Source organism: Photinus pyralis, unplaced genomic scaffold, assembly GCF_008802855.1.
Source record: "Photinus pyralis isolate 1611_PpyrPB1 unplaced genomic scaffold, Ppyr1.3 Ppyr1.4_LG1, whole genome shotgun sequence".
NCBI lineage: Eukaryota > Metazoa > Arthropoda > Insecta > Coleoptera > Lampyridae > Photinus > Photinus pyralis.
In genome coordinates, this window is record NW_022170249.1 from 60,736,312 (window position 1) to 60,807,533 (window position 71,222).

The 71,222-nt window shown below is 35.8% G+C and overlaps 8 protein-coding genes and 2 long non-coding RNA genes across 17 annotated transcripts; 5 read left to right on the forward strand and 5 right to left on the reverse strand.

Annotated features, from left to right (window-relative positions):
- The first annotated feature begins 6,858 nt into the window (after window positions 1-6,858).
- LOC116181959 lies at window positions 6,859-7,787 on the forward strand. Of its 2 annotated transcripts, XR_004147388.1 has the most exons (4): window positions 6,859-7,095; window positions 7,144-7,278; window positions 7,329-7,402; window positions 7,504-7,787. It is a non-coding gene; the product is annotated as an uncharacterized LOC116181959 (long non-coding RNA). The 2 variants fall into 2 exon arrangements; XR_004147386.1 differs by lacking the exon at window positions 7,504-7,787 and having other exon boundaries at window positions 6,867-7,095; window positions 7,329-7,439.
- A 4,671-nt stretch (window positions 7,788-12,458) lies between these two features.
- On the reverse strand, window positions 12,459-16,335 carry LOC116176385. 3 transcript variants are annotated; one of them, XM_031494917.1, is made up of 7 exons: window positions 16,012-16,335; window positions 15,818-15,959; window positions 15,136-15,693; window positions 14,107-14,840; window positions 13,882-14,047; window positions 13,694-13,827; window positions 12,459-13,310 (listed from the first exon to the last, which is right to left on the reverse strand). In XM_031494917.1, the coding sequence occupies exons 4-7, from the start codon at window positions 14,545-14,547 to the stop codon at window positions 12,972-12,974; spliced, it is 1,080 nt and encodes a 359-aa protein (XP_031350777.1). In that variant the 5' UTR covers window positions 14,548-14,840; window positions 15,136-15,693; window positions 15,818-15,959; window positions 16,012-16,335; the 3' UTR covers window positions 12,459-12,971. The 3 variants fall into 3 exon arrangements, with proteins under 3 accessions (XP_031350777.1, XP_031350786.1, XP_031350794.1); XM_031494926.1 differs by having other exon boundaries at window positions 15,136-15,311; window positions 15,605-15,693; window positions 15,818-16,335; XM_031494934.1 differs by having other exon boundaries at window positions 15,136-15,311; window positions 15,818-16,335.
- Window positions 16,336-17,735: 1,400 nt separating this feature from the next.
- Window positions 17,736-19,344, reverse strand: LOC116176458 (putative nuclease HARBI1). 3 transcript variants are annotated; one of them, XM_031495052.1, is made up of 3 exons: window positions 19,003-19,344; window positions 18,755-18,947; window positions 17,736-18,698 (listed from the first exon to the last, which is right to left on the reverse strand). In XM_031495052.1, exons 1-3 carry the CDS (start codon window positions 19,018-19,020, stop codon window positions 18,148-18,150), a joined length of 762 nt encoding a protein of 253 aa, XP_031350912.1. In that variant the 5' UTR covers window positions 19,021-19,344; the 3' UTR covers window positions 17,736-18,147. The 3 variants fall into 3 exon arrangements, with proteins under 3 accessions (XP_031350912.1, XP_031350919.1, XP_031350904.1); XM_031495059.1 differs by having other exon boundaries at window positions 17,736-18,284; window positions 18,339-18,698; window positions 18,755-19,344; XM_031495044.1 differs by having other exon boundaries at window positions 18,755-19,344.
- Window positions 19,345-19,677: 333 nt separating this feature from the next.
- Window positions 19,678-21,808, reverse strand: LOC116176569. The gene is made up of 2 exons (XM_031495200.1): window positions 21,707-21,808; window positions 19,678-20,719 (listed from the first exon to the last, which is right to left on the reverse strand). Exons 1-2 carry the CDS (start codon window positions 21,722-21,724, stop codon window positions 20,393-20,395), a joined length of 345 nt encoding a protein of 114 aa, XP_031351060.1. The 5' UTR covers window positions 21,725-21,808; the 3' UTR covers window positions 19,678-20,392.
- Window positions 21,809-22,721: 913 nt separating this feature from the next.
- LOC116164765 lies at window positions 22,722-24,479 on the forward strand. Its single transcript, XM_031478988.1, has one exon. It carries the CDS (start codon window positions 22,722-22,724, stop codon window positions 24,477-24,479), a length of 1,758 nt encoding a protein of 585 aa, XP_031334848.1.
- A 3,512-nt stretch (window positions 24,480-27,991) lies between these two features.
- On the reverse strand, window positions 27,992-29,211 carry LOC116176548. The gene is made up of 2 exons (XM_031495166.1): window positions 28,889-29,211; window positions 27,992-28,261 (listed from the first exon to the last, which is right to left on the reverse strand). The coding sequence occupies exons 1-2, from the start codon at window positions 29,100-29,102 to the stop codon at window positions 28,068-28,070; spliced, it is 408 nt and encodes a 135-aa protein (XP_031351026.1). The 5' UTR covers window positions 29,103-29,211; the 3' UTR covers window positions 27,992-28,067.
- A 10,467-nt stretch (window positions 29,212-39,678) lies between these two features.
- LOC116164772 (zinc finger MYM-type protein 1-like) lies at window positions 39,679-40,665 on the reverse strand. Its single transcript, XM_031479000.1, has one exon. It carries the CDS (start codon window positions 40,663-40,665, stop codon window positions 39,679-39,681), a length of 987 nt encoding a protein of 328 aa, XP_031334860.1.
- A 2,621-nt stretch (window positions 40,666-43,286) lies between these two features.
- LOC116164781 lies at window positions 43,287-44,800 on the forward strand. Its single transcript, XM_031479007.1, has 2 exons — window positions 43,287-43,703; window positions 43,919-44,800. The coding sequence occupies exons 1-2, from the start codon at window positions 43,701-43,703 to the stop codon at window positions 44,798-44,800; spliced, it is 885 nt and encodes a 294-aa protein (XP_031334867.1). The 5' UTR covers window positions 43,287-43,700.
- Window positions 44,801-46,149: 1,349 nt separating this feature from the next.
- On the forward strand, window positions 46,150-46,823 carry LOC116176607. The gene is made up of 2 exons (XR_004146475.1): window positions 46,150-46,302; window positions 46,498-46,823. It is a non-coding gene; the product is annotated as an uncharacterized LOC116176607 (long non-coding RNA).
- A 12,003-nt stretch (window positions 46,824-58,826) lies between these two features.
- Window positions 58,827-65,829, forward strand: LOC116176215. Of its 3 annotated transcripts, XM_031494710.1 has the most exons (9): window positions 58,827-59,382; window positions 59,886-60,019; window positions 60,813-61,067; window positions 61,412-61,545; window positions 61,880-62,285; window positions 62,345-62,471; window positions 62,522-62,652; window positions 63,044-63,320; window positions 65,683-65,829. In XM_031494710.1, exons 1-9 carry the CDS (start codon window positions 59,322-59,324, stop codon window positions 65,706-65,708), a joined length of 1,551 nt encoding a protein of 516 aa, XP_031350570.1. In that variant the 5' UTR covers window positions 58,827-59,321; the 3' UTR covers window positions 65,709-65,829. The 3 variants fall into 3 exon arrangements, with proteins under 3 accessions (XP_031350570.1, XP_031350557.1, XP_031350563.1); XM_031494697.1 differs by lacking the exon at window positions 65,683-65,829 and having other exon boundaries at window positions 63,044-64,019; XM_031494703.1 differs by lacking the exon at window positions 65,683-65,829 and having other exon boundaries at window positions 62,522-62,628; window positions 63,044-64,019.
- Window positions 65,830-71,222: the final 5,393 nt, after the last annotated feature.

Below are 71,222 nucleotides of genomic sequence, written 5' to 3' on the forward strand. Positions count from 1 at the left end.
CATACTCCTCCTGATTTAGATGAACATATAAACAGTGTCCCTATGCAATCTTGTGATTACAATGATGATGGCATCATCCTAATACAAATTAATGCAGAGTAAGTGTACTTGAAAATTTTTGGAGCACACGAAGATTAAAGTAAAATGACTTACAGGGACATACCAGCTATGAAGGAAGATGCAGCTATTCAAGTGATAGAAGACGTTGAAATAGTTGATCCCAATGGGCATATCATTACAAATATTAACGTTCGTGAAATCGTACCATTGGAAGAAGGCACACATACTTTGCAATCAGAAAGCTTTGCTGACGTGCAAAAATTAGGTCCTGATGAAAATGGAGATGCTACACCTACAGCATCGCAAAAAACTAGAAAGCGAAAACGAAACGTAAATGAATGGAAAGTTAATGTTCGTAAGAGAAAGTGTCAGGCAGGAGAAGAATACGTCAATGTTAGGGGCAAAACCGTTACGCGACGAAAGCTAACAAACAAAAAAAATTGTTTAGAAAATTGCAAATTTAACTGTGCAAAAAAGATTTCATTAGAAGAAAGGGAACAACTTTTTCAAACTTACTGGTCTTTAACGCAAAATGAGAAGTATGTGTTTATAAAAGCCACCACCCAAAAAGTACTGAAAGGACGAAGAACTACTGAATTATCTAGGAGAAAGTACACGTTTGTTTATAATTTAAAGGTTAAAGAAGAGATCATTAGGGTGTGCAAACAATTTTTTTTAGGAACTCTTAGCATCTCACAAAAACCTATCTACACATCCCACCTTAATGTCAATGAAGTAAAGAAAGATCAAAGAGGAAAGCAAAAAAAGACTTCACAGAATTTTAAACAAAATAAAGAAGATGTTATGGAACATATTAAAAGATTTCCTGTGATAGAATCTCACTATTGCAGGCGAACTACAAAAAGGAAATATTTAGAGCCTAATTTGAGCGTCGCCAAAATGTACAATCTATATGTTAAAGATTGTGAAGAAAAAAACACAATTCCGGTTAAGTTATCTTATTATAGGCACATTTTTACACATAATTTCAATTACGGGTTCCATGTACCCAAGAAGGATAGGTGCCTAAAATGCGAGTCCTATAAGATAAAGAAAGAAGACAAAACTTTATCACAGGAAGAGGAAGACGAATATAATACCCACAATGAATTGAAAGCCCGGATGAGACTTGAAAGAAACACTGATAGAGATAGTAAAATTCCTACACTCAGTTTCGACTTGGAAAATGTTATCACATGTCCCCGTTCGGAAGTTGGCGATTTTTTTTACTCCCAAAAATTGAATATCTACAATTTAACAGGACATTTTTCGACCACTGGGCAAGCTTATTGCGCCATTTGGTCAGAGTCGAGGCAAGGTCGCGGTGGGAACATTATTGCCAGTGCGTTCAGGAGAATTTTGGACCAAGTCTTAACTGACAATAATGTCTCCGAATTGATTACCTGGAGCGACTCTTGTGTTCCCCAAAATAGAAATTCTTTTATTTCATTGGCCGTGATGAATGCCATTAGGGAGCATCCAGAACTAGGAGGTATCACAATGAAATATTCCATACCAGGACACGGTGCTATCCAAGAAGTAGACAACATTTATAGTAATATTGAGAGATTTATGGCGAAAACTGAATTTTATTCCCCTCTTTCTTTCATGAGAAATCTGAAGTCTGTAAACAATAGAAAACCTTACAAGATATTACAAATGCGAGACGAAGATTTTAAAGATTTTGAAAAAAATGCAAAAAGGTTATCTTTTAATAAAATTCCGTTTTCGAAAGTAGCCGCTCTTCAGTTTACACAAAATTTATTTGAAGTTGGCTACAAATTAAAACATGGCGATGATTTTGTGATGCAAACTTTAAAAAATGATCGGGCTTTGGGCATTCCTTCACGCCGCAATAAAGAAACCACAAGCGTTTTAGATTTAAAACCAAAAACGTTAATACCCAAAAATTCATTACCGGAGGAGAAAATAAAGGCCATTAAAAAGATGATAGACAGCTGTATGCCGGACATAGACAAAAAGTATTTTTCAGCACTATTAAATACACTGAAATAAATATTTTGGGTTTTTCAAGCTTTTTTGTTTGTTTTTTTTTTAGAAAATTTGTCATTATTTTCCAGTATTTTATGAAAATGTATTGTCTTTATTTTGTAATAATCTTAAGTTCATATTCTCTTTTGTGCAATAAAAATATGTTAACAGAAATAATTTCGCGTTTTTTCATATAAATATTTAAACATCAATGCAGTTACGTAGAGTAGATAAATGAGTTTTATTAAACAGTGAATATATAATAACACAGGTGTATGTGACACATAAAACTTTGTTTAATTTAACAGCGTTGCTTTGCAAAAGTACACTGCGTAACAAAGATGTATGTGCCACATAGAACCTTATTCGACACAATCAAACTAATTAAATTCTAGAACAAGGTTCTATCTGTATTTTGATACCTAGAAAAAAGAATTAAGATTTTATATTACCTCTACTAATTTTATTGAAAATATTTTATTTTTATATTTTCTAATAAGTGGCAAAATTTAAAAGTGTAAAATCTAAAAATAAGTTAAATAGCGGAATTCAAAACTTTGCATCGCTATTTCTCAAAATGAAGTTTGGCACAGTTAGTACTTTGTTATTCCAATGCGACGATTTATTGATTATTAAGTAACCAAAAGGACAAGATTCGGCAAAGCCGGTTTTCAATCCTGTAGATTGTAGAAGTTTCCAAGCAAAACAAAAAAATCCTAACCTCAAGTGTTTAAAGCACTACAACTGTCCCTCGAATTGCATTGGTGGGTCAGGGGGCAGAGGAATGCAAAATGAGCAGTTCTGGAGCGTAACGCTTCTGACCAAAGGAACACACATTAACTTGGTAAAGCAGTTAGGTAGTGATTCAGTAGTACTCTAATTGACCATTGGAAAGCGCCTATTGAGCGATGCAGTTGGATTTGCAGCAAAATACGCCAGTACTATTAATTCTTGTTCTTCAGAGTCTACCACAGGCTTCCTTTTTTGTATTTTTGTTTGAAAGATACCGTTATTCCTGAACTGTTGTAGTAATTTGCGAATTGTAGCCTCTGTGGGTTGCGCCTTGTCAGGGTACCTTTCGGAAACAAGACGACAAGTCCTGACAGCTATTCGATTACATTCACCGTGTATTAATATTAAATTCAAAAAATCTTCATTAGTGTAACCCAAACGCACGGTCCGTATACCCAAACGAGCCATTATTGACGAGAAGTATAAGTTCAAGCAGCGAAAATTTGACGTTTAAACATTATCATAATAAAAACAAAAGAATAACATCAAGCGACTTAATTTTTTTATCAACTTTCCACAAGAAGTAACTAAAACATGGAATATCTCGGAAACCGTTTGAAGCAGCTTTTGACATTTTGCATCAAATTAAAGGTCTAGGAAAAAGGAAAACAAGGGTAAAGAACAAAATGGGGGTGTCATTTGAAAAAATGGACTTACGGATATTTAAAAGTTTAAAAGTTGAGAGCTTTGAAAAAGTGACGTAGTCTCACTTTTTTAGACGGTTACGCATACCATAAGAAAATTCGATCTTTCCTTAATAAAGCATTGAAAACTGTTTTGCAATATCTCTCACCGTTTTCGAATAATAAATTTTTAAAGTTACCCCTGCAAATTCAATTTTTGACACAAAAACTTGAATATCGGCGAAGCCCTTGGAGCAAAGGGTCAACTATGGGGTATCGTTGTACTCCAAATTCGACGTAGAATCCGAAAATGTAGACAAAATAGGGGGTCCCTATTTAAAATAACAAAGTTGATGGCTACTTCCGGTATTTCCGGAAGTGGTGCCATTTTGAAAATATTTTAGTTCAATTCATCATGTGCCAAAACCCTTAAAGGGCTTATCAGTTTAGCTTAATTTTCAAAGGTTTTCCATATCTTTCTAACTGACGCTCGCCAAGAATGACCCTGTATATATTCATTAACAAAATACTTTAAAAATTCATTTGGATCCTCTGGTTTTTTGGAACCATGATACACACCTACTGGAAATACAAAATGCTCTGATATGTTTTCTATGTTACATAAAATTGGCCAAAATTCACTACCGTAATTTGGGGTAACTTGAGACAATTTCAACCATTGAAGTACTGTTATACAAACAATATAGAATATGGAATAACCGTAATACGCTTAAAACTTGAGTCTGTATGTATACTTTAAGCCCCAAGTTGAGTTTTGCTAATGAAATTTGTTTTTCAATTAAAAAAAAAATAAAAAAAATACTGTCTCAAGTTACCCTGCAAACGGGGTACCTATCTTGAGACACGCATGCAAAAGTAAGAATATTTCAATTTAGAATGTCGTGGTGTAAAGTGAGACATAAATAATCAAGAAAAAACCGATATAAGTTGAATTTATTGTTAAATTCTGCCATTTATAACATAACATGAAGGATAAAGGCATAAATAATTAGAAAAGCTTGCACAATAACTCTATTTTACTTTTATTAAGTACATTTAATCCTTGATAGCGTAAGGAAATGTATATCTCCCTCTGGAAATATTGATTGGCTGGACAGTCGCAATAATACTATCAACTTTGATCTCCATCCACTACAGGGAAGATGTAGTATATGTTTCTGACATATTTTGAACTTTTTCTAAAAAACTTCACTTCTGCCAGGTTTTTGTCGTGGTCTATACTTTTAATCTCGCTATAGAATTGTTTTGCGGCTTCTTTCTTAGAATTTTCATTGAAAATCAGCATCAACATCATCTTCTGTGACTCCTCGTCCAGGTGGAACATTTAATTTGTTTTTCTTAGGTCTTTTCAACGGATCTGTCTCTTTCCTTCTACTTTCTTCTAGGTATTCCACAAATGTGGCTACCCAAGCCGCCCCATTTACTTCTTCTGCATTTCGCGATTGAATTCTTTTAAGTACCTGTTGTCTGTCAGGCGGGTAAATTCCTGCTCCTCTAAATCCACTCACAATATTTTTTGAAATATTTTCTAGCGGCATGTTATTGAGGCACTTTTTCAGTAACCGCGGAAAAGTGTCTTTGGGTATGGTCCCTCGGTTTTTAGTCTTCCATTCATCTAACGTTTGTCTCCATTTAGCTTTAAGGGGACGAAAAAATGCAACGTCCAAAGGTTGCGTATAACCTGTACTGTTTGGCGGAAGAAGTACAAAGGCAATGTTGTACTTCTTACATTCTTGAATAATGCAAGGAGATATATGGCTAGCAAGGTTGTCTCCAATAATAATTTTTTTTGCATTTTGGTCCATTTTGGAGTAATAAGGTACAATTACTCGTTGAAACCAATCTTCAAAGCTTCTAGGGTAAACCACCCACTTTTAGTTCTATTGTACACACATCCTTTTGGGCCATTTTCGGTCCACGTAGTATAAAGGTTTTCTGCCTTGTACGTCACATACGATGGCAGAAGTCAGCAGCACCGGCAAACATCACAGACGTACTTGTTTTAGAAGTATCCACAACCCTTTCCGGATGACGGCTACCTCTTCTAACAACAACTTTTTTGCGTTCTGGGTTCGTTTCGTCGTAATTGATAATCATACTAGGATCAATACCATTTATTGACACCTCAAGTTCATCAAAATACTGATTTATTATGTTTGCATCCACACTTGCCCGACTCCTTTTAATATTTTGACATAGTTTGTTTGATAACATATGTTTGTGTCTTTGCAAGAAAGACGTAACAAAGTCAAGCCCAGGTAAATTTCCTTCAAAACGTTTCTCACTTTTACCACATCGATCTAAATACCCCTTTACTATAAGCCTGATATCATATGTTGATAGAGGAAATCCCCAATCACCAGCCATCGTAAGACATTTAACCAATGCTTCTTGATCTTCCGTAGTGAGCACATAAGGCCTTCCAATTTTTCCAGGATTTTCCCCTCTTATTGCTCTGTGAATTGTACATCGAGGAACGCCGAACTTCTCTGCAGCTTTCCTTAAGGAGAGCCCTTTCTTTACGGCATTTACTGCATTATCCAGCTGACTTTGTTGGAAATTGTGGTAAGTTCTTGTTCCAAGCTTTTTCTTTTGTGTGCGCGCCATATCTGGGTCTGTTACAGGAAAAATATAGTAAGGTGATAGCACATTTATACATTTACATAACTTGAGACATGTAGGGGTAACTTGAGACACTAGGCGCTTTCCAATGGTTAGTAGCTGCTCTTCAAGTGTTCATCAACTGTTCTGTTCTTAAGCTACACCTATTATGAACCAATGGAACTGATGTATTTCAACTAAACGTGTTTTTAGATGATACATAACCTCAAATAAACTTAAAAATAAAAACAATTCCATTGAAAATGTGTTCTACGGAGTCAGAGAGCGATGATTTATATACAATTACGCTGTTAGACCCCACTGCAAACTTTGAGCATACATTTACTTTAAATTATGTAGATTTTCAAAAAGCAAAGACAGGTAAAGTACACAAAATTACTTCACAATTTACATTTTTTATTAAATGATTGTAGATACATCATTTGCACGTGCACTACTTTGTAGTGTCACTACACGGTAAAAAAGAATTCGTTAAATTAAATAAATTTTCTTTAATTCAACCAAATACAAGTGTCACTATTTCACGACTAAATATTTTGTTCAAACAAGAGCAAAATTTTGTTGATATGCAAGTATTATGTTTTGTTAATTTAACAAAAGTTTTGTTAATTCTTGTATATGTGTATGCATGTGAGCAACCCTGGGTACGTTCCGGCTTTTGCCCACAGCCTCGGGTAGCGTTGGGAAATAATTGGCGAGCAAAGAAAATTAAAAGTGTATTGTCTAAATAGAAATAAAAATATATATATACAAAATAAAATAATATAAAAGATTTCCGGAGCAGTCCTCGTATTTACTTGGGGAGTACTGCCATCTGCCGGTAGTTATCTGGCCCCAGCGTGTCAGCTGGTTTGCTGTCAATGCCGTTTTCGTGTCGGACTGTAGGTTAATTTCCACGTGCAGTGCTGTCTAGAATGTAACAAATTAATTGATGCGGGATTGAGGGCTGCGCCACCCGAACGGGGTAACCAACAGAACCTGCGGGGTGAGTGTTCGAACTGTAACAACTAACCTTTCACGTGACGGCTTTCAGCCCCTTATGGTTAACGTAGGCGGGAGCACTGTGCCCCAGGTTTAGGCAGGACGGGGCGACGGGAAGATACTACGGAGGTGTACTTCGTTTAAAACCAGGAGTCACGCTCCGATTTTGTTTTGAAGACACGGACAGGTGGGAACGTACGGAGAGTAGCTGGTAATCTTGAGGAATACTTGTTGTAGTAACCCGTTCGCTAGGGAGTACACCTAGGAACTGGAATTACTCGGGGAATTGGGAACTGGTCAGAGTAATAGAGGTAACGGCTTGCACGTTTTAATAAAGGGTTGAAAGATTGTTGTTTTAATGACACTATAAACACTCACTCACCTCGACGGCTAATTACGATTAACCCCCTAGGGCTAACGGCAACACACTCAACACAAGGAACGACAGGGGGTGCAGGTTAACAACGGTTTTACAGGAAATGGAACGACGGTTAAAGGTGCAGTAATCAATGACAGGTAAATAAGGCTGGTTAATAGCAAAAGGCACTGGTAAAGGTAGAAGCAAAAGTTACAAACACTGGACTGACACAGGTATATATATCTTGGAGATCTGGTGGGGGAAGACGATTAGGAGGGGCGAAATTAAGTGGAAATATCTGGGGGAAATCTTATTTACTGGGTTGGGCAGATTATTTCCTCACCCTTAATTTCGTTTCCTCACATGCACTTTCTAGTAAATAGTACAGTTAAATCAACAAAATATTGTGTAAACTAAAAGAGTGAGTTATGTTGTTTTTATTGGATTTATTTTTGGTTTAACAAAATATTTTGTAGAATTAACCATACGTATACGTTGACTAAACAACATTGTATGTTATTTCAAACTACTTGTTTGTTAAAAATAAACGAATTTATAGTTAAATGAATCAAATATGTGTTAGTATTACCTGTACTTGACGTTCAAATAACATTATGCTTTTGTAAAAATGAACTTTTAATTTACTTACAATAACACAATATCGTACTGTATCAACACACTTAATTATTTATACGAAACAAAATGATTAGTGTTGCGTCCCCAAACTAGAATAAAATATCCTTTCGTTTTTCCTTTAATGAAAATACCCTGTACATAACCGTTTTGCCTTGCCTGTATATATTCCTATTTGTTACGTGTGCGCGCATGAGCCGCAGAAGCGCAATATGTGTACTCGTCGCGCAGAATTCGTCCGATTCTTCGCTTAGAAGCCATCGACTCAACTACGTTGAGAAGTCGCCGTTAACCAATGGCCGATTAGCCTTCGTCGTTCCCATATAGATCTCGATCGATCCCCAACGGGTCAAGATGTCGCCGTGCAGTTCGCAACATCGTTATTAACAAGCAGAACGTCAAAGCACCGCACATCAATTAGAAGATTTCGTTGTAACAAAATCGACACATTCGACAACTTCGTAGAATGAGCAATCTTCGCCATTGCAACATCGCCTTCGTTGTTAATGGACTTCGAAACAACACGTAAGTTCCTTTGTTTACATTATCCCTTCGTAACTTTACCATATTCTAGTAGCCGTCGTGCCTACGTCAACCATGTTCAATAGAAATTCATTTACTTTGTATTTTTGATAATAAACACGTTTATTTATGTGTCTATATTCTTTCATTCCCAGCATAAACAAGGCCTTGGAAGTAATTCATAATTACAGTCGACTTACAATCAAATTCTTTGTTATCGAAGCCCCCTTGTACGGTACAATTAGTCAAGTTGAATTTGTTAATTTGTTCTTTCAACTTAATAATGATTCAATCAACCTATTAACTTTTTTAAATTAAATTTGTATGTTTATAAAAAAATATTTTATTTCAAAATTAAAAATAATTTTACAAAACACTTTGGCTAAACTACTTAAAAACTAACTATATTCTAGTAACAATATTTGACTTACAACATTTTTGAAATATGTACATACTTTACACTAGTAACAGTCTCATAAATTGAGCCAGGGTAATTATTTAAAAAAAACGCGTATTCAAAAACTTTATGTTTGCCATTAAACTCAACTGTGTAACTTTTAAAATGGAGATCATAAGAAATTGTGGCCCATGTAGCGGTAAAAAAATATATTTTTTCATCAAAAACTGCAATGTGTTCGATTTTGCAAAATGTTGGCATATCGTGCTCAACATTATAGGTATATTAAAATTGAATGATTATCATATCGAATTCCATTAAAACTGTACCAATGTATGCAAAAATTATTAGTATGTTTTAAGGGACCAAAGTATATGTCACAGTATGGTGGTGTCGTATAAGCGGGCCCTGTTTCGATTACGTCCTTTATCCCGACTTGTGACAACATGCGATAGCAAACTTTAAGTTGCATTCTCTTGGCAAGTGTTAAAGAAATATTTTTTCTAGTAGATACTACATTAGCTAATCTTTTAAACTCTTTATGCTTTGCTTCAAACCTGATCGACTGTACCAAACAAAGCGGCCCTATTTTCCTAATAATTCTAGGATAATGCAATAAAAAATGAAATTTAGGTTTTAAATTCTCTTTAAAAAGTTCGATATATAAGAAGTTATGTTCCTCGATAAGCGTTTGAAGCAAATCAATTTCACTATGTGTAATAGATGATGAAATCAAAATTTCGGTGATTTCCAATAATATTAAGTAATAGTTCCAAACTTTGTCTGCTTTAGGGATTAAATCGCCTATAATGAATCTAAAATTTAGCACCAAACACATCATTTCGGCTGATGAAAGCAATAAATGCCTGTTTCTTATATGCTCTATTTTTAAAATAGGGGGTCTGTTACGTTCTAAATCAGTGTACTTATAATATTTAATTCTTCCATTGAGAATGTCAACATTCAAAATTTTTTTGCAATAAAGTAGTTAATAACGTTTGCCATAGCGTACCTGTGAACCCCTTCAGTTAAGTCATGCATTATATCACAAACAAGGTTTTTTAAAATGTGAAAATGCTGTAGATCGTGAAATATGCAATTTTCTTTTACACCAAAAGACAATTGTTCGACACATTGGTCATAATCATCTATCGTTCTAAGTAATTGATCATCTTCTCTAATTGCAGTTTGCATTTCCATTTTATGCATTTTGCAAAATCTACAATAGTAGTTTGATGAAAATGACTCTGATAGGCCATACAATGAATGTATACCTAGGTTATCGCCAGTAACTAAAATTAAAGAAAAATATACTTTTTCTTCTTTTCCATTAATAGTTATATCGATACCATAGTTTTCTAAAAAAGTTAAACTTTGTATAAGGATACTAAAGGTTGCTTTGTTTCCAAAGCTACTTCGGTCGTTTGCATGAAATAGCATAACTAAGAATATATTCTCAAGACGTGTAAGGTGTTCTGGAGGTAAACAAGGTACTGAAAAATATACCGCACCTTGTTTATATATGGTAGCATGGCTTCCCAATGGATTACTTGATTCAAACTCATCGAAATAAATTATTAATGGAAAAACATTTTTGTTTTTATTGTGATTTAAATATTCTTGCCATAAGCTTCCTTGAATTACATTACACAGTGAACTATCTTTATTTGAAAGAAGTGTATCTCGATAATCATTCATAATATGATAAACTCCCGGAAGTTCAAGAAACAGTTTCAATGTACTTTCTACAGGTACAAAGTATCCAACATTTTTAATTAGGTCTAAAGATATTTTTAGCGCATTTTTGCAAAAATTTTTTTTTGTAAAAAGTAGCTTTTAATCTCACTTTGGCTGGCTGGCTGGCTGGCTGGCTGGCTGGCTGGCAGCAAATGTGGGCGCGTAGAAGAACTCTTGTAGAAAGGCAACGGGTGTACGTGTATCTACAGGACCGTGAAATTTGTCAACCTTAGGGACATGGCTACATGATGTGGGGTTGGCGACATCTGGGCGTCATCCTCGAGCGTAGTATACTAACGTGAAGGTTTTTCAGTTTTTTCCTATCTTCTACTACAGTTTTGGTTCGATTCTTTTCAAATTGGTGTCGTCGGAAAGATGTTGTAAACGCGCACAACTCCTGCGTGGCGGAATTTTGTTTTTTGTCATAGGGGCGAAATTAACGACCTTTTGCGAGGCGCGCGCGCGCGTCTTCGAGAAGTAGACAGGCGCCTTTTACCTTCCGTTGCGAACTCACGCGGTTTAACGTTTCGTGAATCTCGAATCGCTGTCTCTCTTTCTCGTGTCGCCAATAGAAATGAATTGCGAGTGAACGGGACGTCGGAAGTGGGTACCGTAAAAGAGAATGTGGTAGCCCGCGACACGATCTCACTGATGGTGGAGTCAAATCTTCAATCGCGAATTGCGGGTGAACGGGACGTCGGAAGGGGGTACCGTCAACGGAAATGTGGTAGCCCCCGACACGATCTTCCTGATGGTGGAGTCAAATCTTCAAACGCGAATTGCGGGTGAACGGGACGTCGGAAGGGGGTACCGTCAAAGAAAATGTGGTAGCCCCCGACACGATTTTCCTGATGGTGGAGTCAAATCTTCAAACGCGAATTGCTGGTGAACGGGACGTCGGAAGGAGGTACCGTCAAAGGGAATGTGGTAGCCCCCGACACGATCTTCCTGATGGTGGAGTCAAATTTTCAAACGCGAATTGCGGGTGAACGGGACGTCGGAAGTGGGTACCGTAAACGGGAATGTGGTAGCCCGCGACACGATCTCACTGATGGTGGAGTCAAATCTTCAATCGCGAATTGCGGGTGAACGGGACGTCGGAAGGGGGTACCGTCAAAGGAAATGTGGTAGCCCCCGACACGATCTTCCTGATGGTGGAGTCAAATCTTCAAACGCGAATTGCGGGTGAACCGAACGTCGGAAGTGGGTACCGTCAAAGGGAATGTGGTAGCCCCCGACACGATCTTCCTGATGGTGGAGTCAAATCTTCAAACACGAATTGCGGGTAAACGGGACGTCGGAAGGGGGTACCGTCAAAGGGAATGTGGTAGCCCCCGACACGATCTTACTGATGGTGGAGTCAAATCTTCAAAAGCGAATTGCGGGTGCACGGGGAAAGTGGGAAGCGGTTAGTGAATGTAGTAGCCTTCGACAAGATCTGTTATTGATGGTTGAGTCGAAAGTGGCTAATAGAATACTGATCTGCCACACAAAAATGCGCTGAAGTCCCTTCGATCTCAAACGAGGACTTTGATAATTTTTTTGTCTTGTTTTTTCGGTGCAGTTCTTGTACCTATGACGAATTCCGTGGGATTAACAAAACATTTTGAGTTTGTAAAATACTTTTGTCTTTTATATTCCGTATTTAAGTTTTTGAACGGTTCTTCCAATACACTCAACATTTCTTTACAATTATCGCACTTTAAACTTGAACATGAGCAACAGTTTTTAATACTATTTATTGCGGATGAAACAAAATCAGAAGTGAGAAGTATAATATCTTGTATTAGAGTCAAATTTAATTGAAGTTTACTATATAAAGATGAAACGAATTGGTCTATGTTTGATTGAAATAGTTTACAAAATTGTTCATTATGATCTCCTGATGAATTGTATGATGGTTCTCCAACATTTTCTAAGTTTGAAGTATTAACTGTATAAGGATCAGTAGCGTTTAGAGAATGTAACACATTTGTCGCAGTATTAGTTGCGGTATTAGGATTATTTTTCTGAACATGTTCTAAATTTAAATGCCTTTTAAACGCACCACGTGTGCTAAAAGTTCTATAGCAACAAGAAAAATTTACTATATTATGCTTATATGTTAGATGATTAATATAAATACTAGCATTGGAAAACGAGCAGTTACACTTTTGACATTTCATAATGACGCCAAAAACAGCAGGTCTTATAAATAGATAAACAATTATTTTGTCTTTTGTAACTGTATAAACTAATTAATGTCTTTTAATACCTCAATCAAGTCTAAGATATATGGAATCGTTTTATCTTGTGCAGTGTGCACCTCATACACACATTTCTGAATCAGTATCCATAGGTACTCAGATTGAGAGGGGTAACAGACATTCATAATATGAAAGATTTTAAAATTTAAATCTAATGCAGAAAGAACTGTATTGCACTTGTATCGTATTTTATCAACTATTACGTACGTTGCTGTAACATTCTTTAAAGAAGGTCCTACTACCAAAATATATGGTTGGATAGTCTGTTTTAAATTGTACATACGATCTTGGTATGATTGAATGTGGTCTTCGATGTCACCAGGGCCCTTAAAGAAAAAAAAACAATAAAAATAGATATTTGCATTTAATTAATTAGAGGTGTGATTGATCTAAAGTGAATATATGCGTAATTGACTTTTCAACAGTTCAAATAGCAAAATGATTCATTCTTTGCATGCACCCCTAGAAAACGTAATTAAAGTCATATAATGTCATAGTATCAGCATTATTAGCAACGTAAGACAGTTTTTACTGGCGACTGGAGCCAGTACCTATTACAAATATTAAATATATTACATAGATATTACAAATGTTACTAACGACATGCTTTATGTTTTACAAAAAAAAATTATTAACGTAGGTACTTTCAGTTTAGCAGCAGAAAAAAAGGTAAAACCAATACTGTAAACTTTAAATTAACTAAACTTACTTTGACATGTTGAATTAAACTTTCAAGAACCTCCGCGGCGGAAAACTTCCAATCTTTTTTATTGGGCAACTTTGTTCTTCCTTTTGGTGGAATTAGATTAGGTAACATGTGCAAATGCAGAGCTACCTTTGTATCTATAAAAAATGAGATAATTACATAAAATAGTCGTGATATGATTAATTGATTACCTTCGTTACAATTCTCTTCTAAATTTAGTATTTCTAAATACTGTAAGCCTGATCTTTCTTTCATAGAACTTCCTCGTAAGAGAATCAGTTTTTCCATAAAAGGGAACCAACGAATGTGAATATTAACACCTTTAGTTGGAAACATCACATCAAAATCTATATCAATCTAAAATGAAAAATTTGATTAATTCCATATACTAAGATCCAGGTTTAGAAAAGGAATACCAACTGAGTTGAGCGAGAATCCTGCAGTATTGGCCAATCTTTAAAAAACTCAGAAGCTGTTTTACTGGTTGATTGCCTCCTCAATTCCATTGTACTTTTCCAGTTCGTAACTACTTCATTCCATGGTTCTTTGCGTGTTTGTAACCAAATTTTAACCTTTCTTAGTGATTCGTCTAATTTTAATTCCGTGGTCGTTTCCAAAGTTTTAGAACTGTTTGCATTGATTTGTCTGTTTAGCCTTAAAAGGTTACGAACTTTGTCGACAAGCTTTCCTTTGGCTACTATTGGTTTATTAGTAACCGAATGCTTTTTTGAAATAGCTGGAACGTAATACGTACCAGATAGTTCTTTAGGAAAGAGTGTTATAATTTTAGCTGTTAGAATGTTGTAGTCACTATGACATACTCTATTTTTTTGCGCAAAATGAAAAATTTTTTGCATATGATATCAACTAATAAAGATCTTTTACTATTGTTAAGCATTTGGTTTTTTTCATAATATGCTATTATCGTAGATCCTAACGGAGTGCAATCTAGCAATGTTTTTAAGTCAAATTCTGGAAGTGTAGACTGTGTAGATGCTTGAAATCCCTCCGTAGTAATATCAGTATCTTCTACCGGAATTACCTCTATTATGCGCACATCAGAAGAAGTGGATGGAATAGAAGATGAAGTGGATGGAACTGAAGATTGAGGGTCATCAATTAAGGTGGTATCGCCATCGTCATTCGTGTTCTACAAATAATTGCAAATATGTATTGCATATTCGAATGATCCAGTAAAGAGTACAAGAGTAGGAGTACCTACTTAAATCTGATATGCTTTTCCTTTCGATAAAATGAAAAGAACAAAATCTCACAGAACTTTTATCATGTCTTATAAAAAATTAATTGTGAACTGGTTAACCTTAATTTGTGTATAATATCTACTTGAAAACGGCAGTCTTATTGTCAATAACTAATCAACAAAATTATCTACTGAAAAACAAAGTTGAAATATGCAAAAATACTTTTAGTCAATATATATTTACCCAATCTAAAATCATTGTTGGGGTTACCGATGATACAGAGGATTCTGAACTCGATTGTGGTTGCTCCATAGACTTCAGAGCCCTGCAAAATCTGGACCTTAGTCCCACGTATGGTATCAACTCTTTTATTTCCTCTCGAGACAATTTTACTGCTGTGTCTAAATCCACACCGTGTTCTGAAACGTATTAAATTATACAAGCATTTTGAGACAAAGAATAGAAATTAAAGAAATTGACAACTTAAAATCGCAACAGCTGCAAGTCCTTTATTAAATGATAACTAATAATTAAGTGGGTATCGATTATTAATTCCACTGTCGACTATACCTATACGCCACTGATCCCAATTTAAAAATGCATGCACAATATCGGATATCCCATTATCAGCCGTTACGAAACTAAGCTGCCTTGCACATTTATAAAAATTACACTTCCTTATGTGGGTAACAATAAATATAAATCAACTCACTTTGTAGTAGTGGCGCCAAACCCTCCAAATCATTACATTGCAAAAATAGTTCCATTTTGCTTGCTGTCTGATGACTAATTCGACGTAAGCTGTAGCGTGGAAAAATGTAGGTATACAGCCAGTTATGTTACAAGATATTAAATTATATTAAAACGTAATTTCAATTACTATATAATTCACTTTGGATCAATACAAAATAATATTTAAACTTACTGTGCGTAGGTACTAGGTACCTCTGATGTATGGTGTTCAGCAGATTCCAACAGGTCAGTCGACGGATACGTATTTCGCAGGAATCGCAGGTCGCTGAATCACAATTGAAATTGAAAACTAAGTATAAAAATATTCGAAGGCACTAAAACACGATTATTATTATTTCATAATTGATAGCATTTTATTCATCTTACTTTAATAAAATTGTATAATGAAGAGCACAACAAACTGAACAAACTATATTGAACAATAGCTGTGCCGCGTGGTATATCTGATCACGTTCACATCGCTATAGACACTAAGAGCTGCATTTTTTAAAACAATCGCACTTCTGTTTCTGTAACATTAGAGCTTGTTGATTTAAGCTCCATTTGATCTGATCAAGAGAATAACGATGTTTGTCATACAGAAATAATTAGTTGTTCTGACAATATTTTTTTTTGTTGATTTAAACAAACGGTTTTGTTAAACCTACTCACTATTTAATTTGACTTAACATTCCGTTCTGTGAATTAGTTTAACAAAATATTTTGTTCATTAAAGAAAATGCTCTTTTAAGTCTAACATTATGTTGTTTGATCGAAATAAAAAATACATTTAAATGAAGAATATTGTTTTTTAGCGGCAATAACTGATAATACTTATTTAAAGCGAATAACGTATTAGACTAACCAAATTTTTTTTGAAGCAATGAAAAAATGTTAACATAAAAATTTGATTACTTTTAACAAAATATTTTTTACCGTGTAGTGTGAGTGGTATGATAGATGGGAATAATGATAATCCTGAAGGAAATGATGAGGAATTAATGCCAAATGATAAGGTATGGATACTTCACAATATTTAACTTACCTTGCTAATAGCAAACCTTACAGAATAATGAAACACACAATTTAGGGGAATCTTCTGGAACTCTAACTGAAAGCAAACATGTTTGGCAACATAATGAAACGAAAGCTCTAATTGGCTCTATCGGATCACATTTGGATAACCTTGATCATCCAAGGAAAAGGAAAAATGTATTCAATGATGTGGCAAATGATCTACTAAGCTTAGGCTTTGTTGTAACATCAGACCAAGCACAGCTTAAATGGAAAAGCTTAGTGCGGAGCTATAAAACTGCAAAAGACACTAAAATTAGAAGTGGACGAGGTCCTAGTAGGTTTATGTTTTTCGATGAATTAGATAACATACTGGGAGATAAACCTGCTAACTCATGTAATCATGCCCTTGCATCTACCTCTTTCCAAAACCAAGACAACGTACAACATCCCCAAACCATTAACTCTCAAAGTCCAGACATTCAAATAGTAGATGTGGAAAACGAAAACCCCAATGCACCTGTCCCGGAAAATGATGAAGCAGCAGCACCACCACAAAAAAAAACAAGGAAACAAACAATATCTCAATCATTTATTAACATGAAAAAAGAAGAATATAAGAAACGACAAATCCGCCATGATGAGAAAATGGCTCTTGAAAATAAGAAGTTAAAACTACTAGAAAAATATTTAAAATTGGAAGAAACTGAATAATCGATTACTTATTATTATAAACTATTTTACATTACATTATAGTATTTTACATTATTAGCCAGGTAAGTGAGTTTTTACTGGCGATAGGAGAAGTTGACTGGCGAGCCGTGAGGCGAGCCTGTCATCTCCTAGAGCCAGTAAAAACTATTACCTGGCGTATATTGTACAATATTTTATTTGTTACTCATTTGTAAACGTAAATAATTAGTTCTTAAATTGATCTCAAAGAAATGTCTAAAATATCATATTATCCATGTAACAGAGACTTCGCATTAAATCTGGCCAATGAAATTACTAGATTACTAACTTGTAAAATTTTTACACGTCAGCTGTCAGTTTTACAGGTCTGCTGTCAGTTTTACAAGTCAGTAGCGTTTAAAGATGACGTTTACCCGTTTGCGTTTTGTCTTGTTAATCAACGTTTACAACTGAGTAACAAATAAAAATATTTACATTTGATCTCTCAATAAAAGAAATACTTGCTCTCTTCTGTTGTTGACTGGTAAATTATCTTGCCTTTGAGGATCATTAGACACATCTTCAGAAATATTGACTTCCGTTATCTCACAATCGTCGCCTTCCTTAAGACAAAGGTTGTGAAGAACACAACATGCCATGATGCATTTAACAATTAGATGCATATCTAAATTCTCAAAATGTGTCAACCTGCGAAATCTTCCCTTCAACAAGCCAAATGCATTTTCTACACAAATTCTAGTGCTGGAATGTTTATAATTAAATCTTTTCTGCTGTACAGTTAAGTTGCCATTATCTTTAAACGGTGGGACAATCCAATTAAGACATGGATATGCCGAGTCTCCCAACAAAAACATTATAAAATATGTCTTCATTTTCTGCAGCCTTTGCATATAATGTTGATTTACGCAACAATCTGGCATCATGCAAAGACCCAGGTTCTCCACAATATACATCTATAAACATTTTTCTGTTATTAACTACACCTTGAAGCAAAATACTATGGTAACCTTTTCGGTTAACATACGAATCTTGATTGAGTTTGGGTTTATTTATTCGAATGTGACAGCCGTCAATTGCCCCAATAACATTTTTGATTCCCTGCTTTTTCTCAAATTCTTCACCAATATGTTTCGCTTCGTTCTTACAAGGCCATACTATATATTCATGCTTAATGGATGTCAGAAAAGTAATTACACGCACCAAACACCTATGTGCTGAACTTAAAGACACATTGAAACGATCCGCAACCTGTCGAAATGTTTCTGTATTGGCAAGGTACCATAACGATAACAATATTGCTTTCTCATTCGATACTTTGTCACGGCCACCAATGCTTGCAGCTTTATATGCACTTTGTGCAAAGTATCCTATAGAAAAGTGAAGTTAGAAGGTATTTATTAGATGATGGTACTTAAACATTTACCTATAATAAAATCCACCACTCTCCGGCACATTCTAAAATGTTCTTGAAACACTGCATCACTGTATTGTGGTACTGTTTCTTCAACAAAATTTTCAATGCGAGTAATCTTGGTTGGGGGTTCCTTTATAAATTGGTCATCTTCATCTGAGGAATCTGATGCATCAGTTTCAGATAAGGTACCCGTCAACAGATCCTGCAATAAATCATTTGAGTTCATACAAGTAGGAAGTATATTTTTCGGTACTTACCATCACCAACATATCCATTGCAACAAATGTTATTAAAATCCTAACCTAAAAGTGCGTAAAACTTTTGAACTGTTCTAAAAATTTGCATGTGTTTGAGGGGGCAGGGGAATGCAAAATGTGCGGTTCAAGAGTGTGGCGCTTCTGTGCAAAGGAACACACAAAAAGTTAATCGAGCAGTTACGGAGCACTCCGGAAGCGCGCTATGCAGGTCATTGGAAAGCGCCTACTGTCTCATGTTACCCCGACAGGGAGACTTCAACAAATTATATTCAATAAAAAATAGAAGGTTGGTAACACTGCCTCCGTATGACCGGCATAAGAACCACAAACATTGGGGTTATTTCTTTAGACCATATAGTACATGGACTGCTATTCGCCCTATGCTTTCAATACAAAATGGGTGGTCACGGATAGAGGGCACTGTAGTCGTGGGTATGTGAATCTCAGGGTAAACTAAAGTCGTATGAACACCACTCGGATCGCGTAAAGAGCAGATTTATAGTAACCGCGTAGTACGGGAAGCTTTAAATACTCTTCATTATTTGCTATACGTCCCCAAATAAGAATAAGTTTGCCTTTTTTGGGATATCTAGGCGATTAATTATTTGACGTTTGTTAATTTATAGGTTGACAGTCTCAAATCGTGTCTCATCGGAAAACTTCGGACAGACTCGTTTACCTTGAAACTCACATATCCAGGCGATGTCCTTGACCATATTTTCGTTACAATTAGCAGTCCATGTACTACATGGTCTAAGGGTTATTTATGAAACAATTATCGTTTGTTTACGAACAATAGCATATGATATGCAGGCAAAGTTATACACGTAATTAATTAGGGTACTTTGACCATCAACATTCTGATTGTTATAATAAACTTACCTTTCGCAAAAACTATTTCCGCTAATATAATATTCGCAAGATAGACGTGTAAACACTATAAAAATCCCCCGCCACTTTTATACGAACCACGTAAGTCTGTCATACAGAACGTTAATTTTAAGTGCGCAAATTGTCTCAAATTACCCCTGTGTCTTAAGTTACCCCAAATTATGGTACTACTACTTTTGGATAACGGAAGACCATCAACGTTTACTTCAAGCTTTTGTTTCATTTGTGATAAAGGAAAACCTTTGTAATACGTATACAATTGACTTCTTCAAACCAAAATGATAATAATGTTCTGGTGCCATATCTACAATCAAATTTCTGGAAATCTTTTCAATTTTCAAGAGAGTACGAGAATCTTTTTGTATATCTAGATTTAGGTCTGTTCTAATTAATGTTAACAACTTAGAATATGTGTTATGAGCAACCCTAGAATCAACTGCCCAAGAATTTAAATGTTCTATAAAACGATTTAACTGTTCAGTGGTAATTGGTGGTGAACTCAGTTGTTCTGCATTAGTAAATGTTGACAAGGGCTGCGGAATGAAATAATCAGAAGCTGTAGACTATTATTAACTTTACTAGAGACACTTTCATCAAATAATACGGATTTTGAATAGGTAGTAGGGAGGAGTGTGGAAGACAGTGAGGAGTCATTACTAAGGTTGTTATTATAACCACTATTTAGAGAGAGTATGTTACGATCTCTATGTCGAGTGGGACCCAAAAGGATCCTCTTTTTTATTTTTTCTTTCGAGGTCTCAACATCGCCCTTGATGAGTCTTTTTAAATGTTTTGCAGAATATCCTTTTCCAGATTTTCTGGTAATCTAAAACAATTTTCTAAGTTAAAGATTTTGTTCAGAAAGGATTTTTTGATTTGATTTGATAGTAATAATAAGTTATATACAATAGAAATTTCATTAATTGTTTAGATAATAAGGTGGGTCCAGACTTGTTGCGTAGGTATCCGGGTATCGTATCTCCGTATCGTACTATTGACACGATACGGTGCAACAGCTACATAACTCCAGACAGCAGAAAGTATCCGTATCAAAGAAAGATACGTGGGAATCGATTGAGCGAACGTGAGAACATATTTGTCCAAACTAGTGCCGTATCATCTCTTTGATGTCTCGGCGAAAAACCGCCAACTAGGCGATCACGTCTCGGTGCAACGTCTCCCTGTCTACACTGATACGATACGGAGATACGATGCGAGGATATGCAACAAATCTGGACCCTATGCAACAAGACAAGACTTGTTGCGTATCCTCGTATCGTATCAGTGTAGACATGGAAACGTTGCACCGAGACGTATCAAAACTGTGATACGTAAAAACGCAACGGACGTGATCGCCTAGTTGGCGGTTTTTCGCCGAGACATCAAAGAGATGATACGACACTAGTTTGGACAAATATAAGTTCTCACATTTGATCGATCGATTCCCACGTATCTTTTTTTGATACAGATACTTTCTGCTGTCTGGAGTGATGTAGCTGTTGCACCATATCATGTCAAGAGGTACGATACAGAGATACGATACCAGGATACGCAACAAGTCTGGACCCACCTGTATCTAACCAATTAATGAAATTTCTGGGGCCATGCAAGGACAGCCATGAAATTTTTACACATGATACAATGACCCTCGACAATGATAAAACGCATAAAAATAATTGGCGCAATTATCAATTTTTAATAACGCGTGGCCCCGTTATCTGAACCGGTACGGAAATTTCTTTCAGTCGATAGTGAAACAGACACTTAATAATGAAAGTAACCAATAAAAGTTCAAAATAAATTACTTACTTACCTTCTTGTCATCGGACATATTCACTTTAAGATCAACAAAACACGTTTTATGCTTGAAGGTTACACAAGAAATAAATATGGCGACGTCTTTTCGGTAGAACGACACATCTGGCGCTGACCGTCGAAGATCGGCCGGGAACGGACGAGACGATTTGTCTTACGCATCCTCATGACCAGTACCGCGCGCACAGTAGATTTAAAAGTCCAATAAAAAGTAATATTTACCCAACTTTGAAAATAAACAAAGAGGGGTTGCTCTTTGATATAAATTAAGAATATTACCTTAATGTTATGTAACATACCAGTGTGCTGTTACAATAATAACATTAAGTTATTACTTTTTACAACATTTTTCGATTGTTGGAAGAACAATATTGGATACACATTTTTAATTCGGTACAATATACAAGAAAAACCAATAAATTCATAGTTTATTTTACTAATGAACATATATTCCAAAAAATAACACAATTCGAAAAACTTATATAATAATACATAAAACGCCAGTATTTACATATGAACAGTGCGAATATCCCTGAGGTAACATACAAACATATCTTCTTCAGTTGATCTCATGTGGGGGAAGGTATCCTAATTTGTACCGGCTCTTAAATTGTACCACCTTAATATTTTAAATATCCAAAGTGCATAGCGCCATCTAATCACCAGAGATGAAAGTTCATTTATTACAAAGCAAGTGTGCAAAAAGTTACCTTCCTAGCATAAAGTTATCCGCTGTGAAAATTGAAGTTGCTTGTTTCCATATAACTGATGTAACTTTTGCATGTTTTTTTCTAAACTCTAAAATAAAATGTAAGTTCTATGGGACAGTATTGGCTATTTCTACTGAATAACTAATCATTTCACAGCATTTTGTACTATCAGTATTTGGGTTAACCTCATTCTTTGACGATTAGTTCGTAAACACATAGAGAATTGTGCAGGTTTCCTAATTTGTACCATTTGGGAGTTGGCTAAATTGGACCGGTACAATTTACGAAACTTTCTTTTTCAGAATGAGCCGAAAGGGTATGAAATATGGCCAATGGTCAGAAATGGATATGAAAGAGGCGTTAATAAAATACAAAACAGGGGGATTTGGTCTTAATCAGATCTGTGCCATGTACAATGTCCCCAAGCCTACCTTAAAAAGACATTTAGCTTCGTCCAATGTTAAAGCCAAAGAAGGCGTAAAAGCGTTAGGTCGGTCTACAGTTTTTAGTGCTGAGATCGAAAACCAGCTTGAGGATCAAATATTAAAATTGGAGGAGAGCTTTTATGGCGTGACAATTCGTGATATCCGTAAAGCTGCTTTTGACTTTGCTGAGCAAAATAACATAAAACACAGCTTTAATAGAATATCCCGAATGGCAGGCAAAAAATGGTTCTACCAATTCATGAAGAGACATCCAAATATTTCTTTACGGCAGCCGGAAGCCACGTCTTTGGCCCGTTCCAAGGGCTTTAATCAAGAAAATGTATTCGGATTTTTTAACCTTTTGGAGAAACTAGTAGACGAAAACCGTTTGGATGCAACTAAAATATTTAATGTTGATGAAAGTGGGTTTTCTACTGTGCAAAAGAAGTGTCAAAAAATTCTTGCCAGAAAAGGAAAGCATCAAATAGGAGCAATAGCCAGCGGTGAAAGGGGGGTAAATACAACTATGGTTGTCTGTACTAGCGCATCTGGGCAATATGTTGCGCCTATGATCATTTTTAAGAGAAAAAGAATGATGACTGAGCTTGGAATGGGAGCACCACCTGGGTGTATGGTCGTCATTTCTGACACCGGCTACATTAACTCAGATCTGTTTGTGGTGTGGCTGCAGGGATTTATTGACGTTGTTAAGCCGTCTATTGACAGTAAACTTGTGTTAGTGCTTGATGGGCACACAACTCACTCCAAGAATCTTAAGGCCGTGCAGTTAGCAAGACAACATGGAGTTATTATGTTACAGTTACCAGGGCACACCACGCATCGACTGCAACCCCTCGATGTAGCGGTGTTCAAGCCATTGGAGGGATATTACAACCAAGCTGTTGAAAAATGGATGAGGGAGCATGCAGGGTTAGGAGTGACGCAGTTTCAAGTTGCGCAGATTCTTGGTGAGGCCTATCCAAGGGCAGCAACCATTGCTAATGCCATAAACGGCTTTCGAAAATGTGGGATATGGCCCGTCGACAGAAACGTCTTTCGCGATGTTGATTTTGCACCTTCACTTGCCTTACAGGAAGTCTCGACTTCAAATGGAGTTGAGGTCAATAACACTTCTCATCAAGATTCCGACACAAGTGACAATGACGGCGACATTCCCCTTTCTGAAGTTGTGAAGCAGATGCAATCGCCTCGTGTGCACATTTCTTTTGAAAACATAATTCCTATGCCTAATGTAAAAGAAGTACGAAATAATCGCAAGTCCAAAGGACCGCAAAAATCACAGACCTTAACATCTACCCCATATAAAGATGAACTGGAAGCTCGTGCATCTGTTTCTGGTCAAGATAAGCGTTGTTCTGTACGGAGAAGAATTGGTTCAACCTCACCCAAGCCGAACACATCAGGCATGTCTGCAAAACAATCATCTAAACGAACCAAAATGGTCGATGCCGTAATTGAGATAAACGCAGAGGAGTGGTACTGTCAAATGTGCGATGAATGCAGAGTGGAGAATATGATCCAGTGCATTAAATGCCAGAAGTGGTCTCACGAGTCCTGTGTTACTTTTGTTTCTCCCGATTATACTTGTGACATTTGTAAATCTCAGTTCCGTTAAGTTCTTTTTCAAGCATTTTTTTAATATAGTAATAAAATTTTCTTACACAATAATTAGTATATTAAGATACAAGTGTATAATCAAGTCTTTAAAGCACGCGCAACGAGATTAAGGGCACGACGCAAAGCGGAGTGCCTTTAACGTTGCAAGTGCTTTAAAGACTAATTATACACGTGTATCTTATAGTATTTTTTAGGCTATCATCACAAAAGCGTTGATTTTATGGTCGCTTTTGCGGCCATAAAGTTTCACTTTATTGTACGCTTCTGTCAAACTTTACTTTATTGTACACATCTGTCAAACTGTACTTATTTGAAACTGATGTGTGAGAAACAGTAATCTGTTTGATACAAAGCGTCTATCTGGTGTAGCCCCATCAAGGATTGGGCCATCCACGTGCGTTTTTTTTCATTTTCGGACTTGTAGGGATGTTTCACACTATTTTGCATAATCACAATCTTCACATTTAAAATTATAGTTTGACGTTTCAATCTTTGCTGCTTGCAGACCTTTTTGAAGTGTAGAACCAAAACATGAGGAAGATGTTGTTGCTTACATTATTATACGAAGAATCACCAGCAATTAACCGAAAACACAAGTAGCTACCTATACCTACCATCAAAGTAGGTAATCAGGTTTCTAATAATTGTACAGCATGATTAACTATAAGGTCTTGGAAGCCACAGTTACGAAGGACCTATTGCATTTGACATTATTAAAATCTTGTGCAGCGGAGGAAGTTGCGATTGTACTTTTACTCTCAAACGCCTGCTCTTATATCATACCTATATGACTTAGGGTCGCAACGCTTGCAGCTTCCAAAATGTCATTTTGGGTATCTGAATTGTCGCTATCACCCATTTTGATACGCACAAAACACACGCAAAAATGCTAATTATAATTTATTACATATGACAGGAAATGCTTTGTTTTTAATTGTCTAAGATAACTATGATTTTCAGAAAAAATATGTTTATGAGCAAATTTTTGAATTCTTTTTTTGATGATCGCCTAAAAAATGTTGTGTGCACCTTGGCCAAAAGTGATTTGTTAGGCCTCATCTGAATTGCGGCCTCGGCTACCGCCTCGGCCACAAACAGCAGCTTCGGCCAAAAAAGATCACTTTTACGGCCTTGGTACACAAATAACTATTTTATTATACCTGCAGTATAATTTAAAAATAGGGAATACAATGAAGTCATATTGACGTTATACTCGAATACGATGTCTAATTAAGTGGGCTGGGTGTTCGTAATTTCACGATTGCCATGGAAATGTCACTTGACGTTTGCTTATAAAAATCATCGTCTTTATGAATTAAACGATTTCCATTGAAAAAGATAATACACCGTCCATTAAATCGATTGTTGTAAAATCTAAACAAACGTTGGTAGGTGTAAAATCCAACTCCAGTAAAGCCTATTATAAGGAATATGAAAAGTTGTTTCCATGGATGAATAGGAAGTTACTTACGAATACAGTCTTAAATGCATCCATAATGCTGGCATATATGAAGGAAATGTCAAAGGTATTTAAATCTTCTATATTTTGGTGCATTCATTCAAAACTTTAAAGCAGTGCTGCGATTAAAAAGTGGAACAGATTTGGAAGCAAGCATACCCTAAATTACGCGCGTTTGTGAAAGCTTCAACCAAAGGATAGGTACAAAAGCCAAAGAAATGTTCTGCATTTACAGAAAGCGACCTAAGAGGATTTTTTTTTCATCCAGATGACAGTTTCAAAAGTCATACTTGAAGTATCGTTACTTAGCAACTTTAAAGCACGTGTGTTTTAAAGGCCCTTTTTCGCACGCATTTGAGTGTTTAAAACGGAGATTGTGATTCAGGTATAATAAAATAGTATATTGAAAGACAAGTGTTACAATGCGACCTATTGTAATACGACTATCTTGTGGCACGAGTGGCGACGCGAAGCGTAGCCACGAGTGTCCGCAAGATAGGAGTATTACAATAAAGCATTGTAACACGCGTTGTTCATACTATTTTTTCTATTTCGGTGCTTTAATTTAATTTAAAAAAATCATTATCAGAAACTATAGGGAACATTAGAACTAACATGTTTTATGTTGGGAACACTTTTTATGCCGTTAAGTTTTAGGTTGGCAGCGTAGTAAGACTGACATTTTGAAGTTCAAACATGGAAGTACCCAACGAAGTACCTACTTGTACTAACTAGTAACTGCCAACTTAAGAGATGAGTTACAAAAAAAACGACTATAATCACTGTCTTTGTACAACAGTTGTACAAAATCATCATTGTGACACCGAAATAGAAAAAATATATTAAACAAAATAATAGAAAATTTTCATAAGCTGCTAACCATTTTTTTAGTCTTTAGAAGCATTTTTTTGAAAAGTGGTACAATATAGGCAACCTTACCCTACTTCCACGACAAATAATCCAAATGGGATTGTAAATGCTGTTTTGGAACTGCTCTCATTCTTTTCATCAACTTCATTTTAGCCTCTAACCACGATCTCTCGATACCTTGTGTGTGGGCACCACTGGCAAGATCCACATAGTTGTGTTGGTGGTTGACAGTTGAATGAGTGTAGCCCAAATTACCCAAATTAGAGTATGCTGGCCACTCATCGGAATGAATTGTGGATCCTATTTGAACCTCACGTTGTATTATTGGAATCAACGTATTTCGGTCCCTGCGTTCCACAACGAAATACCTCACTTCATTCCGATTCAGCAGGCCAAACACCCAAGGGCCGTCAATTCGCTGCCCATGATTACGTTGGTTATCAACTGCAACATCACTGTCATCTGACAAAGCCGGGTGGTCACCATCCTTCAAGCGACCCCTGTTATATTTTCGACGGCCTGCAAACCTCGCTTCATCAATTTGCACAGGATCTTCATTTATTCCAATTAGTTGCCCGCGTCTATTTACATTAACAATGGAAGAACAAACTTCTCGGCACATATTGAACCAATCACAAACTGTATGTGACGATTTACCCGTTAATTGTATAGTTGTTTCGTTTCGTATCTCATGGACAAACATGAAAATTAATTCCAGGATTTCGCAAAGCTTTAACCGGCTATTGGTCTTGCCATTTAAATCCACATAGTGGAAGAAGTCATTTCCTTTGCGAATAGACCTGGTTACTTGGCAATTCTTTCGTGGACACCTCAGCACTTGACGGAACTCTCCTTGTCTATCACGACGTCTTTTTACTGCCATTTCTGATCCACATCTATCGCAAGGATTTGTTTGATTCACGCCAACCAACAATTCGTTTCGCAATAAATAATTCGTTGCAGCCTCTTCAGAAGGAATTACGGTGTAAAAATCTTTCATCAGCATCTTCGAAGTTTTTCGCTCAATTTATGATATTATTGTATCATTAAGGCCTCATCACAGAAAAGAAAGTGGGTAGGTACCTACTTAATTATCATAGTCGACATCAAATTGTTTTGCTATTAGGTCTAATCATTAAAATGCATTATTTGTATTATACGAGGGCTATTTTTTTTTCAAGTTCCGATTGGCTGTCAAATAAAAACAAAGGTAAGTATATACAAATATTTATTTACATACGCAGCTACAACCTTACTCTACTTTTCTACGTAATCGCCAAGGCGATTTAAGCATTTCTCATAGCGGGGCACCTGCTCGTCCAACCATGTTCTGACCATGTCTTGGAGCTCCTGTCCTGTTCTGAAACGTGTTCCTCCTAGAGCTTGTTTCAATTTAGGAAAGAGATGAAAATCGCTTGGAGCCAAATCCGGACTGTACGGTGGATGATCAAAAACCTCCCATTTGAACTGCTCCAAAAGATTTTTCGTCTGTCGAGCAGTGTGGGGACGAGCGTTATCGTGGAAAAGAACAACACCTGACGACAACATGCCCCGCCGCTTGTTCTGTATCGCCCTGCGAAGCCGTTTCAGCGTCTCGCAGTATGCGGTGGAGGTGATAGTCGTTCCAGGCTCCATGAAGTCAACCAGCAAAACACCTCTGCGGTCCCAAAAAACAGTTGCCATGAGCTTTTTGTCGGAGAATGTCTTCTTGAACTTCTTTGGTTTGTTTGGGGAATGGCTGTGCATCCATTGTTTTGACTGTTCTTTTGTTTCTTCAGTTTCAAATTTAACCCACGTCTCATCTCCCGTCACAATCTTGTCCACAAATTCGTCTCCTTTTTCCTGGTGGCGCCTCAGAAACGTTGATGTGGCGTCCATTCGCTGAGTCTTGTGAATGTCGGTAAGCATTTTTGGGACCCATCGCGCACAAAGTTTGCTGTAACCAAGCTTCTCGGTCAGGATGCTGTAGACAGCTGACCTTGACATTGCAGGAAAGGCGTCCGATAACTCAGAAATTGTGAACCGTCGGTTGTGTCGAACCCATTCATCCACTGCATGCACAGAATCGTCGGTCGCCACAGACTTTCTTCCCTGGCCGCCTTCATCATGCACGTCAGTTCGTCCTTTGAACTCCCGGCACCATTTCCGGACCATACTGTCGCTCATGAAGTTGTCACCATACACTTTGCTCATTCTCCGGTGGATTTCCGCAGCGTTATGCCCCTCAGCACAGAGAAATCGAATTACAGAGCGGAGTTCGCACTTGGCGGCAGAGTCGATTATGAATGACATGTTTACCCTTCACTGTCGTGGAGAAAACTCATCGGTTGCTAGTGGTGGGGGAAGCCTACTATTCTCAAAAACCAAACGCTCATTCGAATACTCCTTCCTAATTTTACGTACTGATCGATCGGAACTTGAAAAAAAAATAGCCCTCGTATATGAATTTATTGCAAGAAAATGGATACTTAATTATAATGGTGAACATCTAATCGATTACCTATTAGGTGTAATCATTAAAATGCACTACGTCTATAGGAATTTTTTGCATTTTTATATTACACGGAATGGGAAGACAGACCACATGCTGCATTACTAAATCGAACAACCGGTATAGGTAGACCGCATACTACATTAGCACCTTTAATTCTTATAACAGTCACATTTAATTATCTTGTTTGCCAATGTTACATAAATGTTCAGTAATAAAGTTTATAGACATTTAAAATATAACATTGACATGTCATAACGTAGCTGTTTTTATAAATAATGTTTTTTAGTGATAAAATAAAGTTCTTATTACGTGATTGTTATGTTACAAATAAACATTGCAAATGTAACTTTAAAAAAATGTTTCTTAATATTATTGTTATGTTTCATGTTTACTGGGACAGCACTTCATAAAGCATGTAAATCCGAGCATAAATAGAAAAGTCTTATTGCTAGTAGACGGTCATACAACACATTCTAAAAACCTACAGGCAATTGAATTAGCAAAAAAGTTTGGGGTTATTCTGCTACAACTTCCAGGCCACACAACACATACAGGCTGCAACCTTTAGATGTTGGGGTGTTTGCTCCTATGTCTACCTACTACAATCAGGCTCAGGCAGCGCCGGATAAAGGTCTTATGGGGCCAGGGGCTACTTATAAAATGGGGCCCTGCACTCCGTATGACCTCATTTATTAGATAGAAAACGGATTACCTATGTAGATAATAGGTAGTCGTACATGCAAACAATTTTATTGGTAACTAAACTATAGAGATTTTTTACGACATTTGGACACAGAAAAATCATTAATAACATCTTCAAAATCTATGGACCTCATTAACTCACATTCTATTGTCAACAGGGATAGTGCAGATAATCTGAACTCTCCCATTGTCGATCGATATTTATTTTTAATAAAAGATAACGCACTAAATGACCTTTCACCCTCACATTTGTTACAGGAATACTTAAATATATTCTTAAAATTATATACACATTTGGAAAAACTTGCATTAGATCCATTTCTTCCATAAATTTTAACAGGTCATTTGGTGTTAAATTTTTATCTTTTTTAATTTCACGTAAGTAGGTATTCAGTAAACTGAATTAGTTCATGCGTTAAGTTCTCAGATACATCTGTTTTATATACCTCTATCAGCTTTAAAGAACTAGTAGTAAGATCCTCTATTGACACGTTTGGAATTCTTGTTAAAAATCCAAATAGTTTGTAAACATCATCATAAGCTTCACAGCGTTTTTGCAACTCTTGGATTAACTTGTCTAAAATGACATTCAACGTCTCAATTCTAAATTTATCGCGCCCTTGTAATGATGTATCGCCCTTGCTACCATCAGCATACTTTTTTTTTGAAATTCGTTTGGACTTGTCGGTATATTCTAAAACTACAGTCGGCAAAAGGTTTTTTGCCATCTTCTCAATTTCTTCCATATAAGAAATATCATCACTTTTCGTTCGGAGTGCTTTAATAAACTCCAAAAGTGATTTGAGCAATGCATTTCCAGTTCCATAACCACAAGTCCACAACGTAGGTATTATGATACCAGTACCCACAACAATGCTGACTACAACAAACCAAAGCTAGTTCGCGACTTCGCGTACTCGAATTCAACGAACCTGCAAGAGGCATTCGCCAGCAGTTTCATGTTTCGCTTTACTTGCATTTCATATTAATTTTTGTTCATTGTTTTTTCCATAGATAAGTACTGTACTGTAGAGATAAGAGAGGTCGTTTATTTATAATGGTACAAATGTAGAATTCAGCAGCTAACATTACAGTGTAAAATCAAATTGCAATTTGCATAATTGTAATAAGTACACTTTCTTGAAACGGAAGTGGGCCCTTAGAAAGCCGGGGCCCATGGCTATAGCCCCCAAAGCCCCCCCTTAATCCAGGGCTGTGCTCAGGATACATGGCTGAAGAGTCATCCAGGATCAACAATTATTACCCAGTTTGAGATATCTGAACTTTTAAATATTGCCTATTGTCAAGCAGCTACCATTTCTAATGCCGTCGGTAATTTTAGAGGAGCAGGAATATGGCCTGTAAATCGCTATATTTTTAACGATTCACAATTTCAAATCGCAGACAGATTGAATGATAAAAGTGAATTAAAAAATGATGAGCAGCCAATGGAAATCAATTCACAAAGTATGGACCAAACTGAGAAAGATGCAAATGTTGAGCTTCTCGAAGAAAATTATACACCACCTCGAAATAGTTCTAAAGCAAAAGGAATATCTCAATCTGATAATGACTTAGCTAGCCAATACTATAGTCCTGAAATGTTGTCTCCTCTACCTGAAGTGGTCCAACATAAAAAAAAAGACAGCGGCTTGCGCAAAAAGCTGAAATCCTAACTGCAACTCCATATAAAGAAGATTTGGAGGAGAAGCAGAAAAAGAAATGCGCTAAACCAATCAAGAAAACCAAGAGGGTCTTAAAGACAAAGCAAATAAACCTCAGCCATCAACTTCTACCGAAAAAGTCAAGACAAGTCCAGTTATAGAAATAAATTATGACGAATGGTATTGTTTTATGTGTGAAGAAAAACTCGTTGAAGACATAATTCAGTGTAATATTTGCAAGTTGTGGGTGCATGAATCTTGTTCTGGCGTGTCGGCCCGTATTGAACATTAATATTTGTGAGAAATGTGTCTAAAATGTATTACCTATCCCAAACAGCACATAACAGTACATTTCTCATGTGTATCTGTTGTAGATATGTTTCCAAATGTATACACAAAGTAACACAACAACACTATTCATATGTGGTAATGTATCCACAATGTTCGTACAAAGAGAGACACAATGGTTAAACGTCCTCCTCACAATGTACGCACAAAAAATTTCTTACGTATCCACAATGTTGGTACATGTAAAATCGTCATTAATACATACATCGCTCCGAAGCTATACCACATCCTGCAGTGTATCACTCTTTCGAGTAAGCAACAAAAATCTTTACAGCAAAAGTTAGTTGACATTATTTGGAAAGGGAAACACTGGACTTCGCATGAAGATCTGTGTTTTCCAGTTCGGAAAGGTGGTCTGGGACTTGTGCATATCCCTTCCAAAATTAAATTAATGCGGGCGTGGCTGGCAAAACGTCTCATCACGGTAGCTGAAGATTCAAGTTGGAGGTCGATAATAGAGGAGAGTATGCAAATGGCGGAAGATCTGGGGCTGTCGTGGCAATGGTTTTTTTTGGATGGGAAAAGACCTAGCAGTCCCTTAGTCTCAACCTATGTACAAGAGCTTATCTCTAACATGCAAGCAATAAATTTTACATTGGAGCACTTCGACTTTCTTAAAACCCCAACCACAACGTCAACCTTAATATCACATGCCGTACCGCCTTTATTTAGTGCCAACTGGGCTAAGTGGGGTTACAAAACGATAGGCGACTTCAGGATTGGGGATAGATGGGTGGACGAAGAGGACTTACTTTTGCCTGAAAATGCCACTATGAATGTCAGGAACCAACTTATAGCCCACTACAGAAGGATTAGAGTTTTTTTCCAGGCACTGTATACCGAGCGCGATGTAAACCGCAGAAATACTCATGAAATTGTACTAAAATTTAAGTACTTTGGAGGCACCACATTAACTCTGAATAAAAGCAACAGAAGAAAGCTACAAAACCTATTCATGGCTGAGTACTTTCAAAGGACTTCCGACAAATGCTTAAGTAATCACTGGACCGAGAACGATACTAACTGGTCATCATTTTTCAACTGCTGTACATCTGGTTCAATGGCAGAAATTAGCTGGCGGTTTGCGAAAAACAGATTAGCAGATCCGACCTATCTGCTCAAAGCAAACATCAGGGTTACTGAGAACTGCCAGGTTTGCGAAAAGATCACAGCTAACGCTTGGCATATGATAATAGAATTTGGCTTGTTAGCCAAAGAAATTTGGGGCCTTGTTATCGCATGGGCAAGTAACATCTGGCAAGGTAGAAGACTATCACTAGTTGACGCGTTATGTGGAGTAAAAGAGAACAACCGCAGTGATATTTTAATCAATTTTCTGACTAATTCTGCAAAGTTTTATATATATGTTCAATTAATCACCGCCATGAAAAACGACACGCATCCAACGTCCCTTCGGGATGGCTACCTAAAGGGCATTAAAAGCAAAATCTTAATAACTTTCTCGTGGCATAAAGGCATGAATAAAATGGACAGTTTTAAAGATCAGTGGTGCATTGGCGAAGTGCTTTGCAGTGTTAATCGGGGCGGAGAGTTAAAGTGGGGCGGAGTGTTGGATTTGTAAACACGTAAATAGTAACGTTCTGTATGTAGGGAAAAAAAATTTTTAGGTTAGGTTCAACCCCTCGTTGGTTTTATTTGTAGTAGACACAACGTTTTAATAAAATAATAATAATAATAAAAACATTCTGTAGTGGTACAACATGCCATGGAGACAGAATATTGTCACTCTTATGCATTGTATATGTGCACATACAGTGAATGTGTACTTGTATTTGAACGTTTAATACAATACATAACCACAGGAAGGTACTTTTACATACAGGGTGGTGCCTAGCGCAACGCAGCATAGAGATTTCAGTGGTAATTTCTTTATAGTCAATTACTAGCTCCCCTAATTATTTTAGAGCAAAAGTCTAAATACGTTTTTTTAGAGAAAAAAATACTGCATTTGTTCATACTTTTAGATATAATCTTCCATTTTTCAAAACCGCAGAAATCGACAAAATAAAAAATTACATGTTTATAAATCAGTGATGCTTTGGGATCTTTTAACAAACTAGAAGCGCATCGCATCTAAGTTATCGTTGTTTGACGTGGAACGATACGAACGATATTCGTATTTAATTCTGTTTCAACTAATCGACGCAATAAAAAGCATCTTAGGGTCAAGGTTGTTTTATTAGAAATAACCTTGTCTTAGGGTAATGTTTTTTTAGAGAATGTATGCTGCACCTGCATCAGATACTATTTGTTTATCATTTTCCGGAATCAGAGTACCTACATAATCGAAGAAAAAAAACTGATTTGAAGAAGATTTGTTCTTAAACTTACTTATATTCGGATTTTCCGCTACTGCAGCCAAAACGTTGAATGTATTGTCGTTTTCCTGATGGTTTTGACGGACATTTTGAACGTTATTACACTTGCAGTTCTTTAACTAATTTATAAACAAGTATAAATTTAATAAACGTCAAAGGCAAATAATGACACGTGATCGCTGTTTTTTTAGGTACCTAATTCCAAGGCATATTTGATTTTTTGTAAAATGAACCTTTTTATTTTGTCCATTTCTACGGTTTTGAAAAACGGAAAATTATAAGTAATAGTATGAACAGATGCAGTATTTTTTTCTCTAAAAAAAACGTATTTAGACTTTTGCGCTAAAATAATTAGGGGACTATACAGAAATTACCATTGAAATCCCTATGCTGCGTCGCGCTAGGCACCACCCGGTATACACAGAGGCAAGGTGATTTATAATGCAAATGTTAATACAAAGAATTCAAAAAATTTACTTGCAAAATTAAAAAAATACAAAATAAAGAACAACTCATTCATAATTCGTAGTAAGTATAGAAATACATACAAAAACTTCATTACACATCTTTTAGCGCCCTACGGGCTGCCATTTTTTGTCGCTTTAATTCTTTTCTTTATTCTAGCCTATTTTTGGCAAGGCGTAGCCACTCACCTACAGCGGCGTCAGATTGAGACTGATTAAGCTCTAAGTTCGCCAACTGAGCCTTGGGATTAATTGCTTCTGAAACAATAATCACATTATTATTATTAACATATATGGGCATAAAATAACCATCATACATAAACCACACTACGAATGGTAACTGTTACCGCCATTTCATCGTTGGCCAATTCATCGCTGCTCTGTAATTAGTTGTGCCCTGTTGCCAAAACTTATGGTAAAATATTGGCATATCTTAAAGAGAAGGCGACACGGTTAAAAATTGACTTTATTTTATTGGAATAGAGGTACAAGATAATTGAAATGATCTCACTTTCCTTTTTTAAAATGTATGGTAGTTTACAAAAAAACAGTCCTCAATGGCGATGAATTGGCCCGCGATTAACCGGCGGCGCTGAATTGTCCTAGACCATATACAGAGGTACACGAAACTACATTTTGAATTATGTAATACATATTTGAAAAATTTTACATTTGCGACTAAAATGATTGTTAGTGCCTGTGGCTATCCAATAACAACGCATTCATTCTTGTTTTTACTTTAAAAAAAAAAAAAATTTAACTGATTATTAAAGTCATTCAAATTTATGAAATACGTTACCAAATGTAGCGGTGAGAACCTCTGGAAACTTCCTCATCCCTTCCTTTTTTGGTGTATTTGGTTTAATATTTCTACCACACATGTTTAAATGTAAGGCCAATAGGGATCTTCCTGAAAAAAAAATTGTAACTTTTTCGTGTCTTACTGTAAAGTTTATAACCTGTAATTAAACATCTCACACATAAAACTTTTTTTTCTAATTGCAACATGTCAGGAAACAACATACAATATCGTAAAACTTTCAAATTTTGTCATGCAACCGACGACATGCCGATATTGGCCGAGCGTCGCTTACGTCACTACGCGAAGTTGGCCGATCGGGAGGAGTTTATATTAAGTGCATGACACTGATAAGAGTTCGATTCTTCGACTTATTTATGGCAATCTGCCTAAACTGAGTTTCTGAAGGTTTCGTAAGGGCAGTTAGGATTAGTCTGCCAAAGTAGCATCGAAATCGTTCTGTAAAGAACAAGCCTAAATCAATAAAGATATGTTTGCCTGAGCACTACGTGTAACCGCTTTTTTCACATATTGTTAAGCAAGAGCTACCAAGAAAAACAATTCAGAAATTACTTTTGAAGGACAATACGTTGCTATACTGATCAGTCGTGGTCACTTTTGAGATTGTCATGGCAAATTTAAGAATACGATTCTCTGAAAAATACTTAGTAACCAACATTCATTGTAACCAATGCATTCATTAATAGACATGTTGGTTCAATGAATCTAATTTAAACTTTATTCACCTGACTAACATCACTGGTGTGTCTTGGATACACAAAGTTGTATTACCTCCCCTCAGCTCGGAGTTAAATTGTAAGGTTCTTTTAGGGCTAAGTGTAGAAGTGGAGGATGTTTTGCTGTTTCTGGTAAATATTACAAAATTTAAAACGTTGTTGAAAATATTAAGTGAGAACTATACCTATATGGGGATCAAAGACGATAAATGATTTTTATAAAGAATCAGCTGTATGACTTAATTTAGGCTATTTCTGCCGACATTATAGGGGGAGGTGAAGTACATTAATGTGTTCTGGCAAATAGCAAAGTATTAGTATAAAGATATTAAGCAAATAAACGTAGTTTCAAACATGTACGTACCTGCAAGATTTTTTGTTTAAATCTGGCTTTTTTTTGGAAGTTGTGAAACCTGCGCCCCTTTGGGTTTTTGAAACTACACAATCTAAAACCATCTTCTAAGAAGTTTTATTGGTAGCAGGAGAAGGTATGTCATGACGCACTCTAAAAGAATGAAATTTTATACATTATTCTAAAACAATTTCAAAATGAATCTTGCCAATATAAACATAAATTAAAGCAATACAATGGGAATCTCGCAAAGATCATCAGTACTTATTTTCCTGGAAATAACAACATGGCCTAAGAAAGGCTGATCTTGCCAGTAAATAAACGATTATTATCGTATATTATTATTGCCCTTCAGGCATGAATGTAAAAGTATAAAAATGTGACATGTGCACTGGCGCCAGTGTGCGGCTCTGATGACCCTTGTTGTGGTGAGGCCCAGAAAAAATATTACTTATTTTGAAAAGTTACACAATGGCATATGTAACATAATATTCTTTGCCTAACTATTATACATACCTATATTTTTAAAGATTTTTATTGCGCTACTGTCTTTAGTATAAAGCAAACTTATATTATGATGTTGCTCATAGAATTCGCACTGATGAACATAATTCTTTGTTATTCAAATGGAACACATTGCTAATGCAGATTAATCTTTCTTGAAGCAATCGTATTCCTTAAATAGTGTTTTTACTATTCGCTTAACACACGGAAAAGTTTCTTTTCAACCGAAAACATCTATGACTGGAATAGTTAAAACTAAACTAAAAAGTTTTAACACTTCAGACATAACAGTCGCACACTGTCACATTGTCAACTAATAATTTTTACGCGTTTCTTCACAACTTCTGTTCTAAAAATTGTTCTCGGATAATGATAAAAAGCAAAGTCATTCTTGAAGTAGCTCCAAAATTGAATTTTCCCGGATAGCTATCCTGAAGTGAACGTACATCAGTATTGTGGAAACTCTGGTGCCTGATCACCGTATTTTGAAGAGTCTACCAAAGGTAAGATTTCAAACGATAACTCAAGTCGCAAAACGAGTATTTTAGTTTGAAATCAAAGAAGATTTGTATTTGGCAAGGTAAAGTATGGTCCGTTATTCCAAAAATTATCCTTGTAAAGATGTAGTCAAAACCCAAACGTTCAAAATCTTCGAAATTTTTTAAAAATCCTTTAGCTCCACTAATTGATTTCGTTCCAGAGTTTCTCATCATGCGATTATAGTTCTTCAAAAAACAATTTTCAAATTCTTCCCAATTCCTTTGAATCAAACATTAAAATTTTTAGAAGCCTCGATACCAACCTGGGCGTTTCGTTGGCTGTAGCGAATACGTTTGCCAACGATCGAAATCCAATATAAATGTCCTCTTAGCGAATAGTGATGGAAGAGTATGCGTGTGGTATGGATAATGTAGAGAAAAAAATTCTACTTGGGCGAATAGTATATTGAAAGACAAGTGTTACAATGCGACTATTGTAACACGACTATCTTGTGGCACGAGTGGCGATGCGAAGCGTAGCCACGAGTGTCCGCAAGATAGGAGTATTATAAAGCATTGTAACACGCGTTTTTCATACTATTTTTTCTACCTATTTAGGTGCTTTAATTTAATTAAAAAAATCATTATCAGAAACTATAGAGAACATTAGAACTAACATGTTTTATGTTGGGAACACTTTTTATGCTGTTAAGTTTTAGGTTGGCAGCGTAGTAAGACTGACATTTTGAAGTTCAAACATGGAAGTACCACAGCCGTCTATAATTACAAGCCGTGCTGAGAATTATGGCAACACTGCATGGTAGGCCGATTTCCTAATTAAACTTGACAGATTTCAGGTGTATTTTATGTGTGTTTTGGGTGTAACATTCCTATTTACCTGTTTTAACAGAGCGAGATTGCGACAATTTGTGTTACTCCGTGCGGAATGAACAGAAATTATTATTCAGGTAAGTTGCTAAACGAAATATATCGATTTGTTGTCATAACCTCTAAAGCAGGCTACTCCTTAGTGGGCCCTTTACAAGCACTTGTATTTGTTCAAAGTACCTGTACAAGCTCAAATATGACCTACACACTACGTGGTACGTAAGCACGGTAAGTGTTTATCGTGAAAGAATACAATAATTATTTTATTAGTTGATATTTCAGATATTCTAGCACGGACATGTCAAGTCGATTTTCTGAAGGAACCTTCCGACTTATTCCCAGGAGTACACGGTACGGGAATTTAAAGTCTACGGGGCTCCCCTCTTTAAAAGCTTCGTACATAGACCCACTGGAGTAGCGACTGGCTTAAAATCTGCCATTCCGAATCACACCTGGTCGTTGATAAAACTTCGCTGATGCACAGCGATTTACTGTCCTTTTGCCGAAATTAAGTGCCTAAGCGTGTGCTTCACCTCGACCTCTTTCGACAGAAGTTCACCAATTTCGGAGATCTCGATGGAAAACACGTCATTATGATGCAGTTACCAATTTACAGCGTTCCGAATTTTAACGTCAAATAAAAATGTTATTATCTACTTTTGTAAATAAATAAAATATATGTACAATTGTAAGCTGCTTAAGTATCTTTCTTCTGTATTAAATTAAAACCACCAAGGCGAAGCACAGGAGAGAGGAAAAATGCAATTTTTCAAGAGCAACAAGACGCCATTAAAATTATATCGGCCCACCGATTGACTTTCGGACAACGTTGCCAAACTTCTCAGCATGGCTTGTAATTATAGACGGCTATGGAAGTACCCAATGAAGTACCTACTTGTACTAACTAGTAACTGCCAACTTAAGAAATGAGTTACCAAAAAAAACGACTATAATCACTGTCTTTGTACAACTAGTTGTACAAAATCATCATTGTGACACCGAAATAGAAAAATACATTTACTTCCTTGTTGAAGTACTAGATTTAATCGATGTGCACAACAATGGGTGAATATTGCGGAAGGTGCTACACTTTTAATTTTAGCTTTTAAGTCCGTTTATCTCTCCTGCCATTACGCTAGCACCATCATAGCTTTGTGCTATAAGTTTATCCTTGTAGTCATAAGGCTCTAAAACACTAGTCACAAGTTCAAACAAAGCATTTGCAGAACGGTCGTTACTTACGTCGTGAAACCCTAAAAATCTCTCACACAAATCACCATTTTTTCTTACATATCGTATTGTTATGGCGCACTGAGACTTTTCGACAATATCAGTGGTATCATCGACTATCAAACCAATAAAGTTCACATCTTTTAGTTCATTTTTTACATATTCTAAAGTATAATCACTAACACAATAAATAAGCTCGTTTTGTATTGTTTTGGATTGGCCACAAAATACATGTGCATGTTTTTCAAGTTGTTTGGTCAATTCTTCATTTCGTTTTATTAACACTGTAAAAAACTCCCGAAAATTTCCACGATTCAACGATGTGGACGTTTCATCGTGCCCTCGGAATGCTAACTCTTGTTTACCTAGTAATAGGGTAACATCTATCAAATTGGTCATCAAGAGTCGATTTAATCTAACGTCCTCATTATATAAAACTTTAGAAAGCGAAGCACCTTCTTGTAAAGCATCTAAAATAGTTGCAGTGTTATTTTGTAAACGTTTTAAGTTTATAGAATTTTTTATATGGTCCTTAGATATAAGATGCATCTTTGCGCTACGAGATATATTTTTAAAATCAATATAACCATCGTTCGACCACACATTTTTTGTTGTTCCTAACAACAAGCAAGGCCAGCAAAATAAACGTTGCTTAAATATACTTCCACATAACCATTTGTGACTGTTATACCAGGAAAGTTGAAAAGTACGCGTTTTCTTAGTACGACTTTCTTCTTGCAAAACGGTTAGTAGGGGTGTTGGTCGACCATCGGTAATTATTTGCTGTTTATTAATATCACTTCGTCGTGAAAAAGGAGTTTCCAACAGACAAATTACTACAGTTTCCGCCCGCATTTATCTTTTACCACTGAAGCCAGTCAAGTTCCGGCCTCTCTATGAGTTAACGAAACAGACTCTCACTACCGCCCGGCACTTGCCAGAGCAATACGATGAGTAGTTTAATCTTTTCAGTACCCGAGGCCGATATTTCTAAGGCCTCATGTCTTAGTTTTACTAATATTCAATGATTTTACGTTGCGTTGGTGTTAAAAATGAGCGCGCTCATTTCTACCTACAATTTAGCAGCATAATAATAATATGGAAACATGAAACCACTGCGCAATTGATTTAATTTTGCATTCATTTGCTGATATTATATCAATATTCAATATATGAATTACATTTATCTGTTGAAAAATTGATATGGCGACATATTGTAGGGTGAGGCCTGGCCTCACTTGCCTCACCTGACGAGCCGCCACTGGCATGCGCACAGGGAGACGAAGTGGAATGAGAAATAAAGATGGTTGTGTGTTTTGGAGTTGTGATTTTAATCATAATTACAGACATAAAAATGGCGACGAGGATTTAAAATTCGTTATTTCAGTTAAATTAAAGTGTTTTACAGTGTCGTGTATGTGCAACAATGGATCCAGAAACAATTCAAGCAATTATTAATAGCGATCACTGAAAGCAATCGGTTACTCGCGGATAAATTTACTGCATCGGCGGAACGCATTGCAACACAAACAATTCAATTACAACCAGCTGAACAGGTAACACCTTCAAATATTACCTTACTATCAAATTTCGATCCTTTTGATCCAGCGAGGGAGAAATTTATTCAATATCAATCACGATTCGAAAATTTCCTGAAACTGAAGAAAATATTTCACGATAAACCTGTTTGTGCTCAACTATTTTTAAACAGCATCGGTTCAATTTCATATGATTTAATTTGCTCATTAGCTGCACCTAAGGATATCAGAGAGCTTACCTACACAGAATTAACGGAGCTGCTATCAAATCACTATCCTAAGAACAATGAACTCATTGAACAACATAAATTCGTATCACGGTTGCAATCAACAAATGAATCCATCTCAGATTATGTCGCTGTGCTTCGAAAATTTACATCAAATTGTGCATTTATCTGCTCATCGTGTAACGCTAACGTTGCCGATTTATTTTTAAGGTCACAATTTATTCGTGGCATAAAAGATTCAACAATTCGAGAGCAGTTACTTCAAATCAAAGACCTCACATTTTCGGAAGCCGTAAATAAAGCCCTTGCACTAGAAGCTTCAAAAATTGATAACCAAACCATTTCTAATAGTGCTCGAGAATCTTCGAATATTGCTCCTTCTGTCCAGAATGTTAATCGAGTTAACCCGAAGCCGCGGTCCAGATCTCAAAATCGTACACCTGCCCAGCATTTTAAAAATCAATCAAACAGTGAACAGCGCTACACCTCACAATCGAGTTACAGACGTACTCGTATCGATTACGCTTCTTTGGGTCTTGAAGGTTTATGTTTACGCTGCTCCAAAAATAATCATAGAACACAAGACTGCAAAATCAATCGCACACGTCTTCATTGTAATGCCTGCAACAAAGAAGGTCACATTGCGAAGGTCTGCATCACGTCCCTCCTTTCATCAAAGAAACGAGACACGCCAGTTAAAGCAATCGACTATGCGAGTATAACAGACCAACCAAATGATGTTTATGGTATTGGCGAATTAACCGAAGGAACCGTAAATAAGCTTGTTTTTGATATTTTCGATACAGATGCTACTGATTCCTGTAAATTTTTCACAACAGTGCTGCTCGAAGACAAACCCCAAAAATTCGAAGTAGGGGAGAGTGGGTTAAGATGGCGCAGTTGGTAAGATGACGCACCTCATAACTGCCTCATTTAATAGTTTAAATTTCGAATTGCGCGGGAAATTTCATTGCTTACGTAACCAGGACTGTCAGTGCAAAGTTTCAACCGAATCCTACTACCGCTTAGTGTTAAACATGACGCCAACGTGATAGTGTGTTGATTGTTATTGTAGTGTTCAAGAAGTTTGTTTCCAAAAAGTAGCTTTGTTAACATTCAACCCTATGCTGTATCACTCTCGTTATTCTATACGATCAATCGTTATCGCAGATTCACGATCAAAGGTTATGATGACCACAACGACTATCGATAAACGCGATATGCTGTATCAATATTTTAACGGTATCGTAACGTTGCCCGGTATCTCGCAGTGGCTATTTCGGAAAAAAGTGTCACATTCTAGAAGACAAGGAACGCTGCGCAACGGCAGTGCGTGTAAGAGTGAAATACCACAGCGATAAAATATAAGAGGGCGTTGTGGTACGCGCTTTATCTTTAAACAAATGCCCGCCAGATTTGGAAATGCAGACGTTTCTTTAAAATTATTTGTATTATTAATTGTACGTGTACCTATACCTAGTTGTTTAGAATAATAAGAGGCGGAGAAAAACCACTAGGAAACAATTTGAGGACTTGTTATATTTTATTGAAAGTAATAATCCTCCACGGAAAGACAAAACCGTTGGAGGCAAACAAAATCAAACATTTGTGGCAGGAGTTTGCCAGCGGAAATGGACCACCAAATACTGCCTTACAGATTCTCGAAAATTTTTTTGAAAATCAATTTCACCCATCTGAAACGGATCGCTGTTGTCTCGTAAAATTCTTCGTTGGATGTTTTCCTCATGTCTCAATAAAAACATAATCTACGAGTATTAAAAGACACAGAACTCACCTCCTTATTACATTTTCCAATTGCCCAAACAAAGCTACTTGCAAACATCCTTGAAAATTATTCATTTTCTTTCTCTTTAACACCCGCTTAAACTCCAAACGAATCGCTGACAGGACCGTTACGCCCCAAACGGGTAGCATGAACCCTGTCGTTAAGTTTTTCTGGTTATGGTTGCAAAATAACGATAGAGAATTACGATAATCGTTATCCCACACTTGCTACGAGTGATACAGCATACCGATTTTTAAAAAATTATGGTAACGCCGCATAACGATATCGTTATTCTTAACGATAGTGATACAGCATAGGGCCGATTGTCAGAACTAGGGGATGGTATGTACTTGAATTGCATGTTATGTTTGTTAATTTAAGTAGTTGCGGCACTCATAAACATTAGAAGAATTTGCTAAATAATTTTTTTTTGTCATGGCTACGCATTGGCAAAGATGACGCGTTTCATATTGGTAAAGATGACGCACAGTGGACCGTTGCGTTATCTTTGCCAGCAATTTTTTTTACCGAACTTACAACAATTGCTTTCGTCCTAGATGGGAAAGTACCAGAGAAAAACGGAAAGGAGGAACTTCAGCCAAGCTTCCCTTGACTCTGCGCTTGATGCTATAGAGAAAGGTCGTAAAATCCGGGCAGTTGCTCGAGATTTTGGAATACATGAGGCAACTTTGCGACGTCATTTGGGAATTAAAAGAAAAATTAAGGACAGGAAATCTGAGACACTAGGGCGCGCTCCAATTTTCTCTAAAGAACAAGAACGGGAAATTGCCGAACAAGTAAAATCTCTCGCAAGGTTATTCTTTGGAATAACGCCCACTGAGTTACGACAGGTGGCTTACAAATATGCCGAAATAAATCATATCAAGCATCGTTTTAATAAGGAAACAGCGATGGCAGGGCCAGACTGGTTTAGAAGTTTTCTTAAGAGGAATTCTGATATTTCTCTGAGAAAACCGGAAGGGACCAGTGTAAGTAGGGTGTCTGCCTTTAACAAACTGGAGGTTGATAGATTTTTTGATAATCTAGAACAAGTATTAACAAAAAACAAATTTGGCCCGGATCGGATATATAATGTAGACGAAACAGGGGTGTCTACAACACCAAAAGAAGTCGGTAAAAGGCTGGCACCAACTGGTGTGAAACAGTTTGGTACTATTTGTTCCTGGGAACGTGGGAAAAACATTACCGTGATCTGCGCTGTCAGTGCCACAGGAAACTTTGTGCCCCCCTTATTTATTTTTCCTCGACTGAGGATGAGTCCTCATCTCCAAAAAAATGGACCTTCTGGTTCTATTTATACGTGCACAAAAAATGGATGGAGCAACGAACAAGTTTTTGTAATGTGGCTGAAACATTTTCAAGCAAAGGTATCTTCTACTGTTGATAATCCAGTATTGCTTGTATTTTGTATTGGATAATCATTCCAGCCACATTTCATTGCCCATTTATGAATTCTGTAAGAGTCATGGAATAATTATGGTTAGCATTCCGCCCCATACATCACATAAGTTGCAACCCCTCGACCTTACTTTCTTTGGACCACTTAAAAACGCATACAGCAGACAATGTAACCTATTTTTGAAGAGAAAAATTTCTAACCCACAAGAAGGAAACACATTAACTCCTTATGATGTAGCCGAAATTTTTAAAGTGGCATATGAGCAAGTGGCAAATGTGGAAAAAGGAGTTTCAGGTTTTGCCGCCGCTGGAATATATCCACTTAATTCTGAAAAATTTTCAGAAGAAGATTTTGCACCAGCCGATAGCTTTATGAGTGAACAACCTTTAAAGGAAATTCAATTGCATCAATCACCATCATCTAAACATCTACCTCAAGAACTATCTCCACAACCATCTACAAGCACACAATCAGTGCCTTTGCTACCATCAACAAGCAAACAACCAGTACCGTCAGCAACAGAGCTTTATTTTATACCGGAACAAATTCCAATTTCAACACTTTTACCTGTACCCAAAGCACAGGCCAAGAAAATTGAGAAGAATGTACGTAAAAAGCAGCATTCAGAAGTCTTAACTAGCACCCCTTTCAAACAGAATTTGGAGGAAAAAGAAAATAAACGAAACCGAAAAGCCATGGCAGTAGCAGGGAAAATAAATGCAACCGTGAAAACAAAGAAGAAAGGCAAAGTTGTGAGAAAAGTTTACAAGGAATCTGACTCTGACAGTGAAATAAGTGTCGACGAAAAAGAAATATGTGACGACGATGAACTGGACGATATTAGCAATGCTTCTGAATACGACCAATGTATTATTTGTGGAGACACTGGAACAAAAAATGAAATGTGGTATAGGTGCACTATTTGCGGTTATTGGGCACACAGTGAGTGCAGCGGTGTTGACTCTCCTAAAGGTTTTGTATGTGACTTATGCCAAAATTGAGTGTTTTGTTTTTACTGTGTTTAATGGCATTATTACTTGAATTTAGCTTTTACTTTGTAAAATGAAGGTTTTAGTTGTTTTGTTTTATTTTAATTTTATATAATATATTTTTATTTGAGTCAATTTGTTAGCCTTTATCACCATAGTGCATTTTAATAAGTGCGTCAACTTACCCAAACCCCAAGGAAAAGACGACGCAATGCAATTTTGGAAGGTGTTGTACCTTGGGACGCATGTACCTTGGGACAAAATGCCTACTAGAGCCATCTATGGTCACATTGATGTTAATGTTGTAGTATGTTATAGAGGAACACTGTTGTGTTTAAGGAATTCTATATTTTCAGTAACATTTGTCATAGAACGTGCACATGGCGACAGGTTACGTTTTGCAAATCACTAATTTAGTTTTTGTGTATTGGTTAACCGCGCGTTACGTGTTGAAGACATAGAATTTTGAAATTTTCTGGATTCCAGCGTGTACTTCATTCAATTCCATTTGTAGTGTCACATACAGACAAAGGTAAATTTATTAGACATAAATAATTGTCATGCAATTTAGATTTCAATGTCAAACGTGTACTTTGGGACACATATGTGCGTGTACCTTGGGACAGTCCCAAGGTACCTACATGCATTCTATTTATTTTTAGTACATGCATTTTATTCATTTTTAATTTTTGATTTCTGGTTGCTTAGTCGCATTTTCTTCTATCAGATTATTATGCCGCGCAGTAGAACCGGTAAAGCAAGGGACCCCATCAACATAGCAAATCTTCAAGCAGCAGTAAGTGACGTTTTGACTCAAAATACCAGTCTAAGGGATGCTGCGCGACTACATGGTGTAAGTAAGTCCACACTAGCAAAAATTTGTCAAGAACGAAGAAGTTTATGATCTCCCTTGTTCAGACGTTGTTAAAAAATTGCCCACACCAAAAACAGTTGGGGGGTCTGAACGCCGTATGGAGCAATTTTTGTTTCCCGTGGATTTTTCATGTTATCATATCAATTAATTATCTACTATTAATAAATAAATGAATACTAGATCTGTTACTAGCGTGAAAAAACCCGTCCCAAGGTACAATTATTTCAGTCCCAAGGTACACGATGTTATTGTACCATGGGACAGAGAGCATGTGTTACTTTAGTCCATAATATGAATGTGAAAATAAGTAACAACAAATCTTCAAATTGTTATTTAGGGTAGCTAAAAATATGTTACTTTTATTGATATTTAAAAACAGAACAAATTTTTAAAATTGCCGCTGTAACAAAATAAATTAAAAAAATTGTCCCATGGTACAACACCTTCCCCTATATAATAATTACCAACACTGCCATATAGTTATTTAACGGATTTGGCATTGTTCGTGCAATAAATAAAAAAACAGTAAGCGATTCCTGTTAGGTGCGTCATCTTCAACCACTCTCCCCTAGATTCAGGCGCTGCTCGAACCTTATTACCAAAATATTTGTTTGACGAACTTAACATGCCTTCAAATACCCTCCAGCCTCCCGATCTTCGATTCCGATCATACACAGGAGAAATTTTCGATCCCTATGGATACGCTACAGCGTAGCCTACCGATAGAACTAGCCGTGACACTCATCCCCACTATTGCGTTGACGTCACAACTGACGGCGACCGTCATATCGACTTTTAATGTAATTAATTCCAAGTAGTTTAATGTTGTACCCTTAAATTAACTGTATTCGAACAGAATAAGTAAGAAAATGCCAAATAGGTACGTGCTGCGTCCCTGGTTGCAAAAGCAATTATAGTTCAAGAGACAAGGTTCCTTACGGTTTTTCGTTTTCCGAAAAATGAAGACGATCACAAAAAGTGGTTAAGATGTATTCACCGGGACAATTTTGAAATTACTAGTTACTCCAGGGTTTGTATAAAGCATTTCTCCGACATTTTCATTATTCGGGTAGACAAGATGACTAGATAAGATGATACAGTCTTAACAGTTCCACGAGACCAGATTAAACTTGCCGAAGACACGTTTCCCACCAATTTTGAAAATCAGCCATCATATATGAAAAGGATGTAAATGATGAGTAACGAGAAAATATAGACCTTTGCAACTACAAATGACCGAAAATCTGTAGTCTCTAGGTGGTCCAGGGACCGAGATCTCGATGGAACAGACAGATAGGCAGACGACGGAATGACGAGCACATAAGCGTTACCTCAATTTCGTTGTGTTACGCTAAAAAAGGCAGATGTGTGTATTAGAATGTATAAATTTTATTTGTTTTCAACTCGGTTTTCAGTGAGTAGGGTAAAGAGTACAGTTATTGGCACTTTAAGGAGGCACTGTCTCTTTTTTTAGTAATAAAGGACGTTCTATATGACCAATTCATTCAGCTAATTATTTCCGAGTTGTTTAATGTGTATATTTTAGAGAACAAATTTACATTAACTGATATATCTAATAATACATGTGTAATAAAAAAAAGAATATTCAAGTGCATTAATTCCAGTTATTGGCACAGCGTTGACAGTCATTGACACCTTGGTGTGATAGTGATTGGCAGTGGGCACATTTCATAGTAAAAGTGTTGTTGTAAAGTATGATCAACAAAATTTTGTCAGGGTAGGCCCTGAAAGAGCAGGATAATATAATAGACGTGACCTAAAACTTCCACGGCCTTCCCTGAATCCAAATTTTGTTGATCATACGTTATTAACGTCTGATTTTTGGTAGCGATTACGCTTATTGACAATATTTTTTTATGCACGTATTGCATTTAAATACATCTGGTAAAATAGGAAATTTTTTTTGAATGCATTTCTTATGATAATGTCTTTGACAGTGATAACACTTTATTCCTTCATTGTTCGGCCTCATGTTTTGTACGCATATAAAACACAATCCCGAGGTAATAGTAACATTGTTTTTAAATAAATGTTCAGTTGCTTCATTATTTTCATGTATAGTTTCGTTGTGTTCGTTCGCTGTAGAAAAATTTTCATTAGTTTCAAGACTTTGATCACCTGCGTGTTTAATTGTAATTGATGAAATGATGTTAATCCTATCTTTCACAGTAATATCTTGTGTAGAATGGCAAGGTCGTGTTGCACCCGGGATTTCGCAAACATTGGTCTTTGGGATTGAAGAAATCTTTTCATTGCCATGGAATAGTTGCTTCTTACAAAGTTCCAAAGGTGTAGGATCTTTGTTTTTATTTGAACTGCGGGAGTTTATATTTTGATTTGATCTCTTATTCGCATTGAGCATTTGTGTTTTTTTACCTCTCTTGACGCTTTTAGTTTGCATTGCTTCCTTGGCTTCTTTAGCCTCCAATCTCTTTCTCTTCCGTTCATTTTTTTCTTGTTCTTCTTTTTGTTTTTTATCCAATTTGTCTTTATGCATCCGTTTCCATCCAGACGATGTCACAACAAAAGGCGCTCTCTCAGAATCTTTTTTCCCTTTTCTTGCTGGTGTTAGTGGGAAATGTAAATAGTTCAGTAAATTTTCTTTTTCTGGACTGGTATCTAGCATATCCTGAAAAACAATTTCTACGTTGTTTTCATTTTGAAGTAAAATGTCCATCTCCGAAATGTCGCAATCTATCACATCTGGCTGGTTCTCTACTGCAATAAGAACGTCTTGTGGGCCCTGCTGAGCAATATCTTCTATAATTCCAACAGGTTCATCAATGCGCTGTTCGGGTAATGTGGAATTTTCGTTTGATTGCGACTGTACCTTTTGACAATCTTGCGTATTAGTGTCATCTGTTTGATATTGGTTGTGAATAAAAGTATCGTCTGTAGGGTTCCCAATGGGTATTGACTCGGGAGTTGGTGCTTCATTCTTTTGGAATGCCTGATAAATCTGAAGCAGAAGGAGAAAGTCTGAAGTTGCGTCGGGATTGTTATCTCTATTAAAATTTTGCATATGATGTATTTTATCCTTTCCCACAATGTCAACAAATTTAGAATAAGTTAAAGTTTGATCGTTTCGGGTAGCCTGATTGTTGCTTTTTCCGAGGCATTTTGAATAATCTAAAGCGTTTGCGTTCCATGGATGCAGTCCACATGCACGAAATCCATTTCTAATCGTTTCTGGATTAAGTTGAGCTATTACCTTATTTAATATGGGAGCAAACTTTTCTTTTGTAAGCCCAATCGTAGGGTTTTGTTGTCTCCATTCAAGGACCCCTTTCTTCCAATAACTTTTCAGAGGTTTAAAAGCTGCCACATCTGCTGGTTGGAGAATACGGGTTGAGTTTTGGTACAAACAAATGAGGACAATTTCTAGTTTGGTACACAGTTCACTTAATTTAAAATTCAAATGGGTGCTGTGTCCATCTACGAACAATATAATTGGAAATTTTATTTTATGTTTAACCAAGTATGGATGAAACACGTTAGCTACATACTCGTAGAAGAGTTCGGTTTTCATCCAGCCATTTTCGCTTATCCCAATCCCCCACTCGCTGGGAACTGATTGTACAATTTCAGCAGGCAATCTCTTGTACGGGTAAATTATCATTGGAGGAGTAGTTACCCCAGATGCCGAAAATGTGAACAAAACGGTTAGATTAGCTTTTGCTTGACCTCTATCTACTTCATAAACATTACGTGCTCCTTTTGGTGCGAGTACGTTTTTAGTTTTTGGACATAATTGAAAATTCGTTTCATCAGAATTGTACACTCTATCTGCATATTGCAAAACCCCCATTAGGCCTTTTTCTGTCAGGTAGTCTTGGATATTTTGAAACCATTTACGTATATCAGCTTCACTTACCGCAGAACTTGCTGCTGTTACTGGTTCCGCTTGTCTTTGGGTTAATGTAGGGTGACGTTTCAAAAAGCTTTTATACCACCCATCACCTGGACAATTGTTTTTAAAAGGATTGGGTCGTGGGTGACTTTCTAAAAAATGTTGGACACTTGATTGCATATTTTCTTTTCTCTGGGGGAATCCCTTCTTGTGCGAATCTAGGCACCACTTAACTAGCAGTTCTTCTTCCTCGTTGGTTAATACTGGAGGGGGACCATGTTGCGTCCGTGTAAAATTACTGCTTAATCTGAACTGCAAGGTAGATCTTGGAACCCCAAATTCCCGTGCTGCTGTTTTTTTAGGCATACCATTTTTTATAGCTACAATAGCTTTGTCTAAATCTTCATTGTTGTATTTTTTTGAGTACTTTGCATCAAGTTGTGGTTTCGGCATTTTCGCTGAAAAAGAATGTTTCTAAAAGGCTCCGACCACAGGCGAAGTACAGTGATTGGCACTACAAACCACAGTTATTGGCACTGTGCCAGTTACTATTTATACTAAAAATATAACAAAATGTGACCTAGGGTAACCGGTACAGTCATTGGCCACTTAAGGGACAGCGAATTGAATTAAAATTGTAATTTGGTATCTTTTAAAGTGAAATATTTTGTAAGGGTTTCTTAATGATAATGAAACATCAAATTTTACAAAAAGTCATATTATTTTAAGTAAAAATAATAATAGATATTCAAAATTAACACAAATTTAAAAACTTATAAAACTAGACAGTTATTGGCCATACAAACATAGTTATTGGCATATAAAATTACAGTCATTGGCCATTACAAAGTTCTTGATTTTTGAAGTTCGTTTTTTTGTTTTTGCAGGCAGAACACACAAAGTTATCTAAGTTTTCGATTTCTTGTTGATTCTTTGCACAAGTGCCAATATGATAGCCTCTAATACAAAATTGACATTTTATTCCAATTTTAGATTTAGTTATGTTATAAGTACAAGAATAACATAATCCAGTATACAAAAGATTCTTTACAGATGGGTTGGTGTCTTCTGAATGTTTCACCGTTATATCTGAAAGAATACGTATTTTTTCAACTTCTGGATACCCCTCAGTTTCGAAAAACAACTTTCTTTTAACCGACTCACCAGCACGTTTCCCTATGCTGGTTTCCAAATTAGTATATTTGCTTTGGGGCGTATTCTTCCAGTTTGAAAATTTAAAATTGTTGCAAACATCAAAACATTTTTTATCAATTGTGGACAGATTATCATTTTCCTCTACAGAATCAGGAAATTGGTTCCGTGATATTTCTTGGTTTTCATTTTTCGGGTTAATTACTTCTGGTATGTGTACTCTAACTCCACATTTCAAAGTAGTGCTTTTAATTGTATGATTTAAAAGTGTGTCTGCTTTAAAAATATCTGCACCTACACTATCATGTGTATTAACTTTCGGATCTCGGGAAGCATTATTTAGGTCATAATAAAATCTTTCTTTGCTGCTGCCACCAATATGGTCTACTCGTTTGTCAGTAGATAAAGAAGAATTTTCTTTCTTTTTCACAACAGTTTGACTTTTTCTGCTCTCAGCATTATCTCTTGTGGCAATTTTTTTTATTACTTTGATCTTGGTTTCCTTATTTTTTTGGCCCTTATGGTTTGCTTTTGCGTCAATTCGCTTTTGTTTCCGTTCTAATTTTATTCTTTCTTGCTCTGCTTTTTCTTCAATTTTACGCCTCTCTGCATTTTGACGATCCGAAGAAGTAAGCACGAAAGGCAACCTTTCTGTTTGTTTTTTACCCTTTCTTTCTGGGGTTTTTGGCCAGAAAAAGAATTTGTCAATTGAGGTGCCAGTATTTTTCGACAGTGAATTTTCTTCTGTTAATTGTTGTTCTGAAGCCTCTCCAAAGATATCTTGATTAAGTAAAGGGATATTATTGGATGTCGATGGAATATCTAAGGCCATTATATCTTTTGTGACTGTAGTAGTATCTTTCATGTTATATGTGATATCACCGCTTTCTGGAAGTTGAACTCGAAAATCCAAAAGTAGGTCGTCTTCTGTGATAATAGGAATATCTTCTATGTTGCATATGATTTCATTGCTCTCTGCCGGCTCAAGTGGATTATCTGAAGGTATATGGTTGTCTGTGATGATAGAGATATGTTGTATATCATTTGTAATTCCATCGGTCTCTGTAGGTTGAATCGTGGGTAGATCCGTGGTATTTTGAAATTTCTTAAATATACTAAAGAGCAATTTTGAATCTCCATTTAGTTCTTCGGGAGTTTCCAAATTTTCAAATTCTAATATTTTTGCGGCTCCAACTGTGTGTACAAACTCTTCATATGTTATTGATTTTGTCTCAGAAATATTGTGATTAATATCTTTATTCGGGTCGTTGATCTTCCCTAAACATTTGGAATAGTCTATTGCTTCAGGGTTCCATGGATACAATCCAGTTGCTTTAAAGCCATTAATGATGGAATCTGGTTTTAATTCACAAATGGCTGTATTTAGTACCAATGCAAAATTCTCTTTGGTAACTACTGAGTTTGGATTTTCTCGTCTAAATTTTGATACTGCCCTGTTCCAATTTACCTTTAATGGTTTAAATGCAGCAACATCTGCAGGCTGCATAATTCTAGTCGCGTTGGGATACAATGCCACTAAAATGATTTGTAATTTGGAACATAATTCACTGGTTTGAATGGTTAAGTGAGTTTTATGTCCATCGACGAACAAAATAACTGGAAATTTTGTGTTTTTATCAACTAGGTATTTATATAAGACGTTTCCTACGTATTCATAGAAGTTTTCATTCTTCATCCACCCCGTATCGCTACATCCTACGCCCCATTCTCGTGGAACTGAATTTACAACATTGCTAGGAATCCGTTTATAAGGGTAAATAACCATTGGTGCCGTTACTTCCCCGGATGCTGCGAAGGTAAACATAACTGTTAAATTTACTTTTGAGTGATGCTCTATTTGATATACATTTCTGCTTCCCTTTACAGCTAATACTCGTTTATTCTTGGGACACAAGAGAAAGCAGGTTTCATCCCCATTTAAAACACGTGAAGGATCTTGAAGAACATCAAAGTAACCTTTACGATGCAAGTATTCTTGAACACTGGTGAACCATTTTTTTATATCTTTTTCAGACACAACTGAACTTGCTGCTGTCACCGCTTCTGGAGTTCTCTCGCTTAAATCTGGGTGTCGCTTTAAAAAGGATCTATACCAACCTCTTCCGGGGCGATTGTCGGTAAAAGGATTGGCACGCGGATTTGCGTCCAGAAAACCTTTAACCGAGTCTTGTATATCTTCCACTCTCACTGGAAAACCTTTGTCTTGGCATGTTATGATCCAATTCTTTAAACGATTCTCTTCCTCCAAAGAAAGAATAGGATTGGGGCCAAGGGTAGTTTTTTCATTAAACTTTTCGCTTGCTCTAAACTGCAGTGTTGCTCTTGGCACATTAAATTGTTCAGCGGCTTTTCGTTGGCTCATGCCGTTTTCTATGGCCTCAAAAGCAGACCGAAGGTCTTGTTCTGTATATTTTTTGTGATACGTTTTATCTTTCTGAACATTTGGCATTTTTTAATCTAAAAATAAAAATAATTTAAAAGTAATAATGTTAGCTACAATACGCATAATTCTAATTTTATTTTTAAAATTTGATTTCTATTGCCCACATTGGCACTAATTTTATTAACTTAATCTAGACAAAGAATATATTCTTATTACGCATTACAATTATTGGCCACCCGGTGGTTTAGTGATTGGCAGTCGGCCAACCACTGGTTATTGCCATAAAAATTTAAAAAAAAATGCATTAAATAATCTTGTATTTGACCAATAGGCTAAAACAACCTAAATTATAATAAACGTTTTAATTTAAAGCAGGTACAGTAATTGGCCGGTAGGCCAATCATTATAACGCGTACATATTTAAGACACAGTTGTTGGCCACTAAAAATTACCGCCAAAATTTATAACCTTACTTTTAAAACCACCGATAATGTAAGAAATACCCCCCCTAAATCGCTATGAAACTGTAATATACCAAGATACAAAATACTATTAGCCAAAATAACATACCTGTTTGATAGACTTCCTTAACAAATTCTTTGTAAAACTCTTAAAACTGGATGCACCTGTTAAGCTTCGAACAATACGCGCCGTAACAACAAGATAACTAAAATGAGACAGATGACAGTTAGCCAAATTAAACATCAATGTTGCCAGATTGCAATGTAAATATATTTATTTCCTTATAATTTTTGAAAACCTTAATATTTCGGATTTTTGTAAAAGTGGCCAATCACTAGTGACCGGCCAACAACTGTACCCGTTACCCTATTTTAATGCTGTTGAATCAATTTTTATCAGAGCTAAACCGAAAAACGTTGACTTTTAATCCATGGGACGATTTCAGTGATTGGCACCCCTGTGCCAATAACTGTTTTTACAGTACAATTTAAGACAGTAGTTGGCACCCTATTATTATATTAAATAAAGATCATTTTTTGAGGTTAAGTAGGAAAATAGGTCCAAATAATCAAGCTTTCTTAATTGGTAAAATAAATTTGGGATGGCAATAAGGTTTACATTACGTAAAAGCAATTCACATGCGCCGTGCTTCTTATGAATATAAGAAAAACTCACCTCTTAGACGTAATCACTTCGAACTCACTGCATTCAACTTTGCGCCATTTTTTCTACTACCAACATACGAGGCTAAAATTTCTACTGTGTCTAGACGAAGGTGCCAACATTGGTATAATTCAAAATAAATCAGTTCGCAGACGTCCTAACGCTTATTAAAATTAATATTGACAACGTTGTGCCAATAACTGGCAGAGTGCCGATAACTGTCCTCTTTACCCTATTTGTTGTTTATGTACGTATTTAATAAAATTTTTGCATAATATCACGTGTCTATAATTAGGAAACAACATATAACAATCCTGCGGCTCAAAATAAGTAATTACTAAATGTTTTCGCGTTAAATGAGTACGCACGCGAATCAAATTGCATTTAAACACATAGTATCGCGTTGCAGTGGCCCATCTCCAGTTGTGACGTCACTAAATCAATGTCACGGCTAGATCTATCGGTAGGCTACGGCTACAGTCAAAATCCGGTATAATAATCACATTTCAACTGAAAAACTCTACGTAGTGGAAAATAAATTCACTCCATTAATAGGTCGTGTTTGGATTCGACATTTAAAAATTTTCACTCCAAGAACCTGACTCACAGATTACACCAGTAAATAAGCTATCAGTTCAGCCTGATCCTACAAAATTAATACAGCGTATCGAAGAGAGATTCTCACAAATTTTCGAACAAACAATTGGTATTCTTCCAGCCCACACGAGCTACTTACAGCTTCGACCAAACGCAAAACCAGTTTTTCTAAAGCCTCGCTCATTACCATTCGCTCTTCGAAAACCAGTCGAATCAGAACTTGAAAAATTAGAAAACGATGGTATTATTTCAAAAATTGAAAATTGTGATTGGGCTTCTCCTCTGGTGATTGTACCCAAATCTGATGGTTCGTTGCGACTTTGTGTCGACTACAAGACTACAGTGAATCCTCAGCTGTGTGAAGCACATCACCCAATTCCTCGAATAGACGAAACCTTGCATAAATTAAGAGGAGTTCGATACTTTTGTCAACTAGATTTATTCAAAGCATATATGCATATTCCTGTGGATGACGAAAGCGCTATTATCCAGGCTATTTCTACTCATATCGGAACCTACAGAGTCAACAGGCTGGCACAAGGCATCAAAACCGCACCCAGTATTTTTCACAGCGTTATGGACAAAATTATAAGGAACCTTAAAGGTGTCACAACATACTTCGACGATATAGTCGTATATGGAACTAATTTAGAGGAATGCTACAGTAACCTCATAAGTTGCCTTGAAATCCTCACAGAAAATAACTTGCACATCAACCGGTCAAAATGCAACTTCTTCACCAAGAAAATTACCTACTTAGGATACGTCATTGAACACAACAAAATTTCAAAATGTCCCAGGAAAGTAGCCAGTGTCCTGGAAACACAAAGACCGAAGGACATCGAAGAGGTACGTCGATTTCTAGGTCTTGTAACGTATTATTCAAAATTTATTCCGGACGAATCATCGAAAACATACCCTTTGCGTCAATTATTGCTCAAAAATAAGAAATTCTTTTGGTCATCAAATTGTGAATCTGCTTTCATTCGCCTCAAACAGGAAATCGCCAGTGACCGAGTCCTCACTCCTTATGATCCAGAACTTCCGCTCAGACTCGCCTGTGATGCGAGCCCTTATGGCGTTGCTGCCGTATTATCGCACATTATTCATGGTAATGAACGACCAATCGCATTCATATCACGCTCACTAACTCAAGCTGAATCGCAGTACAGCGAGCTCGACCGTGAAGTTTTGGCTATCGTATTTGGTGTCGGTAAAATGTTCCAGTATCTCTATGGACGCCAATTCGAACTTCAAACTGACAACAGACCGCTCATCCGCATATTCAACCCACAGAATGTACCACCAATGACTGCAGGTCGTCTGTTGCGATATTCTATTTTCCTTAGAGGATTCGACACTAACTCGCTCTGCTCCGACTTCTGCCACAACAATCGAATTTCTACAGGACATATTTTCTACACATGGATTTCCCGTTCTTTTGGTATCTGATAATGCTGCTATTTTTACAAGTTCAGAATTTTCTAATTATTGTGGAAAGTGTGGAATATCTCAACGATTTATCGCCCCTGGACACCCCGCTACGAATGGACAAGTGGTACGGTTCGTTCAAACACTCAAGCATACTCTCAAACCGTGCCTTGAATCATCTTCAATTCCATTACCCATCCTTGTACGAAATATTTTATTCCGATATCGATCCACTCCACTCAATTCTGGAAAGTCACCAGCAGAAATATATTTAAACCGGCGTCTTCGTATCCAGTTGGACGCTCTACGACCACTGAATCAGACACGTACTCAACCTCAAGTGAACATCAAGAGATTTTTTTTAGTGGGGGAGAGAGTCCTAGCCCGCTTAAATGACAAATGGCTTCCAGGTAAAATTAACAAATGTTTCGGATCGTTACACTATGAAGTTACTCTCGACACCGGTTACGTGACGAAGAAACATATAAACCAGCTCGTTAGATCAAATCTTCCAGTGAAACTACCTCCAACGCAATCAACGGGGACAACACCCGTCACTGGGCCAAAACGAGTCACTTTCGACATAGCAGAACCAGATGAACTCCCAGTTGCAGCCAACCCAGTCCAAGTTCCAGTTCCCCAACAAAATAATCCAGATCTACGTCAAGATGAAGCGCCTCCGCCCCAGGTGAGAAACCAAGAGGAGCCACGACGGTCAACCCGCCAGCGGAGGGCACCAGATCGATTAAATTTATAGAATTTATTAAGTGGGGGAGAATTATTATGTATATATTTTGCCCTTCAGGCATGAATGTAAAAGTATAAAATGTGACATGTGCATGCGCACAGGGAGACGAAGTTGGAATGAGAAATAAAGATGGTTGTGTGTTTTGGAGTTGTGATTTTAATCATAATTACAGACATAAAAACGATTTTGACAGTTTTTGGTGAAAATAATAAGGAAGATCCCCATGTTGACAATGAGTCTGTGGACACACTGTATAAATAGCGAATTTAAAAAAAATTAAATATGCTTTGAATCGATGTAAGAATTCTTGTGCATAGTTACTTATTTATTTTAATTTGAATTTCTCTGCGAATTTTTGCTATAGATTTACTGAATTTCAATTTTCTAAATATTTTTAATGGTTTGAATTTTCCTGAATTTATTTTTGATTTGAGATTTTGAATATTTATGTTTCTTAATTTTTTAAATAAATTATGATTTTTCTGAATGTTTTGAAATTTTTTTTATCTATAGTTTCAGAATTTTTCTTTTTTTTATGAATTCGGCGAAACCAGCTTGGAATTTTTGCATACAGTTGCTAACGTGGATTAACTTCTCCTTAATTTTTATAAATTTTCAAAGAGTTTTGAATCTTTATTTTTGTTTCCTGAATTATTCCAATTTTTATGAAATTTAAGTTTTGTTCTAAATTTTGGGTACAACAATGAATTCTTGTGCATCGTTGGCTAGTTTTTTTAAATTTTTTTTCTGAATTTTCAATATTTTATAATTATTATAATTCAGGCACATACCTTCAACATCACTGTCATCCCTTCCACTAGAAGCTGAACTTGTGTCACCAGCCATCTCTTTGTACACTGAGAAAAATGGACCAAATAGGTTACTTTGCTGTGACGATCTATTTGTGGTTAATAGATTTTTGTTAATGGCAGCAAAATAACTAATAATGGTAAATTGCTCAACTATTAACAGCAGCAAAAACTATCCACTAAAGATCGTTTTGCTGCTACAAATAGTTAGTTTCTTGCGGTTAATAAAAAAATCGGTTAATCTATTTGCTGTAAGCAAGCTTCGATTTGGGACAAATAAATCGTATTACTACGATGTGGATGTTAGTGATAAGTTAGGTGTTCATTTACTGCAACTTAGCTCCTTTTAGCTACAAATAAAAAAGGTTGCTGCTACAAATAAATGAGTAAACTTATTTGCTTTATTATCATTTTAAGAGTGCGTGCTTTCTCAGTGTATGCAGGTAGTTCGTGGGTGTAACATATACAATACCTACAGCTGTGAGTTCGTGTGAATTACGTACCTACTTGTTTTGTTACAATTAGCTTACCGTAATATAAATGGATTATAAGAAACTATTGGAAGCGTGGGGTATGAGTAATTACATAGAAGCCTTCGAAGGTAAGTCAAAACTTTCTTTATTTATAAACAATCGTAAAAGTATGTTTTTTATGTATCTTCACAAAATATGATTAATATTCACTTCAAAGATTTGTTCCTTTCAATTTATGGCGATTTTCTTTTAAAATATAGTACTTACCTACGTAACTCATCATGCCGCTTAATTTTTTTATTCGACGTGCGCATTATCCTTGATACTTGATACTTTGACATATGCCTGGCAGAACCGCCTCTCCCAGAATTTAGTCAACTGTCGTGGGGATGTGCCCCTGGTAGAATCTAACAGGGTTGCATCTCCACAACTTTGTTTCCATTGCGCTGGGCCGCGACATATGCCACAATTAAAAATATAGAATGTTTGCCTCAGTTATTCGATTTTAAATTAATATTTGTCGATTATAATAGCCGTATACGCGCTTACCAAAACAACGGTATTACACATTTTTACTACCTACACTACACCCTACACCTTGATGTCAATACAGTTTTGCTTTGATCTGTAGATGATGGAATTGACGATGAGAGCTTTCCGATATTGGATTCCGAGACGATAGCGAAACTTTTCCCTAAAAGTGGACCACGATTGATATTTAAAAAGAAATACAATGAAATGTTTCCCACTCCTGCTACTTCAAAGGTATGGGTATAATGGGTATTATATACTCATTTTTTTTGTACTAAATCCCCTGACACATTCTCTGCAGCGCTCCGCAATTCATATGTTTTTTTTGGCAACCCTCAGCAGATTTTTATAACAGCCAAAGATAATAATACAATATCTTTGTAACAGCTTAGCTGATTAATAGTGGTAGCACCCATCTAGAGGAGCGCATACCTATACCAAATACACCAATATACAGGGTGTTACATATAAGTATGTAAAAAAAATTGGGTGGTAGAGGGGATCAAAACAAGCACTTTTTCCAAATAAATCGAGGGTCCAGCGCGCTTCGTTTGGGAGCTACCCCCAAAAAAGTGGTGATTTTTTTTGCATCCCCATTTAGGGGTAGCAATTTTTCAAAAATTTTTGCAAAATCGGAAAGGTCATACCCGAAAACCTATTCAAAGACGTGCCACCCGTCTTTGTAACTCTGGTTGCTGAGAAAAAAATTAAAGAAGAAATGCAAATTTCACCACTTTTTTGGGGGTAGCTTCCAAACGAAACGCGTTGAACCCTCGATTTATTTGAAAAAAGTGCTTGTTTTAGTTGTTTTGATCTCCTCTACCACCCAATTTTTTTTTACATACTTATATGTAACACCCTGTATATTTAAGGAACCCAAAATAAAGTATGAAATCACCTTTGATAGGATATGTGATATACACTAGTTCGAATTTTATGATTTCCTCCTTAATGTTAAAATATTATCAAAGGTGACTCGTCAATGCATTTTTGATTGCATTTTAATTTCCGACTTTTCTTGTTGCAGAGTTTTGAAGTAGAATCAAGTGATCTCTATAACTGCAGTACTCCAGCATCAGTGTCAACTTATACCACAAATGAGTCTATTATAACTGATCTAGATGTCAGTTTCGTTCCAGATCAAGAACTATTAGATGTAATAGAAAATATTGGTAATAAAGTCTCTGAAAAACGAAAGATTGACGATCCCTTGGATAATACCCCTTCCTGCAGTAAGAAGCAGCAAACTGGACTTGGAGATATAGATAGTGTTTTCCCGGAGGTTAGTATGTATACAACGTAATGTTACATTAAAAGGGTTAAGTCTTTAACTCTTTAATAGGTGTGTTTCTGTTAAGGTATTCGTTTATTCAAATACGACAATAGATTAGAATAGGTATATTATGATAACGACCCAAGTTTTTAAGAATTGCATTTTTATGAAAGTAACTTTGTTTTGTTGTCAAAGTATAATTAGGTATACCGCCCCTTGTTTGATATTTTAGTGCCCTTTTTTACAGTTTTAAAAATAAATTCCACGTTAATTGAAGAACCGAACATTAATTAATACTTAGACCATATGAACAAATTATATGATATGAAAATTAAAAATGGTTATTGTTACAGGGTTTGGAACGGGTACTACAAAAGTATACAGACGGGAAACTTGTCTTATTAAACCGAAACAAATTAACTAATGATTTACGACAGAAATTGGTAAAAGTGGCTGTAAATGAGCTTTTTGCCAACAAAGGATCAGAGTATGTATACTTACCCGTTTAATTATAACTAAGTACTTTTATTAATTTTTGAATTAAAATCTGTTAATATGTATATTTTTGTAATTACATATTACTATAACACACAAAACAACTTAATTTTCATGCAAAAAATTTTTAAATTATACTTCATTCAGTTAATTATACACTATAGTTTTGCACTTTTGTTTTACAAAAAAATATTACATATTCTGTTATTGAGGCATCATATGAATTTTGTGCCGTGAGGTTAAAGAGTTATCACTCATGCAGTGCAAAAAAAGAGTATAATTAATTGGTATAAGATGTAAAAATTTTATAAGTATGACATTTTTAGTATTAGAGGAAGTACGTTCATGAGAATTGCCGAAGAGATTACCATACTATTTCCTAATGAAAAGTCCGAAACATATTATATACCATATATAGTTACGGAAAAAAAAAAGAGGGGCGTTGGTCCCAAAGGGAAACTATGGTCAAGGTACACAAACGTACGCACTGCACTTCGAAACGCAAATGCATTTAAAGAAAATGAAAATCCCAATAAACCGTCAGAACAAAGCCAAAGCCCAAATAAAGAATTACAGCTCGAGTTTTTAAAGACAGCTACCGAACCTTACCTGAAAATCTTGGCAAATTGGCAAGAAACTTATTCGTTGCGAAGAAAATTGTACCTTAATTCCAACTTGGAAACGATTTTCACAGACTTTCCATGTCTTAGGTTGAGTAGTGGCATTGAACTGGTAAGTAGGTACTTATATTTATTTTTTGCTACTATTTTAATTTTTTTTTCTCTGTTCAGATAGAAACAGATTTCAACCAAAAATTTCCTGATAAAATAGATATTATATATACAACATGGCCTAAAGTGATGAATGCAATTAATAAAGAGGCAGCGGAACGAAATATTTCAATAGCTGAAGTTGCAGGTGTGTTTACATTGAATTTAAAATACAAACCTTAATGTTTTTATCCATAGATCCCAGTTTAAAAGCATTAATTACTTTACCATTCCTATTTCAACCTGTAACGTTGAAAAAAAATAGAAAAGGTGTTAGTTGGAGACCTACAAGGGTGGAAGTGCAGGAGAGCTTTTTTATGCGAATTTCTGTAAGTATACCTACCTACTATACAAGGGCGGTCATATGGGGCTGCCAAGAGGGAGCTATGGCCCCCCCCCCCAAGCCCAACTAAATCCTGTCATACTACGGTTATTCCCCAAGTTTCAACTTAATTCCGAATTTAGCACATTTTCACCTAAATGAGCAATTTTCTATCGTTTTCGTCTCACATCAGTAATCACATTTTTGAAAGCAGCCCCCTCCCCCCTCCTCTGAAGCTGGACATATGACCGCCTTTGCTACTATAGCTAACATTACATGGATATTTTTGTGGTATTTTTTGTTTGCTGTATTTGGCGCAGTTAAACTATCAACAATTTATTTTTAATTGCACATAATATTCCTGCAAAATATGGCTATAATTATATCTTTTCTTTTAGAATTTTGACGAATTACAAGAAAAAAGATCATCCAGACGTCAAAAATTGTCAACGTATGGTATATCGGACCAGCCATATGCTTGCGTAGCGGGGAATTTGGAGGCTGTAAACAACTTCTACATTGTCGTGGTAAATGATGTTGTTTACAAAGTAGACAGTAGCATTAGAGCTCTGGAATTATTATTTAAATTATACCACGCTTTGGATGTGGAGTATCCTGCAGAATCCGAGCATATTTGGCTATTTATCCAAGAGATTGTTTTTAATATAAAATCAAGTAAGTCAAGTCCTGCAACCACTGCGCTTATTACAGACGTACAATACCATATGTAAATAGTATTTTGTTTTTGTTTTTTTGTTAAATTTTTGTATGCGCGTTCTTAATTTTTTACATAATGCCAAAATGTAAGGTATGTTCAACAATATTTCAGAATATTAATTCACTTATAACTCATATGAGAATTCTACATAGGGCTCAAGACAATGATTCCTTTATTTGCGGTGAACCGTTGTGCAATAGAAATTTTTCATCGCTAAGAACTTATAGACAACATCTAAAAGTACATGTTGAATGCGTTCCCATTAATGAACGGAATACGACTGTGGACAATAGTATACTGGCAACAAATTTAGAAGTGCAATGTAACGATTCAAATACTAACGCAAGCATTATTTCTCAACAAATAAATCAACAGATTAATGACATTGAAAATAATCTTGAAAGTACCACTTTCCAAAACAGTTTTTTTGACTTTGCAGACATATTAAAAAAAAATAAGCTATTATTTCTATGCCAAATTTATAATGTAAACACCTTCAATAGGAAGGATGTAGATAACATTATGAATATGGTGTCAAATTTACTTTTAAAACCTCTTGACATGCTTAAAAAATTTTGCGTAAATCTTGATTCGCTGTCAGAACGAGATAAGTTTGAGTTCAAAAAGTATTTTAATGAATTTGAGAATATGTTTAGCAATTTTGAGAGTGACTACTTACGTCTGAAGTACTTAGAACAAGCAGGCTCGTTTGTACCCCCAACGCAACTTATCATTGGACAACATTTGGAGAAATCAGACCCAATTGCCAAAAATTATACAGCACAATTTATTTCATTAAAAGCTATACTACAAAAATTCTTTGCTTTAGATAATGTTTTAGATGACACTTTGACGTATATCAGTTCATTAGAAAAAAAATCAGGTGTATCTAACATAATACAGACAAAATTTTGGAAAGACAAGATTTCATGTTATGATGCACATGATATAGTTTTGCCACTGTTTTTATATTATGATGACTTTGAGGCGGGAAACCCTTTGGGATCACATGCTGGGGTGCATAAAATTGGAACCATTTATTTCTCCATTCCCTGTTTGCCTATATACTATCGAAGTCAGTTAGAGAATATATTTTTAACCCAATTATTTCATTCGTCAGATCTAAAGTCGTTTGGGGAGGCAGTAATGTTTTCAAAACTAGTAGACGAATTAAATGAACTCAAACGTCAAGGTATAAAAGTATCAACCCCTCAGCGTGAAGTACATTTGTATTTTTGTATGACTCTCATCCTAGGAGATAATTTAGGTCTAAATACTATCTTAGGGTTTCAGCAAAGCTTTGTGGCAAATTCTTTTTGTAGATTTTGCAAGTGTCTTCGCACAGAGACACAAAGTTTATTTGAAGAGAATTCCTCATTTCTAAGAAACGTACAAAATTATACAGCCGATGTAGCCGAAAATAATGCATATTTAACCGGTGTAAAGTATTCAACCATTTTAAATAACGTCGACTCCTTTCATGTTACTTTGAATTTTTCTGCAGATTTGCCCCACGATATTTTTGAAGGTGTTGGTGTCTTTATCATGAGCCATTTATTATACGAGTTTGTTTTAGTCGATAAATTTTTTGATAATGATACATTGAACCATAAAATAGAATATTTTAATTTTAATAGAAATGACAACAAGCCTCCTGTAATATCTCTGGAATCAATAAAGAAGAAAATATTGAAAATGTCTGCTTCTGAAATGAAGTGCTTTATTTTAAACTTTTCACTTATGATGGCACATTTAATACCAGAAGGTAATAAACACTGGAATATTTATCTTCTGTTACGAGATGTTCTACACATTGCTCTAAGTTTACGTGTTACACCAGATCAACCAATAAAACTAAAATCATTAATTTACGAATTATGTTTTCAATTCAAGGACTTGTTTTCAGTATTACTAAAACCTAAATTTCATTTTTTGACACATTATCCTACAATTATGGAAAAGATTGGACCATTATCACAAACAAATACACTTAGGTATGAATCTAAACACAGACAATTGAAACTAGCTGCAAACGTCATTTCTTCAAGAGTGAATATTACCCGTTCATTAGCCATTAAACATCAGCTTCAATTGTCATTACGGTTTTCCTCAAATACTGGATTTACCAATTCAATTAATTATTCTAAGAGCTTTAAAAAGTACTCTAGTATCACCGATTTGTACAATAAAAAGTTTGCAAATCATTCAAACGTATCTGAAAATTTAAAAATGTTTGAAGATAACATAATAAGAGTTGGCAGAATCTCTACCAATAGCATAGCTTTTCAAGAAGGTGATATTATTCTTATCGATTTTCAGGATCAACCTACATTTGGCAAAATTAGGGATATTATTATTAACCAAAGTGAGAAGATATGTTTTATATGTGAATTGTTGCATACTATTGGTTTTAATCGTCACTTTTACGCTTTTGAAGTTGAACTTACTGATAGTGTGGCATTGACATATGGCAATGAATTAGAGTGTTATAATACGCATACAATAATAGTTAAAGAGAATAAGCAATTTATTTCATTATACTAACATTATAAAGAATTAAAAAAATTGTTGAATTCTATATATTATAGGTATATAGCGATGTAATGTATCTACTTGTAATTAACATTTTCTTCGTTCACCACACCACCATACTTTAGTTAAGTTATATAAAGTTAAGGTTTTTGTTGTAAAATATTGCTTATTATAGTCAGCAATAAAAAAGATTTACCCAATTTGAATTTTCATTTACCAATCACAATGGAAGTGACATTGTTAGGCGATACCTTTTATTTGAAACAGAATCACAAAGGAGCGCAATACATAGTACGAATATAGGTACCTAACTTTTAACTTGTATTAATTTAATGCTGCAACTGTTCACATTAAGAATCATGGTCCTGCAAGGTCTTAACAAAACTTCTAATTAGTATAAATAAGCAAGGTATTTACTATAAATAGATGCACTTGTTAACCTGAACAAAATGATATTATTACAGGAAATAGTAAAACACTCATCATTAATGAAGTGTTTATTTCTCATAAGAAGCAATTAGTTTAGTAGATACAAATAGGTGCAATATTAACCGCAGCAATGTGTATTGTAATGGGAAATTTAAAAAATGCCTACCATTAATTGAATGTCTACTTGCCATAAATAAGCATATTATTTACTACAAATGGATGCCGTATTAATCATTAATTGAATGTCTACTTGCCATAAATAAGCATATTATTTACTACAAATGGATGCCGTATTAATCGCAGCAAAATGATCTAATAACGGCAAATAACCAAATAGTTGCCGTTAATACAGCGTTTATTTCCCATACATGAGTAGCTTATTTACCGCAAATATAGTAGCAGTTTATATATTTACTACAAATAGATCACCTTATTTGCCACAAATAAACTTTTTGTAGAAGCAAATAAACGCATCTATTAGTGGCAATAAGTCTTTACAGCAAATAGGTGCATCATAGCAAAATGACTCTATTAGTAGCAAGTAGAGGGCTCATTTAAGACCTATTTAATGCAGAAATCTTACTGTGGCTAATATATTTTTGTTTACTGTTAATAGAAATTTTTCTCAGTGTAGTTAACTTAGTGCGTCCCTTAGACGAATCTTCTACAACATATCCTTCCAGATCGCTGTAAGGGTATGCTTCAGTTCGAACTTCTTCTTGTCGAGCTTGTTGATAGTCATCTATAAAAATATAAAGGCGTAATTAAAATACTTCTTAACAATATTATAATCATCTTACCAAAAATTTTGTTTAATACACAGCTTACAGGCCATTTGAGCCACGTCTCCATATCAGGTAACACATTAATGTTTTGCTTTTTTAATGTTGTAGGGTGAACTTAATGGAATATATGCAAACATGTAACTGTGTATGATCTTGATAAAGCCTGCCATTTGTGTTTACTATTGGGTTCATTGTAGCTGTTTTTGATTCCGCCAACCAATAGCCTGGTATGGCTTCTACAGTCATACTGTCGATATCCTTAAAGGGAAGAAATTCTGCCACTACATACTTCCCTTTACATCGAGCAAGTAAATCATGGTTTACTTGTCGATTTATAATTGGTACATTAGATATATCTTCCATTCTATAAATAAAACTTAATAGCTTACTTATTCACCAACAAAACACAGAACAAATAAATTATTAGTTACAAAAACAAAAATTACATACAAAATCTAACTACTGAAAATAAAGGATATTAGTAATGATTTAGTAATTCTGCAACATAACGAGAATCATTTTTTTTTATAAATTGAAGAGCATCATCATTGTCTTGTTTTTTACATCCTTGATCGCATATAGAGATCCTTGAGACAAACGACTTGCAGAATATATTCCTATTTTACTAGAAAAATCTGGTTTACTGTAAAAAGACTCGACCGATTTAAATTTTCTTCCGTAGAAGTATAATTCATTGTCTTTCGTGGCAATAAAATCAACCACACAAATATCTCCACCACTCAAAACAACATAATTATCCGGTTTCTTAACAGATATCTTGAACCCATTTAGAATAATGTATTTATATTGTGGTTCTGTTAGTCCAACAGGGTAAACACTATGAGATTGTGAAGTCTTACTCTTGTGTAATTCTAAGCCTGCTGGAAAGGTGCTTATGATTGCAGAAGAATTACATGCAGTTTTATCTTGAATGCGCCTTACTAATTGTTGCAAGGGTTTATCACGCTTTCGAATTAACTTTTTTAACTCTTGCAATTTATTTTCAAATTTGAAAGCGCTAAATCTATCCAGTGGACCAAACCACATGGCATCGTCAGATAAATGTAACAAACCATGGACGTTGTAAGATACATTATGAGCACCATAAAGAGAAAACTAATTGTGGTGTGTATATAAATAATATTTTTGCGCGATCGGTCATTTCTGACTATTTACCATGGGTGTTTCCATGACAGTAGGTAGAATTTACCAGTTGCTATGATTACGACGACGTCAAAATTACTTACCGATCTAAAAACAGAACAGCAAAAATACTTACCGACGCCTTTTTAAAAATCAACAGTCTTACGTTACATTTAATCTTTAATTATTGTTAGGTACATTAAACGTACAATTTGTGCTGTTGTTTCCTATAGCAAGACGCTCATAAAGTCATAAAGGAAGTGCAAAGCTAGTAAACTACATCAGACACATGCACATTTTTATGAAATTATTAACTTCAATTTTGACAAATAAACTGGTTACCTAGTGATGTACACCATACCACTTCGATCATTTCGATTTATTCTGCTCGTTAATTTCTTAGTGCATATTTATATTGGTTGCATAAATTTAATTTCGATCGCGCAAAAAATGTTATAAGCACGTCGAACGTTAAGGGTTACCGTTCTCTGACAATAATTGGAGTCGTCGCTTCGCTCCTCCTCCAAACAATTGTCTTCGAACGGTAAAAATCCCTTACCGTTCTCCATACTTAATATACTATTTAATACCTGATACTGAAACAGTAAATAATTTGGGACTAACACTTGATAATCAACTTCGGTTTAGAGCTCATGTGAGCAAAATGGTTCAAAATGCGTTCTTGTCTTTAAAATGTATACATAATATTAGACACACTCTTAATAATAAATTAAAAAAGTTACTATGTGAGACTTTAGTTTTGTCAAAATTTAACTACTGTGACTTTATATACGGCCCGTGTCTAGATTGTGTAACTAGCAGACGTATTCAAAAGTGAGAAAGTTTGATCACATTTCACATAAATTTCAGAAATCTGGGTGGTTAAACATGGCAAATAGAAGGCACTTGCATAGGGGTACATTTGTACACAAATTCTTAAACAACAATACTACATGTAAGTTGAAGTCCAAATTCAATTTAAGACACAGTACTCACTCGCACAATACTAGGCATAATGCACAATTTACAATTCCACAGCACCGGACCACTTTGTATAAAAGATCATTTATTTATAATGCCGTGAAATTAGTTAATTTATTTATTGATGAGTTTATGAAATTTAATATCAATAAGTTCAAATTTAAACTTAAACAATACTTTTTGAATTTGCAGCGTGTGAATCACTAGCCACACTTGAGATCTAGCTTTCATTCCTTACTTATCTTTCAGCTAGTTGTTTGGTCGTTGAAATATTGATACATTTTTGTTTCTCATTTTTGCTTAGTTATGCCATTAAGTCATTTAATTTCAGTTTAATTTATGTTTAGAGGACGAGTATTGTAGGTTAAGTAGAGTAGCCTAACTTGGCTAGACTTCGCCTATTATATCTCCCTTAATCCTCCTTAAAATGAATTATGTTTCTTTTCCTTCTAATTGTCTAAACAAATAAAGACCTTATTATTATTATTAGATGCAAAGTTGGACACAAAATATTTTAATAAGACACGAGCATATTGAAGCATTGAAGATATATAGTTTTGAGAAGAGAGTACTCTGATTGCATAATGAAAACTTAAAAAATGCTTTTGTACTTCAGGTCTTACAAATTTACTCAAAACAAATGGGCTGGTGTACAACAAAAACTGGCGAAATTCTGTTGCTTTCCATCGTAAAATGTCGATTAATGATCTAGGTTTTCTTGCAAATTCAATAGGGATGTAAGAGCGGATACTAATTAATTTATGACTAATTTGTGAAGATAAATTAGGTGAAAGTCAAACATTATAATTGGTACCTTTCAAAAAACATATAATAGGATTTTGCACATAACTCCAAGGCATACGAGATGCATATACTCGAAAGGAAATTGAGTTACCATATCTGTACCCGGTATTTCAAGGAGTGGTGAAAGACAATTTTCTAGATGATGCTGCTCATCTGTCCTGTTAACAAAATTTTTATGGGTTCTTTCTTTGGAATCAAATTCATTAAACACTACACGACCTGACACCCACTGACCATTAACTTCGCACCTGCTACAACAACGATATCCTGTATGGCCTTTAATTTGGGCTATGTATGACCGTGCTGGCGCATCACATACATAGCACTCTAAAATAATATTATACTTATTTTCCGAGTGTATATAGAAGTCCATTAGTGACAAGCTTGTTGGAAAATATCAAAAATAGTACAGTAACGCCATCTAACGTAGTTGTTGAAAATAGTATGTCAAGATGTCATTCTAATGTACTAGTATTGTTCTTTTCACGAATGTGTATTTCACGTTCAGTTAATTACAACAATAAACGTAGTTATTTTTCGACCGTTTTTTATCAGGTTATGTACCCAGGTGCGTTGCGTGTATAATACCGGTATACGAAAATCGTAGAAGTTTGTTTTTAACGTAAAACGCAAAAGACCAAAAATGTCAGTGAATTATTTAGCCAGTGTGCCAAAATTGGTAGGTCCCGAGAATTACGACGATTGGGCTTACGCGATTGAGAACGTGTTCGTGTTAGATGGATTATCGAAATGTCTAGAAGAGGACAAGGAAGCTGACACAGAAAAATTGAGCAAAGCTAGAGCGAAACTTGTTTTGTCGATCGATCCTTCGATTTATGTTCATATTCGGGAGTCAAAGACAGCAGTAGAGCTGTGGAATACACTCAAAGGACTGTATGGCGAAAAAGGCTTTACCAGAAAGATTGACCTTTTGAGGACCCTCATAAGTTTACGGTTAGATAACTGTGAGAGCATGGACAACTATATTAGGCAGATGATTGAAACATCGCAGAAATTAAAGCGTAGTGGTTTCGATATCAGCTCAGAATGGGTCGGATCTCTTTTATTAGCCGGAATACCAGATAGATTTACCCCAATGATCATGGCTGTTGAGCATAGCGGGACAGCCATAACAGCTGATGCCATTAAAGCAAAGTTAATTGATATGCAGGAGGGCAGCAGCAG

Bases quoted from the DNA above. Each gene is read 5' to 3' on its own strand.
- LOC116176458 (XM_031495044.1), bottom strand. From the start codon at position 18,971: ATGAACTCAAATGATTTATTGCAGGATCTGTTGACGGGTACCTTATCT. The intron at 18,699-18,754 runs GTAAATGTTTAA...ACTTTTCTATAG, and splicing joins AGTGGTGGATTTTATTATAG to GATACTTTGCACAAAGTGCA.
- LOC116164772 (XM_031479000.1), bottom strand. From the start codon at position 40,665: ATGCGGGCGGAAACTGTAGTAATTTGTCTGTTGGAAACTCCTTTTTCA.
- LOC116176385 (XM_031494917.1), bottom strand. From the start codon at position 14,547: ATGCAAAAAATTTTTCATTTTGCGCAAAAAAATAGAGTATGTCATAGT. The intron at 14,048-14,106 runs GTATTCCTTTTC...TTTTCATTTTAG, and splicing joins ATTCTCGCTCAACTCAGTTG to ATTGATATAGATTTTGATGT. The intron at 13,828-13,881 runs GTAATCAATTAA...CATTTTTTATAG, and splicing joins AGAAGAGAATTGTAACGAAG to ATACAAAGGTAGCTCTGCAT.
- LOC116176215 (XM_031494697.1), top strand. From the start codon at position 59,322: ATGGATTATAAGAAACTATTGGAAGCGTGGGGTATGAGTAATTACATA. The intron at 60,020-60,812 runs GTATGGGTATAA...TTCTTGTTGCAG, and splicing joins CCACTCCTGCTACTTCAAAG to AGTTTTGAAGTAGAATCAAG. The intron at 61,068-61,411 runs GTTAGTATGTAT...TTATTGTTACAG, and splicing joins TAGATAGTGTTTTCCCGGAG to GGTTTGGAACGGGTACTACA.
- LOC116164765 (XM_031478988.1), top strand. From the start codon at position 22,722: ATGAGCCGAAAGGGTATGAAATATGGCCAATGGTCAGAAATGGATATG.
- LOC116176548 (XM_031495166.1), bottom strand. From the start codon at position 29,102: ATGTCATTCATAATCGACTCTGCCGCCAAGTGCGAACTCCGCTCTGTA. The intron at 28,262-28,888 runs TGGCGACCGACG...AATGGGAGGTTT, and splicing joins CGGCCAGGGAAGAAAGTCTG to TTGATCATCCACCGTACAGT.